Source organism: Sorghum bicolor, chromosome 6 (assembly GCF_000003195.3).
Source record: "Sorghum bicolor cultivar BTx623 chromosome 6, Sorghum_bicolor_NCBIv3, whole genome shotgun sequence".
NCBI lineage: Eukaryota > Viridiplantae > Streptophyta > Magnoliopsida > Poales > Poaceae > Sorghum > Sorghum bicolor.
In genome coordinates, this window is record NC_012875.2 from 45,676,597 (window position 1) to 45,740,501 (window position 63,905).

The 63,905-nt window shown below is 43.1% G+C and overlaps 6 protein-coding genes across 8 annotated transcripts; 1 reads left to right on the plus strand and 5 right to left on the minus strand.

Moving 5' to 3' along the window:
- Positions 1,076-6,691, plus strand: LOC8075838. Its single transcript, XM_002446473.2, has 6 exons — positions 1,076-1,505; positions 2,703-3,269; positions 3,363-3,469; positions 3,579-5,154; positions 5,286-5,779; positions 5,878-6,691. Exons 1-6 carry the CDS (start codon positions 1,323-1,325, stop codon positions 6,347-6,349), a joined length of 3,399 nt encoding a protein of 1,132 aa, XP_002446518.2. The 5' UTR covers positions 1,076-1,322; the 3' UTR covers positions 6,350-6,691.
- Positions 7,789-10,940, minus strand: LOC8075839 (DDT domain-containing protein DDB_G0282237). The gene is made up of 9 exons (XM_021463590.1): positions 10,802-10,940; positions 10,482-10,654; positions 9,507-9,865; positions 9,363-9,435; positions 8,913-9,253; positions 8,430-8,831; positions 8,126-8,287; positions 7,961-8,049; positions 7,789-7,792 (listed from the first exon to the last, which is right to left on the minus strand). Exons 1-9 carry the CDS (start codon positions 10,912-10,914, stop codon positions 7,789-7,791), a joined length of 1,716 nt encoding a protein of 571 aa, XP_021319265.1. The 5' UTR covers positions 10,915-10,940.
- On the minus strand, positions 29,261-32,337 carry LOC8080325 (serine/threonine-protein kinase-like protein CCR4). The gene has a single exon (XM_002447832.2). The coding sequence runs from the start codon at positions 31,916-31,918 to the stop codon at positions 29,480-29,482; it is 2,439 nt and encodes an 812-aa protein (XP_002447877.1). The 5' UTR covers positions 31,919-32,337; the 3' UTR covers positions 29,261-29,479.
- Positions 37,823-44,615, minus strand: LOC8080326 (protein TIC 40, chloroplastic). Of its 2 annotated transcripts, none has more exons than XM_021463376.1 (14): positions 44,213-44,615; positions 43,627-43,741; positions 43,476-43,533; positions 43,369-43,386; positions 42,066-42,324; positions 41,743-41,862; positions 41,591-41,653; positions 41,396-41,474; positions 39,816-39,856; positions 39,673-39,718; positions 39,065-39,162; positions 38,537-38,640; positions 38,412-38,459; positions 37,823-38,315 (listed from the first exon to the last, which is right to left on the minus strand). In XM_021463376.1, the coding sequence occupies exons 1-14, from the start codon at positions 44,415-44,417 to the stop codon at positions 38,262-38,264; spliced, it is 1,308 nt and encodes a 435-aa protein (XP_021319051.1). In that variant the 5' UTR covers positions 44,418-44,615; the 3' UTR covers positions 37,823-38,261. The 2 variants fall into 2 exon arrangements, with proteins under 2 accessions (XP_021319051.1, XP_002447878.1); XM_002447833.2 differs by having other exon boundaries at positions 41,591-41,657; positions 41,744-41,862; positions 44,213-44,614.
- Positions 46,621-50,852, minus strand: LOC8080327 (nuclear speckle splicing regulatory protein 1). Its single transcript, XM_002447834.2, has 4 exons — positions 50,406-50,852; positions 50,151-50,273; positions 47,927-48,145; positions 46,621-47,275 (listed from the first exon to the last, which is right to left on the minus strand). Exons 1-4 carry the CDS (start codon positions 50,568-50,570, stop codon positions 46,844-46,846), a joined length of 939 nt encoding a protein of 312 aa, XP_002447879.1. The 5' UTR covers positions 50,571-50,852; the 3' UTR covers positions 46,621-46,843.
- LOC8080328 (regulator of nonsense transcripts UPF3) lies at positions 51,723-60,449 on the minus strand. Of its 2 annotated transcripts, none has more exons than XM_021463189.1 (13): positions 59,990-60,449; positions 58,933-59,039; positions 58,050-58,145; positions 57,833-57,931; positions 57,227-57,306; positions 57,056-57,148; positions 55,774-55,876; positions 54,642-54,739; positions 54,105-54,579; positions 53,965-54,030; positions 53,780-53,898; positions 53,478-53,531; positions 51,723-52,544 (listed from the first exon to the last, which is right to left on the minus strand). In XM_021463189.1, the coding sequence occupies exons 1-12, from the start codon at positions 60,127-60,129 to the stop codon at positions 53,493-53,495; spliced, it is 1,515 nt and encodes a 504-aa protein (XP_021318864.1). In that variant the 5' UTR covers positions 60,130-60,449; the 3' UTR covers positions 51,723-52,544; positions 53,478-53,492. The 2 variants fall into 2 exon arrangements, with proteins under 2 accessions (XP_021318864.1, XP_021318865.1); XM_021463190.1 differs by having other exon boundaries at positions 55,774-55,873; positions 59,990-60,448.

Genomic DNA, 63,905 nt, shown 5'->3' on the forward strand with positions numbered 1-63,905 from the left:
ATAATAATTTTATTTGACATAAATATTATATTTCTATTTATTATAGTCAAGGACTTAAACTCAGGTGGTCAGGTTCTACCGCAAGGACCAACTAAGTGAGTGGTGTTCAATTCTATAAATATAATCAAACTTAACAATTAACTTCGTATAAATTAAAACTGCACTTTGTATGAGAAAGAAAATACTTGTCTACTGGTGCCTCAACTTTTTGTTTGCTTGGCAATGTGTTTTTTTAATGTTGATATACTATGTTAAAGTAGCATTGACCATATTTTTCTAGTCACTCGTCCGGTTCTTCGGCACTATATTTTTCAGCGAATAAGGCCTTGTTTAGTTCCGAAAAATTTTGGGAAATGAATACTGTAGCACTTTCGTTTGTATTTGACAAATATTGTCCAATCATGGATTAATTAGACTCAAAAGATTCGTCTCGTCAATTTCGACCAAACTGTGCAATTAGTTTTTATTTTTGTCTATATTTAATACTCCATGCATGCGTCTAAAGATTCGATGTGATGGGGAATGTGAAAAATTTTGCAAAATTTTCTGAAAAGTAAACAAGGCCTAAATAATATTTTTTTCTCACAACAAATCACATAAGCTAAATTTCAGCGCAACGAAAAGTATTTCCTCTTCTTCTAACTTTTGTTCACTCAAAGTCAGAGGCGCTAAAGTATACATACGGTCAATTAGAAAAGGAAACATACTCCTGGTCCTAAATGAATTCCTTGTGCAGCACTATGTTAACCTCTGTCCGGAAAGGGAATCAACCGCACGTTCCTCACAAGCAAGAAGGCAGAAAAAAAAAACCCGAAACAAACAACCCGGGACACACTGACTCGGACTTGGAAAGGCACGGGAGGGGCAGTTTGGTAAAACCCTCAGGCCGCGACGAAAGAAGTCCCCAGCCCTCTGGGCCCAACTGCCGAACCGTCTGGAAGGCACTAACGCCGTGACCCCGCTCAAATTACCAAAACACCCTCCGTCCATCTCCGACTCGGCTCGGCCGTCCGATCCCCTCTCAAGATTCCCGAACCGCTTCCCACACGAGCTCGCCCCCCTATATCAATGGAGCGGTGCCGGGGCGCGATCATCCATCCATTAACGGAACAAACTACTCGCGAGGCAACGCGAAGGAGAGAGGGAGAAGAGGAGGAAGAGTAAAGTAGCGCGCCGCAGCGGTCTGCGGTCCCAGCGGAGGAAAGACAAGGGCGGCGAGGGAAGGGAAGGGAAGCCGTGGTTGCTTGCTTGCGGCCGGAACCCGCTTGGTCTCTCTCTCCGCCGGCGAGTTGGGTTGATCGGCGGCGGGGTTTGATTGATTGATGATGGGGGCGCGGGAACCGGTGGCCATGGAGATACCAGCGGAGGAAGGACTGGCGGCGGCGGCGAGGGCGCCGCCGCGGCGGATTAGGAGGAGGCTGGTGGAGGGGGCGCGCGGCGCCGGGGCCCCGGCGAGCGTGGAGGAGATCGAGGCCAGGCTCAGGGAGGCCGAGCTCCGGAGGCAGGTACGTGTCCCTTTCGTGCTTCTTTGTTTCCCCCGCGTGCTAGTTTGGTTCGCGTTGCTTCTGGCTAAAAAAAAAAAAACAGTTGGGGTTGGGTTGCGTGGCTGTGGCGTGAACTGTGAAGGCGAAGCAATTCATCGCAGTCACGATAGTACTTGATCGATTTTTTACTGGTGCGGTGAGGCGAGGACAGGGTAGTTGTTGCCCGCCTCTTTCTGAAGCTGTCCTTTTTTTCTCGATTTTTTCCCCCTGCGATTTCAGAGGCCATCGATTCCAAATTGGAGTTTCTTATGGCAAGACAGAACCTGTTTTGCTCTTTTCTTGGTGCGATTTTGTTAGCAAGTAAGGATGTAGGAACGAGGGATTGAGAGGTGGAGAGAGTGTGCAAGGTTTTTGTGTGACCTTTGGAGCTTCTTTTCGGTGGTTGGGATTCGTCGGGGAAGTTGAAGTAACATTCTTTGGCGCGGTAGGTAGTCGTGAGCTCAAGTCAGATTCACGTGTGCCTCAATTTTTCCTTTGTGCTCGGCCTTGCGCCCCTGCCTCGGTTCTTCCTCACCTCGGGATTTAGCGTGCCCCAGCTTAATGCGTCTCTTTTGTCCCCATGTAAAGGTCTTGGTTCTGTCGATTTCTTTTTTGACTCCTTTTTTACAGTGTTATATATTGGCTTTTGGCTGTATCCGCAGTTCTTAGGAAACGTAATCAACGACTGTCAAGATTATATCTTTTAGTTGCTCATCGAGTTACGCCAGGTAGCATGTTTATAAAAAGGTTTTCTTTTTTAACAAATCAGAAGTAAATCCAGGTAGTAAATGTTATTTGGTGGTTATAAAAACATGGTAATTTGGTACGTTACAGTTTGGTTGCCACCGACCACTTGGATTGGCTTAGAAGTAACTTGCTAAACATGTACCTCTGCAAAATTTGGTGACCAGAAACATGGTAGGAACATTTGTTGTTTGATTGATGTGAATTGTGATTTGGTAGGTTCTACTCAGTTAAATTTACTCTAAACTGTTTAGCAACTGGGTGGTTAGGGGAATTCTGGCTTGCCACAATTCTGATAGGCTTGTCTGTAGTCCGATGGTCCCCGAGAGTTCTCAGTGTTTGAAGTGTCATAGGAAACAACTATATGGAGTTGAATCGGACTGATTGCTGTATAGCATAACTTATATTGGCTTACGTTCCAATGTTATTTTTCAGCAATTCCATGAATGGTTGGCCTGCAAAGCAAGGAAGAAGCCACGGAGTCCATCGTGGTCCTCTCAAGAGGAAGACCACGGGCAGCGCCTTGAAGCAAAACTTCTGGCTGCTGAGCAGAAAAGGTTAAGCCTCTTGGCGAAGGCACAGAACCGTCTGGCCAAGCTGGATGAACTCCGACAAGCTGCTAAGAATGATGTGGAAATGCGGTTTGAGAAGGAAAGGGAAGAACTTGAGACCAGAGTTGAGTCTCGTGTCCGACAGGCAGAGGAGAACCGCATGCGCCTTCTGCATGCCGATATGCAGAAGCGGGCTGCACTGAAGGAGAGGACAGCGAGGTCCCTGGTGCAGAAGGCAACATCAGAGAGCAAATACATGGAGCAGGTGCGGTCTGCAATTTCACAAAAGAGAGCTGCTGCTGAGAAGAAGCGACTGAGGTTGCTGGAAGCTGAAAAGACAAAGGCTCAGGCTAGGCTTTTGCGCATCCAAAAGGCTGCCATGACTGTATGCAGCCAGAGAGAATCGGAGAGGAGAAAACTGAAAGAACAGCTGGATAACAAACTTCAAAGGGTATGTACTCTCATAGATGTGTTGAGTTCATGTTAAACTTTTTTTATCCTTGTGTTCTGTTTCTAACATTCACAGATTATCTTACTGAAACAGGCGAAGAGGCAGAGGGCTGAGTATTTGAAGCAGAGAGGAAGTCCTCGTGGTTCAACCCACGCTGATTACATAAAGCATGCAGATGCCCTCTCAAGAAAACTAGCAAGGTACTAATATGGCTCTCAACAAGTGCATATTTTGTTTTTTTTTCTTGTTCTTGTCTGATGAGTGGAGTTAATCATATATATTTTTTTTATAATTTTGTTGGTACTTCAGAAACTGGAGAATATTTGTGAAGTCCAGGAAGACAACATTTGCTTTGGTTCAAGCTTATGATGCCTTGGGGATTAATGAGAAGTCTGTGAAAAGTATGCCTTTTGAAAAATTAGCCATGTCAATGGAATCTCCTATGGTTCTTCAGAGCACAAAGGCATTACTTGACCGATTGGAGAAACGCCTTGTCATTTCTCAGTCAGTAGCATCTTCATCAGTAGAAAATGTTGATCATCTACTGAAACGCCTTGGTTCTCCCCCAAGGAGGAAGGCTCCTCTTAGCAGAGAAGGAAAAACTCGGGCAGTGGTAAAAAGATCAGCTAAAAGTTCTGAAGCAAACAGCAGATTGCCCAGGTACTCACTGAGGGTCGTGCTCTGCGCTTACATGATACTGGCTCATCCCAGTGCTGTTTTAAGTGGGCAAGGCGAGCGGGAGAGACAACTTATCGAGTCAGCAGCAAACTTTATCAAGGAGTTCGAACTGTTGATTAAGACAATACTTGATGGACCAGGGCAGTCATCTGATGTTACTGGCCAGAGGAAGTTCAGAATTCAGTTGGCTAATTTTGACAAGGCGTGGTGCACGTATCTTTACCGCTTTGTGGTGTGGAAGGTAAAAGATGCAAGATTATTGGAGGAAGATCTTGTCAGGGCTGCATGCAAGCTTGAGCTGTCAATGATGCAAACATGCAAGCTAACTGCAGATGGGCACTCGCCAAACAATCTTACTCATGACATGAAGGCAATTCAGAAACAGGTTACTGATGATCAGAAGCTTTTACGTGAGAAGGTTCAGCACCTGAGTGGTGATGCTGGCCTTGAGAGGATGGACTCTGCTCTTTTGGATACGAGATCAAAGTTCTTTGAAGCAAAAGAGAATGGGAGTCCATTGGCAGCACCTGTTGCAAATGTATCTACCCCTTTGAGCATTAATTCATCTGTGAAGGTCCCACTTTCTGAGGTTAATGAAAGTTCCAGGACAAATGCTGTTGGAACAAGCTCTGTTGTACGTTCTCTATTTGGTGCTTCATCATCAGTCGGTTCATCACCAGCAAAGCAGCCGACAGAGAATGAACAAATGGTCAATGAGATGCTTCATGAGGATGCCAGTGCTTTTGCTGGCAGGTCTGATAGTGCTAGTACTGTGGAGGAGGAGTTCCAGAAGAAAGTGAGAGAAACCATGGAGAAAGCTTTCTGGGATATGGTCACCAACTCCATGAGAGGAGAAAGACCTGATTATAGTCAATTGATCAACCTAGTAAAGGAAGTGAGAGATTCGTTGCATGACCTGGCTCCAAAAGAATGGAAGGAGAAAATTCTTGAGAACATTGACCTTGAAATTCTGTCTCAGGTACTTGGGTCAGGTTCCCAGGATGCACAATACCTGGGGCAGATTTTGCAGTATTCTCTGGATATGGTTCGCCAGCTCTCTGCTGCTGCAAAGGAGGATGAGATGAAGAAAAATCATGATAAATTATTGAGTGAGTTGTCTACAAATTCTGAAGTTAATGACAATGGCATCAACTCATTTGCCATTGCTGTTATCAAGGGCCTGCGTTTCATCCTGGAAGAAATAAAGGTATGTTTCTTGTTATAAATATTAATATATTAATTATTCCTAGACTTCCTTATCGGAATGAATATTCCTAGAGTTGATTTCACTTTGTATATATACATATGAGTATTCTAACACAATCCTTTGCAAAACAGGAACTGCAAGCAGAAGTGAGTAAAGCACGTGTCCAGATGATGCAACAGATCATAAAAGAATCGGCTGGGGTGGAGTACCTGCAGAAGGCTTTCGCTGATCGCTATGGACCCCCTGAGAATGCATCAGCTTCTCTTCCCCTAACTCTGCAATGGATTATGACATCAAATAACATTGTGGAAGTAGAATGGAGTGAACATTCAGACTGTCTTTCAATAATGCAATCAGCAGGACAGGCTCCTGCTCTTGTTCCGGTACTTCGAGCTGGTCATGGAACTCTAGTAGGGCAACCATCTTCTTCTGCAGCAGACACCTCTGTTCAACCAGAGTGCAAGGGTGAGAAGCTTGACAAGCTGATAAGGATTGGCCTGCTGCAACTTATTAGTAGTATGGAGGGCTTGCAATTGCAGTCAATTCCTGAAAGTTTTCAGATTAATCTCCTGAGGCTGAGGGCTGTGCAGAGCCAATTCCAACAGGTGATCGTGATTGCCACAAGGTAAATTGTCTGATCCTTTGGCCTCGTCTGTTAGAAAGATTTTACTGTTTGATGCATAATATTCGTATTGATCCATCGAAATTGTATTATTTGTGCAGCATGCTCGTCCTGCGCCAAGTTCTGATGAGTGAGAACTCGAAGGCCACTCCTCTGGAACTGGAAAACGCTATCTCAGAACTCTTCAAGGCTCTCGTGAACATACTGGACAACTCACCTGATGCCGGCACGGAAGAGATTGTGCAGGCGATGGTCAATGCATCAGCCTCAGTTGGCTCACCATCAGAGGAGAAGGTTCAGGCCAGGATGCAGATGATCACCAGGGTGTTCCTCAAGAGTCTCCAGCCTGGTGACGTGGTCTTCAAGAAGGTCTCCCGCGCTGTCTACTGTGCCTTCCGTGGCATCATCTTAGGTGGCAGTGGTCCCAAGGGCCAGAAGCTGGCGGACGCGGCTTTGCGCCGCATTGGCGCGGCCAAGGTTATGGACAGGGTGTTGAAGGCTGCTGAGGTGCTGATCAAGATGGCAACGGTATCAGAGAAGGTCCACGGCCCGTGGTACAAAGCTCTGGTGTGAATGTGAATGGTTTGGCTTTTGTGAATATGAATATAACTACAGAAGGTCAAAGTGTAAATTCCTTGTTCCACTGGGTGGGGTGGGAGATATATGGCATTGTACAGCAATTTATAGTTGTTGAATTGATCCGTAGGCAGTTCAGGATGTGAAGAATTCTGGTGAGCTGGGCGAATATGGATGCTCTTTCACCAGAATTTAGTCAGGCAAGAAGGATGGATGCTAAAACGCATCTGGAAATGTAAATTGTGGCACCTTGTTTGATTTTAGAACTGAAATAATGTAAATAATTGCTTGTAAGTCATTTGTGCTCTGCACATATCGCTACATTTGGTTGAAGTAGAACTTTACCGTTCTCTTACAAGTATAACTATCGCCAGATATAAGAAACTCTTACAAGTATAACTATCGCCAGATAAGAAAGAAAAATGCACCGTAGAGCATAGACACTCGAACTTGGTACCTGCACAGGTAAGGGCAGAGCCCTGAGCTTGTGTGGCTGTCATACACAAGTGCACATGCTTAAGACTCCAGGGGTCTCAACTGTGCTGTGCATAATACCAGCGGTAATATGCCTGCATAATATCACGCAGAGTGCACACGAACAAAGAGACATAAAGCAGGATGTGAATGAAAGGGAACTTGCCCAACTATCAATTCATCAATTGTACTGTATCTATTAGCTAATTGGAGAATGGAGACAACACACATAGGACCGATTGTATGTTTAGCTCTCACTCTCAGCTAACATCTCAAAGGAGAGAGGAAAAAAAGATGTAACTTGCAGCTTGAATTTGAGCTGCAGACATGTTTCCAAAAACTAGATAACCTTCGGCTCATCTTCGTTGTATCAAGTTGTACCAAAAGAGTAGGCGACGAAGGAAAGACCGATGCTAGCGATGTCTGGCTCATTTTTGCTTCCATTTGTTGACATACTGGAGGAACGACATATCCTCTTTTTGTTGGGCATGTAGACGACTGGAACGCCGCACTTCCACGCCTTGAAGCAACATTTTCTGTTGGACGTCCTTCAATCTACTTTCCAGAGCATTACTGCATCAGCAAAAGGGGGGAAACGACAAGTTAATTTGCAGGATTAAGAGCAAAACTTTCACCAGACCGGCACCGTTGTGTATAACAGCTGAAAACCTAAGTGTACCCAAGTAGCAAAATGTTGGCCAGCAGTTTCAGGGAAACGTGGAGTTCAAACAAAGGTTTGCATCATACTCAATTTGTAACTAATAAAGAAGATAAACACGTTCAGAAAACTAATGGTAAATAGAAAACATGCACAGCACACTTCTTCAACTGAAGAGAGAACCAATGCTTATTAAGAACTATATCAAATATTTTTCAGGATCCAGAATGCATCAGAAAATCCATATCTTCCTTGTAGCTAAACTACTTTTAAAACAATGCTAGCAAACCACAGTGCCATGAATTCATCTGTGTCCAGCAAAAAAAAAGGTCTTGGAAAGGCCAATACTATACTAATAAATAATAAAATATTATGCAAAAAGACTTATGCTAGTCAATATCAGCCCTGACCATCCATTGACCCATGGTGTTCTTGAAACAATTAATACAGAATACACACAAAAAGAACTTACGTACCTTATCTTATCATAGAGCTTGTCAAGCTGACGCTTGAGTGCTCTCTCCCTTATGCCTTTGATGTTGAATGATCCAAGGAGTGCATCAAGCTGTTAGTAAAAATTGACAAAATTGTTACAACCAGAAAGCCAAACATAGGGATCTCCATGGTAGTAAAGCAATCACCTCTTGCTTAGTGCTGTAGTAACCCCACTCTCTGGAATTTTCACTTTCAACAAAAAGTCTTCCTTCGCACATAAAGAACCAATACTTGTTATAGAATCTGTCTTTTCCAAGAGGACTGGGTAGTACAGATTGCTGCTCCATTTCTGTTTCAGGGTGTCTTCTCTATAAAAATATAAAGCAAAAACACACAGACAAACAAGACCTTTGTCATGAAAAGATTTAGCAGATAAATGCATGTACAGATGTGAGAATCAACAAGAGAACATGAAAGCTTATAAAAAGGCTATGCATTCTCAGTTCTCACCAGAAACATTTTGCTGGAAGATAAAATGTTCAAGTCCTCTCGTTCTTCCCCACTACGCTGACCCTTAGGAGGCTTGTCACCGTCTAGTGTATTATCAGTGTGATTTCTTCCGTTTTCTGCTACCCCTTCCACGTTAAGTTTCTCTCCCCTATTCTTTCTAGCATCTTCTTTTCTTGCAGCTACAAGTGCTCCCTGCTGGTCAATCTGTTCAGCTATCTTCTCTCGCACAGAAGAAGTTGTAATGGCTTCCTCTACCAATTCCCTTAGAATTTTAAGCTTCAGACGAGTCTCAAGAAGACCATAACTACCCCTTCGTATAGTTGACACCTTACCAGAGAACTCTTCTTTGCTTATCATCTCCAGGAAATTGCATAGATACTCAGACCATTTAACAAATGTTACCTAAGGAAACATTCAAGCAATTTAGAGAGAAAAAGAAAGACAAGAGCGCTTGACACCACCTACATTGTGAGAAGAAATTACCTTTAGTATCTTTTTCTTGTTCTGGAGAATTGTAAAATATTCACTCTCATCTTTAATAAGCAAATGGAGAAGTGCAGAATGTATTTCTACCACAAGAACAAGGTTGCTTTCTTTGGTGCAAATTGCATTCTCCAGATCTGACAGGGAAAATGGTGACAAGCATAGAAGCCTCCCGAATGACAAACAGAAGTTCCATACCATAAGGAGATCTCCCACAGAATCTACAGGCACTCTGAAATCTTTAGATGGTGGAGGTCTATTTGACAAAATGGGGTCATCTGCTGCAGGCTTTACTAAAAGATCATCAATTGGATATTTAACCCGTGGTTCTACTAACTGACCTGTAATCAAATGAAAAGTGCAAAGTAAGAAACCTGCCAGAAAACAGTAGTACGAAAGCCATTTAAAATTGTAAACTGAAATAAATGGCATGGATACATGCTAAATCACCTTTCTTCAAGTTTTTGCTGGCATCTTCTTCATTTACAAATCTTTTCCTCCCTTTGTTCAAGCCTTCACCATTCTGCGAGCCATGCTTGATTTAGAGACATGATAATATGAAAACGAACAAAGGAATTTTAAAAATATGATTACCATAATATCTACTGGGACCTCAGTGGGTATCCCATATTTCTTTGCAAGATCTGCATGCAGTGTCCATGGAGAAGTTTCTGATGTCGATTCCCTAATAAAAAATTTCAGTGCCTTACGACTAGTAGGTGCCTTCTTGCGAATCAGATCATCAGCTTTGACCACTGAAGTGTCGATTACTTCATTGCCTTTACCAATCCAACCCACTTCATATGACTTGGTCCCATCAGAGCTTATAACCTTCAAGATCTTGCAAGCAGCCTCAGACCCATCTTTTTTAGCATGCAATTCTAGTCCTTCAAAAAGATCCAATACCAGACTACTGTATACTTTGTCGACAAGATCAGTCAAGCTAAGAGTGCCTGAAATTGTAGCAGAAAAATCCAGTCCATTAAAAGAACATTTAAGAAATGCAATATAACACAAGTAACAAAAGTTTTTTCCTCTTCACATAGTAGATCAATGATTTGTGACAGTACAATGGAAAACACCTTCAGTTCAGAGTTACTAAGTGGGCAATATATGTGACTAAGTTTGTTGCCCTATACGTAGGGATTTGCTTGACACATTACAATTCATTTAGAAATTTATTACAATGATCTGAGATTAGACCCCTCAAGGAAACATCTTGGAAAGCAATATGTCACGAAATTTAGCAAGCAAAGTTAACAGCGAACAATCAAAAGAAAAATAACGCCCCAGTAAGACCTGTCAGTGCAATGAATGAAAATGTGCAATATAAAGAATTCCACGGAATCTAAACTTGTCCAATATTCAAACCATGGATAATATATATTTCAAATAATATCAGCTCCATGTAGCTTTAGTTAGAAGAAAACACATAAATGCTCGGTCAACTTGGATAAAGACCAACAGTGTGCAGCATTAAGAAATAAAAATAATATGACAAGCATTGCAGTCTAGAATCACAATAACATCACTAAATGAGAAAAAGGTCAGAAAGAAGATTGGCCCAACTGTGCTGAATCATCCGGAGAACAGGAGCCATCAGCTCTTTTGGCAACTGTTGAGCCTTTGCTGCAGCTTGTTGCTCACAGATCAAAGCTTCCTTGTAGGTAAGCTTAGACTTTCCGGACACTTTACAAGTCCATACATTCTGATGGTAGAGATCCAACCTATTCAGGTATTCCCTATTCAATAGTCAAGGACACAAACATATTTCTGAAATATAATCAAAGGCAAGTGCGAGAGCTATTAGAAATCCAATTTGATTAAAAGCTTTTATTCATATCAGGTATAAATAAGTTAGATATCAATAATGGCATGCAAAAGGATACTGATAATCTCGGAATATCTCCTTCGTGAAATCAATTTGGAACACCTTCTCATTAGGATCCAAGTCCTTTGGTGGTTCCAGTAAGGAGAAAGGGGTTCTCTTTAGGAGGGGCATTGGATAATAGAACCTCTACAAAAGGCACAATTTATTTGACACCTGCAAAAGCCAACAGTTTACAGTTGTTATACAATGTTCTTCATTGAAATCTCTATGCCCCTGGCCGTCACAACTACACAGATAAAATCATGAATACCATAAAAGGGGCATGGTTAGCTTGTAAATCCAGATAAATGTCGAAGTATTTGTGCAGCAATGCACACGAAGTATTTTGGCATATTTTATGGTGTCATAAAGTAATCAAATGTATTAACTAACACACAAGGTTGCACATTGTTTCTGTGTCAAAGTCTGTTATTTAAGAGAAAGAAATCGAAAAGAACAATTATCAGCAAACTTATATCTGATAGACTGATACAGAAGCAGAAAACCATCAAGTAAAGAAGTTGCTTTGATTACATCAATAATAATACCTTTCATCCAGAAACATAAATGACAACAGCCATGTTTCACACGAGATGCAAAGCAGTATTTCAAGCCAAAGATCAAGAAACACATAAACGCACAACAATGTACTATGACAATCCAATGCAAATTCCAAAAAAAACAGCAAAAGCCCCCATTGACTCTTGTGATCACTGACCCCCAGACTCAAATCATCAATTGCCGCGCGGATAAGCGCCTCAAACCCCCACAAAAACTCGATTCAGAAAAAAAGAAAAACCTGCGGGCCATTACCCAGATCGTATCAGAAACCCCCAGAAGCCGCCTTAGGACCCTAGCCCACCTTAACCCACGCCTGCCATCGATTAAACCCTGAACCATTCCCACTCACTGTCTCAAACAGACCCACAGGGGCATCAGCCATCAGGAGACTCAAAACTGACGGAAAAGGTCATTTTGCACGCTCTAACACGCAAGAAAGGACGTCGCACAGAAACAAGGGCAAGGTTCACGGGTCTCACCGACAAGTTTCGCTGGTACGGCACGGCCGGCGGTGGTGCGGGGGGCCGCAGCGTCGAGGAGGAGCTGCAGCGACGACGGGGGAGGTACGGCGTGGCGCGAGCGCGGACACGCGCGTGCTCCGGTGCGGGGGTGGAGGCGTAGCTCGTGAAAGCCCCGAGCGCCGCCGGCCGAGCGCTTGGCGCTCGAACTTTCGACTTGGGCGACGGAGGGAGATCGGAGAACAGGGGCGAGGCAGAGAAACGGGAGAAGGAACGACGGACGACATTTATAGCGGTTGAACGGACCGTTGCTCGCTTAATCTCTGGTGAGCGTTTTTGCAGGAAGGTACCTCGGCTTTGCGGTTATTTAGTCACATAATCATGTTGGGGCTGGATGGAGTTTGAGAAATGTGTTACCCCTTCTTTAGAAAGTCTAGAACATACTATGTAGTGTAGCAAATGGAAGACTTGTTCTACATGTTTGCTAATTCTTTGCTAAGATGATCATATAAGTATTAATGTTCTTTTAGTAGAGAATGTTGGTCTAATAATATAATATGGAAGTCAGAAAATCAAATAGCTCATATTCTCTTAGGCGATTAGGCCTATGCCAAAACGGAGAATGCGCCCCCTATTATCATTTGAACCTACTCCATAGATGTTTTTGCAAATGTTGCCTTAGATTTGATAAATTAGTATATTTTTGTTCCACTCTATCTTTTGTGAGCATATTTTTTGCGTGAAATTATTGCTCTCTTTATTATTGTCGATTATAGTTGAATGATTATTATTTGTGTCAAAAGAAAAGACTCGGTAAACGGTGCTGACTAAAGCATGCCTTTTTTATTGAGCGACCGGTCAAAAGAAGAGTCAGTTTCATCAGGATGTATCGCCAATATTAAATGAGCTGGTGGTGGCTACAAAGACGTATATTATTTCACAAGTCGACATTAGTTTTCAATTGAAATGTACAGCTTGTAGGGAATCCAAAGTGGACTTTCTTCGGGATGTATTGCTAGTATTAAATGAGTTGGTGCTGGCTAAAAAGATGTATATTATTTCACAAGTCGACAGTAAAATGTACAGCTTGCAAAGAATCCAAAGTGGAGTATGAGATACTTGTCCACCAATGTGTGAATCCGGTGTGGAGCATGTGATCATTTATACATTGGACCATGAAACAATTGTAGAGTATACAATCATTATAGCATGGAGGATGACTCTGAGGTGGAGTATAAAAATGTGTACCTATTACCCCGGATACCCTTATTAGTGAGGTTTGATCCTTACAAGATGCTAAGCCCCTAGCCACTTAAGTTAGTCGGTCAAAGGCCATAGAGGCTACACCCACCGGGTGAGCTCATGTGCTCCTGGTGGATTCAACCACCATAGCATCAATGGACCCTTATCTAACCTCCTGGAGGGCCCTTCAATCCATGCAGAGTATGTGTCGAACCTTGACAACTCAGCTACCCGTTGCCCTATTGAAAGCCCTAGTTTGGTTTTGGATAATTGATGAAACCCTAGTACTAACCTCTATGCTAAGTATGTGTAGACTTAATGAGGTTGGTACATGCCAAGTGATGGAGCAAGTGATGATCATGGTGATGACCACAAGGTGATCAAGTGCTCAACTTGGAAAAGAAGAAAGAGAAAAACAAGACCCTATGGAGTTCAAGGCAAAGGTATTGCTTAGGGTTTTGGTTTTGGTGATCAAGACACCATAGAGGGTGTGATCACATTTAGGATAGATAGCCGTACTATAAAGAGGGGAATTCTTTGGCTAAGCGGTTATCAAGTGCCACTAGGTGTCATTGTTCATGTGCATGCATTTAGAACCTAGTGAGCTAACTTAACTCCTTCAAAGAAAATGATTGTGAAAATGCTAACACACGTGCACTTGTTGGTTTACACGTTGTGGTGTTGGCACACTTTGAGAAGGAGGTGGAGTTTGAAGGGTAGAGAGAGGATGGGTTCCTCTCTCCCTCCCGCCGAGCTTGCGAGGCGGGATTCGGCGCTTTTCGAGAAAATGAAGTGCATATTTTCTATTGCGCCGGTGGGAAAATTTAGAGAAGTCGCGGGAGTGTTTCTCGCTGAGGAACACTCACCGGACGCTGGCTCAGAGGCACCGGACGCTGCGTCTGAGCGTCCGGTGTGCAGGCTGCCTGGCTCAGCTAGGGTTAGGCACCGGACGCCAGGCACCGGACGCAAGCTGGAGCGTCCGGTGGTCTGAGTCCGGTGTCCGCGCGTTCTGCAACCCTCTCTGGGTGTGAGTCCGGTGAGCACCGGACGCTCAGGGTGCGTCCGGTGACCCTGCGAGTTTGCGGAGCTCTCTGCGCATGAGTCCGGTGTGCACCGGACGCGTCCGGTGCCAACCTGCTCAGCGTCCGGTGCTCTGCAGGTTACCGTTAGACTCTGACACGCAGCTGATGTTGGAGCACCGGACGCTGGTGTTGAGCGTCCGGTGCCCCTTTAAGAGCGTCCGGTGACCCCGTATTTCGCCCAGTGAAAGAGCCAACGGCTCTATTTGCTTGAGGGGCTATATATATACGTGTTTGGCCGGCTTGGGGCTTGCACTCTTGGCATTCTAGCATACTTGACATTCTTGTGAGCCTAAGCAAACACCTCCCACTCATCTCCTTCATAGATTATACATCTTTGTGAGATTGGGAGTGATTCCAAGTGCATTTGCTTCAGTGATTGCATCTAGTGGCACTTGGGGATCGTTCTAGCTGCGGTTTTCTTGTTACTCTTGGTGGTTGCCGCCACCTAGACGGTTTGGAGAAGCGGAGGAGGATTGGCACGAGTTGGTGTTTGTTCATGGCCATCTCCCAGTGATTGTGAGGGGTCTTGTACCTTCCCCGGCGGAGAGCCGAAAGGTAACTCTAGTGGATTGCTTGTGTCATTGAGTTACCTCACTTGTGGGTAGGTTCTTGTGGTGTCCTAGTGAGGACGAGGTTCGTGTTACACCTCTTAGCCACCGAACCACCAAGTGTTGGTTGACACAACGGGGACGTAGCATGCCGACAAGCACGTGAACCTCGGGAGAAAAATTGTGTGTCTCCATTGTGATTGTTCATTGGATTTCTCCCGGTGATTGGACTTCATATTATTGATTGGTTCTTCCCCTCTACGCGGCGGTATAAAGTTCAAACCATCTCTTTTACATTCCCGCAAACTAGAGTAGCTTACTCACTTGTATAGAAACTTTAGGTAGCTTTCTAGTGTAAGTAGTGACATAGCTCTTGTGTGCCTAGTGATTATATCAACTAGAATTGTTGGATAGGTGGCTTGCAAACACCCCTTTAGAGCTAGAGCAAAAAGCTTCGCTTTGTTATTTACTAACCTCTTGCTCTAGTGAGTGTGTAGATTTTTAAATAGGCTATTCACCCCCCCTCTAGCCATATTAGGACCTTTCACCTATGTATGGGTCTGACTTGTTAGTCGAGAGGGGAGTACCGACATAGTTTCCAGAGATAGGGCCCATAGGTTAACCATCATATAGGCTAGAACACACAAAGGACACGACATGACCTACACTATGGTTGCCTTTATGTAGAATGAGTGACAAATAATGGCTACTGTGCACTACTATAGTGCCACTACTCCACCTACCTAGCAGTGGGCTAGTTGTGGTAGCACGTCATTAAAAGGATCTAGATGGATAGGGGAGAGTCAATAGCCTATAAAAATTTGTTCTGCAAAGGCACAACACTAGAGCAAATGTGATTAGTACAACAAATGATCCTCATAGTCTCTACTTGCTCTAGCTCTAGAACACTCAAGCAAGCCCCTACATAATTCTAGTAGCAAGTGATTTCTAATCTAAATCACAACACCAGACAAACTACTAACTAAAGTAAGCAACTCTAGCTAGCTAAACTAGTGAGCAAGAAAAACAAGCTACTCTACTACTAAAATGACCACTAACTAGAGGTTGCTCTACCAAGAAACTATAAAACTACCACACAAGAAAGAGATATGAAATTAATGCAAGTGAGAGTAGTAGCAAACCAATGAGGACAAGTGATCAACACAATGACTTATCCCTGAGGTTCAGTTGCTTGCCGACAACCTACATCCATGTTGTGATGACTAGTGAGTTCCCAAGTGGTGACTCATGGGCTAACTAGCGTGACAAGATAGGCTTACAACATGGGTGCCACAAGAATCAATCAAATTATGCACTCCAACTAGCCATGAGCATTCCACTAGTGTACCCCTTTGCAACTCTGCAAGGTGGGATCAATACCTCTCATAAATCACTAGTTGGAGGTGGAGGACAATCACCAACACTCCCCTCAACAACCACAACTGCTCTAAGCCATCTAGGTAGTGGCAACCACCAAGAGTAACAATAAAAACTATAGCCAAATCAAAGAACTAGTGCCACTAGATGCAAATCAATAATGTAAAAGCACTGGATCTCTCCAAATCTCACTTTGGATCAAGCGCAAGTGAAGAGATGAGAGGTAGGTGTTGTTAGAGGTTTGCAAGTGAGTTGGATTTCTTAGAATGCCAAGAGCATTCTTAAAGAGCTAGCCAACACTTATTTATAACACCCCTCTAAAACTAGCTATTGAGGTATGTTGGTGGGCTATGTGTGCGGGCACCTGACTAGACGGGTGACCACTGGATAGACCCACCAGAATAAGTGTCATGTGCATCTACATACTAAGTGCTTTGTTTGGTGCTTGGTATTTCGCGCCACCAAACTATTCTAGCAACTTCACACACCATGACTTACAAAAACTAGCCATTGAATGCTCCAATGACTCTTTTGTAGCATATTGTCCATGTACAACCCTTTGATGAACCATCAGACAAATTAAGTGTCCACTAGAGAGATACCAGAGAGTATTTTTCTAAATGGACAAGTCTGATGCTTCACATCACCTCCTGTGAAAACTAGTGTTATGAACAATATGTAGTATTGTTGTTTGTCTAGTGTAGTGAGTAGGCTAACGCTAGATAGATCTGGTGGCAAACCCTAGCCTTAACTAATTGGTGGTATTTATTTACACATACAGATAAATACACAAACACATGGATATCATTGTAGCTTTCACCCAAAGGTATTCCAAGTATCATATCCATAGGGAAACATATAAGACTAACTATGATATAACTTAACTAGGAGTAGCATCTAGGTTAAGGTTAAATAGGAGTGTAGAGATGTTAACTAAGGTTCTCTAATTCTAACTTCAGTAAGTTGTGTCTTCTACTTATTCAAATAGGGACATTACATAGGAAAATACACCAACAGAGGATGCTTTCCTTTGTAACTAGGTCCTACTTGGTCTACAAACAGGAGGTGGACTACAAAGGATTCAATGAGGCTATAAGATTCACCCTCACGAGCTACCACCGATTCAGAATGCAGGGTGCATCCATGATAACCTAAATCTAAGCACCACACTTACACTCACGGTTAATAATTTACTCCCTCTAGAACAAGAATAAAGCACTCAAAAGAGTCATAAACCTGATGAACAATATGAAGTTATAAACACAATGCTTACTCACCAAATTAGAAGTTAATTACCAGAGAAACCTCAAAGTCGTGCTCAAGTAGAACTTGGATCTGCCAAGGTACAAGCCATAGAGAGAGCACTGACAGGCCATCACCTTCTCCAAACTCTTGCCTCCACTCTCCATCTCATTGTTTCCATTTATAAGTTTAGATCCTATGGAGGACTAATCTTCTTCTGATTGTTGGCTCTAATCCTGAAGATATGAATTAGGGTTTCTAGGATCTATCAAGAGGGGGTAGGGACTGGTCTATATAGGCCAAAGCATCAATCCTGGGCCCTCAGATCAAATCGACTTGAATAAACAACGTAGATGCGATCTAGGAAGTGGTTAGGAACCAACTTTCAAAGCAGAGACTAACTAGTGGGACCCATAGGCCAGCCAGTGGTAGCCCCTCGGGGATCTGCTTTGGTGGAGAGCCTCTTGGAGTCTTTTAGAACCTTCCCATATTAGTTATGCTATAGAATTACGTGATTTTCTTTGATGAATAGGTCTCCCTTGATAGTTTTTGGATAAACCCCCGCTAAAACACAAATTCACCAAAACTCATGAAATTTATTAATTCAAACCCCTATACCTATGTTTGGTGATGGAATTAAATATATATGCAGGTTATGTTGATGGTTTCTAATTGATGTTAACAACTATCAATAAGCTCTCCCAAGCTTAAACTTTGTCAGTCCCTGAGCAAAGTAAAACTTAGCAATGGATCAAGAGTTACTTTAATGTTTTTATACCTCAAAAGTACACATGCATTCAATAAAAAATCTCCTTCGGATAAATGGATCTGACTTTTAAACTTACCCATATCACCTTCAACATGAGGCTTTCTTAGCCTCACTTGGGTCTTGAGCAATTAAAAGACAGAATGATCAGGTCAAGCGCTATGGGGTGTTTAGGACTCCTCTGCTCTATGTTTTTTAGCTCTACTCCATGTTTTTAGTCAAATAGTTTTAGCTTTGTGCACTGCATTCAAGGGAAATGGATGGAGTTATGAGAACACCTAAAGAGGTGCTTCACAAAATCTAGTTTTTTGTGGAGCTACTCCATGGTGGAGTTTGTGGAGTAGTCCCAAACACCCCCTATGTCTTAGTTCTTTGTTTCACCATTGTTTCAAGTTTTTATAAGTTTAAACTCAGAGATTCCATTGTATGACATTCTTAACTCTCTCATTTGTAGATCCTCACCAAGGCAATAAAGATGTTATGCCTTTTTCTCTTCCTACTACTAAGGCTTATGTGGAGTTCATAGGTTGGGACAAAGCTAGAGCATACTTGCAAAAGCATATATTATAAAGTCAAGCAATGGACCCAAAGAGAGTTGAGTCATACAATCAAATCAAGATGTGCATGTGTGTGTATGTATGGTGGGTATTTATGGTGGTTAATCCTAATTCTACTTTGCTCCTTGAAAACTTATCCCTCTTTTGAAACTTGAAAACATTTGTTAGAGAACAGGTCCTATCTTATTCATTTCTTCTTCTTTTCACGTGGGCACCTAAGCACCCATTGTTTTAAGTATCTCAGACAACTCTTTTTTTTCTTTTTCTCAATGCCCACTTAATTTTTTCTCAACAACTCTTTTTTTCTTTTCTCCTTTTTATTAATAACTTTCATATAGCCCCATGCCTCTTTTCTGTAATAAAACTTTGAGAGATAGTTCAAAGAACTTGGAGCATTTATTTTGAGTGGAAACCTAACAAGCATGTTTTTGGTGTTCACTCCTAGTGTAGGAGTAGAATATTTTTGGATTGATCTAAATGGTAAGCACGTTTTTGCACCTACCCCTAGTGTAGGAGTAGTGGTATATGGGTGGTGTGTACGTGATCTTGATTTTAAGAGCATGACGAATCTCTCATAAGGGTCAATAAAGCTTGACAAAACCTATTACAAAAGCAAGCAACATATATGTGGAAGTTTTTCCTAGCCTAAATAACATGCATGGCTCTAGTAGGAATTCAAGATTTGTCATACAAGAACTTATTATGTAGCATTTTTGTGTTTTTCAAAAGATAAATCTCCAGAACTTTAGTGTCACTAGAAACAAGATAAACAACAGCTCAGACCTTCTTATATCATATCCACCAATAACTTAGACTTAGATCAAGTTTTTGCTATCCACAAGTTTCAAGTTCAGAGTAAATGTTTATATCAAAACAATCATATCCAAAATGAGAGAATTCAAAGCTGAAAACTAGGTACTTAAAAGGAATTATGACAGAGCAACTATTCATCATTTCTATTTAAGAGATTATTCTAAGTTCACTTTATTTTATTCAGCTCTTAAAAACAAATTAAAGCAAACTAGACACACCTTTATTGTGTTTCCATTTTAGATCACACATTATTACTATAAATAACTATATATTTATTAAAGATAATTTTTATTTTATTTTCATTCATCATTTTCTTAACTATTAAAAGAAACTAAAACTAGAATAAAGGGATAGAATACTTATCTAGATACACGGGGGTGCTTCTCCCCTAAGCTAGCTCTTTCCATGAAGAACCGAACTTCTTGTGAAATTTCATTGATCGAGTACCTCGATTTCCTTAGAAGATGAAGATTCTTGTAATGATGCCTCAATAGTGATGTCACCTTCTACCAAAATCGTCTTGGTGTTGAATTTGATTTTAGTTTGATAGGTTCAGAACCTTCACTTTTAGAAATTAGGGAATCAACCTTTTTCCCACACTTTGCTTGAAGTGTGTCCTGCTCATAAAGGTAGAGATCAAGTGTATGGGCTCTGTTGGTGGAAAAACACCAACATAACCAAAACTTTATGTTAACTCCCAAAAGTGCTTTTTTAGGACAGAGGCTCGTCCTTGGGAAACCTTTGAATTGTGTTTCAAGTTGGTGAAGTGGTTTCTCCTCCAACACTTACCTTTGTGTACCTATCTCAAGATTCATGAGGGGCTTTGTTAACATCTTTGGCACCTATACTAGTATCGCCTTTGTCAACATATTTGGCATGAGAGCCTTCACCAACATATTTGGTGTCCACAACAACTCGCCTCCACCAACACTTTAGCATGAGGGCTTCTCTATGATGACTATGATGAATCGCCTCCACCAACACTTTAGCAGGAGGGCTTCTCTACCATCTTTGGATACAATGATTCGAGAGCTAGGGGAGCATATTAGAGGACCTGACACTCTAGAGAGTGAAGTCTTTTGTCAAATTCCAATATAAATTTTTGTTCCAAAATAAGGGTAAAATTACAAATATTCCTAACAAACTAGGTGCAAAATCACATAGGTATAGTTTTCCTTTCATGCAAAGTTAACACCATTAAGAAGGGATGGTAGAATAGGGGCAAAGTGTTGCTTCATTTTGAAATCGTAGGGTAAAATTACAAAGTTAAAAAACAAGAGACAAAACCACAATTGCAATACAAAAGAAGGGTATGATTGCCAAAGCCCAAAAGTCAATTCTAGTGCATTCTCACATCAACTCCATTCTTCACGCTTTTCTTCATGCTTTCAGCTAGAGATGCATCTAATTTATCTTTGGGACGGATGACATTCAGGCCACTTTCTCACACAATTTTTTATAATAACAACATTAGGCTTGCAAGTTAATGACTCTTTGGGCTAGTTCATTGGTAGAGAAGAGAGAAAATATGGCCTAAACATAATTTAGCATCATAAAAAGTCAAGAATACATATGATCATTCAGAACAATTAATGTTGTATTGGGGTAACAATTTCCAAGTGAACAACACCAATGCAAAAGCACAATAAATCATTGCAATTGGGAACTCCATCAAATTGGTAGGTGTAGATCTTTAGAAGTTCTATTGCCTAATAATTGCTTGCACTAATGACATGAACGAGACCATAAGCACAAATTACAGTCACATTGTGTGACTAAGAGCAGCTCCAAGAATCTCTTTATAACCTTTTATATTAATAGAAATATAAATTTTGGTGAAAAAAAAACTCTCCAACGACTTCTTCGATTAGATCACCAAATATTGCCATCATATATTTTGGATTTGTCGCTAGCTAAAATAGAGAGCGAAAATGACTCTCCAGAGTGGATACAAGATATATAGAGAAATTAATGGAGTGAAAAAATATATAGAATAACTTTTACTGAAAATAATTCTTCAAAGAGGATTTAGAGAGTTAGTTTAAGAAAAAAAAAGTCTGAGAGGTAGTCTATTTTAACAAACGCAAACTAGGCCCATGAAGCCACTTAGATCTGGCCTTTTCCACGCCACGTTAGCAGCGCCACGTTGCCTGAGGGAAACGTGAGTGAAGCCGGTAGTTGGGCCAAATTAGAGAGAGGCTGAAGGCCTTACGTGCTATTGGCCCATTGGATCAAGGGTACTCATCACGTCATAGCATTTGGGGATACAAGGCCCATTTTCGCTTGCCTTTCCTTCTTCTCATATTTCTCCTATTTCCTGTTTGGTTTCCAGCACTCGAAATGCATGCAGATTGCTTGCCTACAAATATAGGTACAACGACAAAGCACGCACAGAACAGAACCATTAAACATTTAGACATTTTTTTTGCTGCATCCCTTTTAATCTTTTCACTGTTGCTATTTGTAGTTATCCTAAAAAACTGCTGCTGTCTCTGTAGAGAGAAGAATTCTTGGAGCCGGTACACTTTTCTGCCGGCTGATTCATACTTGGCACATGGAATCTAGAATTGTTCACTATTATTTTTTAAAACAACTTTTTTATACTCGCATCTGGCTGAAGCTAGAGACACAGCAAGTAGTCAATCTTTTTTTGTCAAAAGTCGCATCATTTCTATAAAGATAATAATATTGCACTTGCTCCCACACCCGGATATTTAAATATCCCTTATCTAAAAATAAATAAAAGAATACATATGCTGGCCTATGTGTTGAAATGCAAACGTCATAGCTAGAGACTGGAATAAAAATTTCTTTTTTCTAAAAAAAAAAACAGGTAGTTAACCAGTTCCCATGGACCATAGCCGCCTTTCTTCTCAGCAAATTTCCGCACAAGGCCACACCTGAAGCATATATAATCTTCAAAAAAAAAAACAGGAAAAAACATCAGTACAACAAACGGCACTATATGAAATAAATAAAAAGCTTGGAGTGCCGTTCCGACCATGTCAATCATCAAACAAGTTTTGACAAGCAATCCTGAGGAGGGGATGATTAGGAGGAATAAAAATGTTATATGTTAGGTAGGTGGATTCCAGGCCAGGCCAGGCCACTTTGTGGACAGGAGTTGAAAGAGATTGGGTCAACAAAGTTAAAGCGTGGACTGTGAGCATGACAGGCCCTGAAGGCAACGCCGATGCATGATTAGCTGTGTAGGATATGAGACAACGATGCATACATCACGCAGGCGTGATCATCGATCAGACCTTTTATTTTTGTCTGCACTAGTCTTTTGGAGATAAGCATGTTTGCAAGGTAGTGCCTATGGTTCGGAAGAAACCTGGATAAAAAATGGATGGAGGAATAATATCGTGTGTTAGAATAGGCCTTGAGGCTTGGACTGGATTCTCAGATCTGACTGAACTGTAATTCAACTGATTATTGTTATCGTCATCAAATTAACTGATTAGATTAATCCAAATATTTTTATGTAATAACTACTACCTCCAAGTCATTCTAACTTTCTTATAGATTGTCAAAGCATCTCAAGTATCTACAATGCCCATTCTTATAGATAATCTTATGGTCAAGGTTATTCTACATATTTCTTACAAGGAATCAGAAAGAGTTTATATCAAAGATTAGTTTAATGATCACCTAGAATGCACAAACTATTCTGTCCGTATCCAATATGGTAAGAAAACTTTTGTGGATCAAGATTGTAAATAAAGATAAGGAAACAAACTAACACTTTTCTAGATGGTAACCCCAACGAGCTGCGACCTGAAGCAGGTCGCTGGACAAAGACGAGGAACAGATACCGGTGACATTGGCTCAGGTGTAAATTGCATAGGAAAAACGAAGGTAACTTTTGAGCCCTGAAGTTTTTGGAATAAAAATGATGTTGACCTCAGGTGAAGAAGTTGTGTACAACCACAGCATATGAGTGAAACCCTGCGCAGTCTGTCATGGGCAACAAGAGACAGGGCTTTTTGCAGACGAAGTTTGGAAGCAGGTGCTTGTGTTGGTGCATCTCTCTCTTCCCTTGCATATCGAGGCGTTAAATCTGAACTCCATCGTAGATTGATGGAAAACGGCAATGAAAGTAGTGCCAAAGACAGAAGAAGCGTGACTTCTTCAATAACGTAGTTATTTATTTTTTTAGAAAGGACGGCAAAAACTTTGCCGCGGATTTTATTAGACGATAAAAAGAAAAACAAAAACCTGTACAGAGAAAAAACAGCCTGAAGAATTATCAGGCGAAAAAAACTCCCCCCCACAACTACAAAGTAACCAGCAGTACACACTCGCTGCTAGGACTCCTAATCCTATTTAAACCTCCGGTGAATCTGATTGAGTCCTCTGGTCATGTGCGCTAAGGAAGACATAGAGCCATGGAGGCGTTCTTTTGGAACTTGTAATAATGGGGGTGTGGTTTAGTCCTTTGGCTTGGTAGCCTGTGATAGTTCTGGTATGCGTGGTGTTTCTCTTTGCCCTACGGGGATTAGGTCTTTGTTCGTTCTCTCTACTATATAATACAACCTGCCATTTTCTTCCAAAAAAAAGAGCGAAACGTGTAGAACTATTTCAATTAAACAAGACTATTTGAAAAATATATTTAGAGTAAGAAACCACCAATGTTATACCTACCTAAGCTAGTTGCACGGGCGCCCTTGGCAGCTAGTAAGATAATGATGATCTGAACGGGGAGTTCCAGATGATGGCTTCAACTGCCGGCCGGGGAATTCCAGATGATGGCTTCACCTGCTCCTAGCTAGTAGAGTACTGAATCATCGAGAGTCCTGCCGCTCGGTACCCTTTCCTTTTCGTAGCATCCAAAGTGAAGTCAAAAACGGTTGCCTAATCACTGTGATTTGCAGGAACAGGTACCGTGCATGATGAGAAGACGACCCTAGCTAGCACATATGGTCACTCACATCACATGCATCCCCCTACGTGAACGTACGTGATCAAGCAATGCAAATGAAGCATGCATGGCCATTTGTTTATGGGGTTCAGTACACCAAACCACTATTTTACAGTATGTTAAGTTTCGAAGGTTCTTCCGTTAGATATAGATACTACACTAAGGCCATGCGAAAAGTTTTTGGATTTTGCTACTGTAGCACTTTCGTTTGTTTGTGGCAAATATTGTCCAATCATGAACTAACTAGAATTAAAAGATTCGTCTCGTGATTTACAGATAAACTGTGTAATTAGTTTTTATTTTATCTATATTTAATGCTTCGTCATGCATGTGTCGCAAGCAAGATTCGATGTGACGGGAAATTTTGAAAATTTTTTGGTTTTGGGGTGAACTAAACAAGGCCAAGTAAGTATATCAGCCGGGACGAACTGACACGGCATGGCTACCTACCTACGTACCTGCCTACCACTACTATACTTTTTTGGCGATCAACACCACAAAATGCATGCTCAGGAACAGTCGCAAAATTGGACACAACGGACAGCGATGCCAACCGCGTGTGGACTCCGGTTTAATTTCCCATTTTCCCTCCAAGATCGTGGCCGCCGGGCGCCGTATCAGTTTCAGAGACGGCAGGGACGTCCGTGGTTGGGTTGGGTCATCAGGTCAGCACATGTTAGGCAGCCATGAACCGAGCCGCTCTCGCTGACGGTGCCGCCGCCTGTCACCTCACGAGCAGCACTGGCCCCGTGACCGTGCGCGTGCGCTCTAGCTCAGCTAATTGCAGCAGCATGCTGCTATTGCATTCGGGCCGGGGCTGCCGCACTGGGTGCAGCCAGGTAGGTGGATGATCTGACAGGTCTCTACGTATCGGTATCGGGAGCTGATTTTGGTTTGGCCAGGTTCGTCTACCGTCTGTCTGTCCGAAATTCTCAGCAGGTATATGCTGTCAACCCGACAGTATATATGCGGTAAGTTGCGGGATACGGATACGCCGGCCGATACTTCTATTTTTCAAAAAATCAAGGTACGTGCGTCAAGTACATATACTATCTATAAATATTACGTACTAATATGTACTGTATATGTATAATGCATGTATATTTAAAAGTAATATAGTAGAAAATAACAAAAAGAATTATATTAGCGCAGCTGCTGGTCATACAAACTAATTAATACTCAAGTAGCTTCTAACAAATTCTATACTCATGTGCTGCTGGAGTTCTGGCTACCTCCGTCGCCATCTGCTCTACTCATCTTCCTAGCTAGCTTGCATTGCTATCGTCTTCGATTTTCCTCGATAGATTGGATGGTATGTGTAGGGCTCCGGAGTATCGATCGCTCTATCGCGCGGGATGTATCGATGGAGTATCGATCAGATTAATTTTATTTATTTATTATTTTTTCATCTCAATTTTTCGATACTTCTCCGACACGAGTATCGGTGGCAGCATATTGGGGGCATCGGAGTATCTATCAGATACGTATCCGATACTGGTGTACAGCACTTGGGTGAAGTATCGGTGCACCCAGGAGGTTGGCAACTGGCATGGCACATCTGAGCTGATCGAACACAGTGTCAGATTAATTTTATTTGTTATTTCATCTCAATTTTCCGATACTTCTTCTCCAATACAAATATCGATGGCAGGTAGCGGAGTGTATCGGATACGTATCCGATACCGGTATGGCACTTGGGTGAAGTATCGTTGCAAGGAGGTTGGCAATTGGCGTGTGGCACATATGAGCTGGCTGGTTGATCACAGTGTCAGTCATCAGATCGAGAATCAAGAGCGCAGGCCGGATATATCGTAATAAATAAATAAACAACATCGATGATGAGCCGCTGGCGCAGATGAGATGGCATGAGCATGAGGGAAGGGCAGTGGCGAAGCCAGAAGATTTTACGAGCCTGGGCAATTTTTATTAAACAAAAATATTTAACTATAAAATTATAGAATTCTATATAAATGTAAAGAAGATTTCTTTTGCATTTTGACGAGGAGCCCGGCCGGCCGCCCAGGGTGGCCGGGCGGTGGCTCCGCCAGTGGGGAAGGAAATAGGGCTAGCTCTGCTCTCTTGCTTTGACCTGATGCTTAGTAGTAAACAAAGCGGACGATTAGAGTTTGGAATTCCTGTTGATGTCAGAGATCAATGCATGAATCTGCTCGTCGCAAACATCCCATTTGTTCAGGTGAAGCAAGCAAGCAGCAAGCATCATCACTGCTCAACAAACAAAACCAAAGGTGACCATGAATAAAGAAAGAAGAAGATAATGTTAGAGAGTGAGTTCATGTAGCCTCTGTTCATGCATCTGCTCCTAGTGTAACTTACGTGCAATGTTTAAAGGTCCAAACTAAACAGCAAAGAAACATGAACAGAAATATATTTGAATTAAAAACAGATTATTAATATAATAATAAACGAAAGGGGGAGCACGTAGGCAAGTCGAATCCGCTCAACTACTAGAAACCAAACCAGAATACTTCTGTGTGTGCAAAACCCACAGAAAAATGTGAATACCGTTAGAAAAATATTTTTCTGACATTGTACCGTTAGAAAAATATACATAGAAATAAAATGACAAAAAATCGAATTTTTCTGTGGGTTCACCGTCAGAAATAATTTTTCTATCGGTGTTACACGCACAAAAAAAATATGTTTACGCAGATTATAAACAATTTTTCTGTGTGGATATCCACACCGAAATAAAGAAATAAACACAAAAAAATATGTATTTTTTCTGTCGGTTTAGCTAAACTCACAGAAAAAAAAGAAATAAATGCATAAAAAATAATTAGTTTTCAAACAGTAGCAACAGTATATTAATATAATTGTCCATACAGCAATTTTAAGACACATCACAACATATTGTGGTCGCATTAGAGCATATCGGATCTTATAACATTATAAGTAGCAAATACCAATGTTTGTCTAATTTAAAATATTCACATGATGACATGTCTTGTGGAACAACAACAAATATTCATCGGTCATTTCATTTCCCCATTTTGAATGGAAAAGTAGGAAAATCGCTCACTAGTAGCTGCTGACTCGAGTGTGTAACCAACCAACGAGCCTATGGCCATGTTTAGTTTCTGAAGCAATAAATTTTGCGACACTATAATACTTTCATAATATGGCCGTGTTTACTTTCACTCAAAAACCCAAAACTTTTCAAGATTCCCTATCATATCGAATCTTTAGACGCATGCATGAAGTATTAAATATAGACGAAAATAAAAACTAATTGCACAGTTTGGTCGGAATTGACGAGACGAATCTTTTGAGCCTAATGAGTCTATGGTTGGACAATAATTATCACAAACAAACGAAAGTACTACAGTGTCGCGAAATTTTTTCCTTCAGGAACTAAACAAGGCTTAGCCTCTGGCTAAGTCCAAAAATTTAAGGCAGTCATCCACTTGAGAATTGAGATGTTCGCGTCCAACACGCAAACTACCCGTCCAAACCCTTCCATTTCAAAGAAATCTTTATCAGCTAGTCATCTGCATTATAGTACTAAGCAAATAGCAATGCAAATTGGCAAGAACTAACTACTATATTGCATTGCTCATGTGCGTGACGGCACCACGCGCGTACGCGACGAGGCGAGTGAGATCGTCGATCGATCCGCGCTGGTTGGCATGCTGCTTCGCGGCCTAAAACGATTGGAATTTGATGGCCGGTTGGTACAACTCCACTCTCCGCGCTTGCCTTGCTTTTGCCTCTTGTCCAGGGAATGAATTGCGTGGAAGATGAAGGTCCGAGAGGCGCGCGGCAACCACTTCGCACCAACTGGTACTACATTACTACATGCTAGCTAGAAATCGCAGCAGCAGCAGCAGCAGCAGCAGCAGATTGGGATGGAGCAACGATCGATAGGCGTAGTACGTAATGGCACGGAGGTGCGCCAGGAATGCCGCGCGCTATGAATAAACTAACTAGTAATTATGAGCGACTGTTTGCTGCTGGTTAGGTTATGCTCCATCTGCTAGCTTAATTATAGTCGTCAGATGTACCATGCATGATATGCGACAGGCATGGCGGCCGGAACTGGTTGTTATCTGCGAGCTTAGTTGGTGGTGGTTCGGATAAAATATTTCCTACAATCGGTATAAAAATGCTAGGCTGGATGAATGTCTTCTTCCACAAAGAATTGAGTGCTGCTTGTAGTGCATAATATACAATGCCCTGTAATGCAAAAAGATACAAAGCCCTTTGATGTGTCAAAATGTTGGTACATTTTTCATTGAAATTGCCTTTGCTGGTTGTGCTATTACAATGTTTTATCCTTTTCTCAGACTCGGATTGTTTATTATAAGTGTGATCAAATGGCTTAGTAGACAATAGAGATTAAGGGATGTTTGGTTCTCGGCCATAATTTGCCACAACTAACCATAGCCAGGTGTGACAACAAACATAAAAAGTGTGCCAAGAAAATTTGAAACCACACTTTGCGGTGCCCAAGTAGGAAATAATCTTGCAAGACTTCTCTATTCTATGACATGTGGAGTTCAAAAATAATCTTACCTAAGTTTAGTTGCCAAATAAAGACCTGCTAAATTGGTGAAACTTGGCTAAGGTGAAGTATGGCAAAACTTGGCTAGCAACAAAACAGTCATGTTGTATATGGAGTACGCTTCATAAGGTTTCATGTATGAGTGGTGTAGTACATTTTTGTCATCTTATTATGTTTCTTCATGATACGTGCAAGTTACATGTAATTAACTGCTATGCCACTACAATTGTAAAAGGGATTATTAGTACATTACTTAAAGTAAACACACATGGAAATGGCATAGTTTCCAAACCACCAAAGAGGTCCATGCTAAAAGTGAGGGACTGTGTCTCAAAGGAATCCAACGCTAAAAGATTTCCGGTTAAACAAAGAATAATAAGAAGAAGAAGAAGAAAAATCCATTTTCACTATATTCAATTCTTTTAATTTAAAATAAAATGTTAATGAATGTGCCTATACTAGCTAGCAATTGCAAAAGAAAATAACTACAAAATTAGTGGGGAAAAATAAGGAAAAAAAAGTTCTCTCTTAAGGAAACTCCCCCGTCTTGTCCTTGCCACTAGAGACTCCTGCCGAGCAGAGCAATGCCTTGCACACATGCCACGTCACATGGTGGACCCATCGGTGCACGACCGCGACAGCACTGCCTCGCCGGCATCGTCCTGCTCCTCGCACGCCGCCACAGCGCGCTCAAGCACCCCAACCACCTCGCTCATGGTGGGCCGGTCGCGCCCGGATGGCCGCACGCAGTCCGAGGCCAGGTACCCGACGTAGGCGACGGCCTCCATCTCCCCCGGCGTCGGCAGCGGGAGCCGCACGTCGAGCACCCGATGCACACGGTCTGCCTCAATGTGCGGCACCGTGACGTCGACGACGTTCTTGGGCGTGCCGCTCCCCTCGAACCGCTGTATCACCTTGCACCCGGAGAGCAGCTCCAGCAGCACCACCCCGAAGCTGTACACGTCGCTCTTGTGCGTCAGGTGCTGCAGCCGGTAGTACTCCGGGTCCATGTACCCCACCGTGCCGGCCGTCATGCACAGCTCGTCGTCCTCATTGTCGCCGGCGACATTGCATCCGTCGCCGTCGCTGCCGCTGCTCAGGTCGTCAATGAGCAGCGAGAGGCCGAAGTCAGAGACCTTGGCGGTCCAGGCGTCGTCGAGGAGGATGTTGGGTGACTTGATGTCGCGGTGGATGATGGGCGGCACGGCGTAGGTGTGCATGTACTCGATGCCGCGCGCGGCGCCCAGCGCGAGGCGGAGGCGCGCCGGCCACGACGCGAGCGGCGGGGACAGCGGCGCAGGCCGCTTGTGGAGGTGGTCGTGGAGGGTGCCGTTGGGCATGTACTCGTACACCAGGATGCGCTCGCCGCCGTCGGCGCAGAAGCCGAGGAGGCGGACGAGGTTCTTGTGGTTGACGCGGGAGAGGAGCGACAGCTCCGAGACGAATGCCACCTCGTGGTTGTTGGCGCGGCGCGCCGCCACGGAGGAGGACGCCGCGCCGGGGTCGCGTCGCTCCGCGCGCTTGATGGCAACCTCGCGCCCGTCGGGGAGGGACGCACGGTACACGACGCCGAAGCTTCCGGAGCCGATGCGCTGGGACGGAGAGAAGCCGTCCGTGACGGCCCGGAGCGCCGCCAGCGGGAACTGCTCCACCGTCGTGTTCGGGCCCTTGGAGAGCAGCGCGCTGAGCCGCCGCTCCACACGCTGCACCGGCCCGGTTGGCTCAGCGTGGATGCGTCCGGGGTCGTGAGAGACGCCGCTCCGTCGCCGGCGAAGGCAGTAGACCGCCACCACCGCGGCGATGGCGGCAAGCACTCCCGAGCCGATTCCGGCGCTGATTAACGCGATCGCGAGGTCGCTCGGCCGCCGCTTCAACCTTGTGTGAGAGCTCGCCGACGAGTTCGAAGTAGGAGGCGTCGTCAACATCAGCTGCGGACTGTAGCCGCAGGGGTAGCAGACGGCGGCGTATCCTGCGCCACCGCCACAGAGAGGCGCGGAGCCTGACCAGACGCCGCACGTGCACGACGTCCACGGCGCGCAGGGCCCCGGCAGCACGCGGTCGAACACCCTGCTCACCCCGCCCGAGGCTTCGGCCGACACGCCGGGTCCCCAGCACACGAGCGAGTAGTCGGACATGAGCACCCCGCAGACGACCTTCCCCCTGGCCTCCAGTGCGACGAACTGCTGCTGCGCCACAGCCCGCGGCGGCGCCGCCTCCTCCGGTGGCCAGCAGGCGACGGTCCAGTTCCCCCACAGCACGCAGGTGATCGCGTCGCCCACCGCCAGCGACGACACCGAGCGCCCAACTACCGTCGGCGACGGCGACGCGGCCGCCACGGCCGCGGCCTCACCCCAGCACACCACCTCGCCGCTATCCGCCTTCACCGCGCACGCGTGCCGCTCTCCCGCGGCGAGCATGGCGTGGCTCCCCTTCGGCACTTGCCGCACGCCTTCCAGGCCACCGAGACACTTCACCACGCCGGAGCCCTTCGCCAGCCCGCACACGAACCCGCCGCCCACCGCCACGGCTGAGAACCGCAAGCTCTTCGGGAACGTACCGGACGACCACCTCCAGCACTGTATCCTCTCGTCCATGAGCCCGCACACGTACTCCCCGCCGCCGGACACCGCGGACAGCGCCTTGCCCCAGTACACCCGCTTGGACGGCTCCTCGCTGTCTTTCAAGTCCCACCACCGCAAGGCCATCGGCGGGGAAATGGTCGGTCCGGCAGAGCAGAGGTATCCATCTCCAGCGACGACGGCGGAGAACGACGTGCTGCCACCGCCGGCGCCGCCATAAGAGTAGTTGTGGGGCTCGGCAGAGCGGTTGGAGACGCTGGCGCAGGAGATATGGTAGTCTGTCTCGTTCCTGCCTGGAACAAGCGCGCATGCGAGGTTGTGCGGGGAGGCAGTGGCGTTGGCGTTAACGGCGGCGATGGCGATGGTGGGGAGCGGGAAGGAGGAGGAGGCTAGGAGGAAGGGTGGGAAGAAGGCGACGAGAGCGAGGAGGCTCAGGAGGTGGCCGCAGGGTGGAGGTGGAGACATTGGGTTGGGAGAGAGGCTAGGCGAGGAGAAGAGGGAGAGGGGGTTGTGTAGACCATGGTGGCACCAGGAAGGAGAATGGAATGGAGAACGGAGGAAGGAGGGAAGCAACGAGGTTTAAAGGTTGGTGACCGGGCGGGTGGGTGGTGCAAGTATATACTACATGCTGCTGGTCAGATCGATCCAAGCGTCGTTCTTGGTTTTACTGGTCGCTGGTGGTCACTCACACTCACCACCGGAGACGTACGCTTTCATGTCGAACCTAACCTGCAAATCGCCAATTGTCATGACAGAGGGGTTAGCATGTCAAATTGTCAATCGTATGCCATCTTCGTCTTCCCACTTGTACTAGTTTACAACAACCTTCTTCTTCTTTCTTTCTCACCCTCATTTGCCGTTGAGTTATCTACATCCTTCTTTCACCTGTTCCGCCTAACCGTATAGTGTCGTTAATGTTGACATGAAGAAGAGTCAGTGAAGGTAGGGAGAGAGAGACTCAAACATACATAATAATTAAGAAGAAAAAACTAAACCAATCTAGGAGGAACTAGCTAGACTGCTTTTACATCCGTATTAAGAATAAATGGATACCCAAATTAACTTCGACGATGAGAGGAGTTCAACTTGGATGGTCCAGACTTACGGCCATACCGACTGATGAGATTCAGACATTGTACTGCCACTTGTTTGTTCAGCATTTCAGTTATTTGCTGGTGTGAGTACGCATGCACAGTCACCGGTGTGTAATAATCCGAACACCAGGACCAGGTACTGCATTCATGGCCAACTTTTCCATGGTGTTTAATTTCCAGTTTACGCCATGGCTGTTTGTTTATATTTTTCAATCTATATATGTGAACGGGAGTCGCAAATGGAGCTGCACTTTTCGCCCGCGCGCAAACGCGGCAGTTTTACCTGGTCATTGTTTTTACGAGAAGATTCCTAAAGAACGGTAGCGAAAGTGGCACTTTCAGGAAAGTTTCTCCGGCTAAAAATGTGTTGATGTGGATCATGTTCAAACTTGACAGGTCTGAGTCACATTTGCACTATATTGTTCGAATATTTACAGAAAGTCTATGCCCTTTATCACCTTAATGATCGAACTTTACAAAGTTCCAGATTCTTTCTCTGATTTTTACATTTTTCGCCCTCCATCAGGGTCTCAAAATTCAGAATGAATCTTCCACTGGAAGTTGAATTACTGTTAAAACATCCATTATCTCACTGCTAGCGGAGTGTCCCCCAATGGACTTTCATATGTGCCATTCTCGTCGAAGGCCTTGTTTAGTTCCAAATTTTTTTGCAAAATCGATACTGTAGCGTTTTCGTTTGTATTTGACAAAAATTGTCCAATCATGGACTAACTAGGCTCAAAAGATTTGTCTCGTCAATTTCGACCAAACTGTGCAATTAGTTTTTATTTTCATCTGTATTTAATACTCCATACATGTGTTTAAAGATTCGATGTGACGGGGAATCTGAAAAATTTTACAAATTTTTTTGAACTAAACAAGGCCCAAGAACACACATCATTCGCCGTTCCAAACAAAGAATGACAGGGGACAATTTTGGTGTGTTGTCTGTGTTCACTACTCCAGCCGGAGACCGGAGAAGCCACACGCGTTTCCAAGACCCTGCTGCTGAGAGTCCCTGACTGACCCTGACCAAAGAACCGGGACATGATCACTGGTCAGTCCGGGGCTGTTTTCAGCTTCCATGAGGTCCGTCCAAATGGGGAAGATCTGAGATTGAAAACGTTGTGCCTGTGTCCTCTAGCTTCCACACGCCGCCGCAGACGCGCAGAACGGAGAATGCAGCCACTCATTCTGATTCTGGCCTTGGCCTTGTTTAGTTCCGAAAAATGAAAAGTTTTCGGTACTGTAGTACTTTCGTTTGTTTGTGACAAATATTATCTAATTATAGACTAACTAGCATCAAAAGATTCGTCTCGTGATTTACAGCTAAACTGTGTAATTACTTTTTGTTTTCGTCTATATTTAATGTTTCATGCATGTGCCACAAAATTCGATGTGACGGGGAATCTTGAAAACTTTTTGGTTTTCAGGGTGAACTAAACAAGACCTCTGATCAGATCAAAATCCGTCGAAAATTCTGAGTTGTCGGTGACCGGGTGGGTGGTGGAAGTATATACAACATGCTGCTGGTCAGATCGATCCAAGCGTTCTTGGTTTTACTGGACGCTGGTCGTCACCCACACTCACCACCGGAGACGTACGCTTTCATGTGGATGTGGTGCGTGGCATCGATATATCCAAGAAGCTGCTTGACCTAACCTGCAAATCGCTAATTGTCATGACACAGGGGTTAGCATGTCAAATTATCAATCGTATTCCATCTTCGTCTTCCCACTTGTACTAGTTTACAACAACCTTCTTTTTTCTTTTCTCACCCTCATTTGCCGTTCAGTTATCTACATCCTGCTTTCACCTGTTCAGAAGGAGGTTTCTGTGGGCTGGCGACATGGAACTCACGGGGGGAAGTGCAAGGTGGCATGGACGTTAGTAGCCAAACCAATTGAGTTTGGGGGGCTGGGTCTAATTGAACTAGAAAAGTTTAGCAGAGCTTTGCGGCTCAGATGATTGTGGTTTCAATGGGCTAACCCAGAACGACCTTGGAGTGGCTCAACATCAACATTGTCGGTCGATTCAGTGGATATGGCCCTCTTTGCAGCTGCCACTACGGTTACGGTCTGGAATGGGCTTAGAGCTTCCTTCTGGCACTCTAGTTGGCTGGATGGTCGGCCACCTGCAAAACTCTACCCGTTGCTGTACAGACATAGCAGGAGGAAGAACCGTTCGGTCAGAGATGCACTCACAAGGCAAAATTGGGTCCGAGATGTAGCCTACAATCTAAATCATGATCTCCTAAGTGAGTATTTTAAGCTATGGACAGCTATTGATGAGGTTGGTTTTGATCACGATGAGACCGGGGATGACTTTGGACACTTGACAGCTCGGGAGTATACTCTGCAAAGTCAGCTTATGTAGCACAGTTTGTAGGTCAAATTTCCTCAAACTATCCATCACTGATCTGGAAGGTCTGGGCTCCGCCGAAGTGCAAATTTTTTATCTGGTTGCTTCTCCAAAACAGACTTTGGACGGCGGCGCGGCTACAGTTGCGCGGGTGGGAGAATAATTATTTTTGTGCACTTTGTCAACGCAGTTTGGAGACAGCGCTGCACCTGTTCTTCGAATGCCCGTGCTCGCAGATGATCTGGCAATCAGTAGCCACATGGAGTGCTTGCAGCACACTCAACCCAAACAGCTGGGTAGGAGGCCAGGAACTAGAACTTGAGGACTGGTACAGTCAAGCCTTCAGAAGCAATGAAAAAAAATACCAAACCTTGGTAATCTTGACCCTCTGGAGTATCTGGAACTGGAGAAATGACAAAATTTTCAGAGGAGGCACGAAGACACCCCAGATGATTGTGTCTGAGATAAAGGAAACAACGCTGCAGTGGTCTCTAGCAGGCTGTAAGGCCTTGAGGCCTCCTATGGTCGAGGCAATCCTTAGCGAGTAGTAAGTTATGTAAAAAAGCCCTGCAAAGCCTAGGTAATGTGGGGTAGCGCAGCTCGCGCGTGTAAAACTTTGTTGTTCCCTTCTCTTTATTAATCAATGCTGGCATTGCCGGGTCTTTCAAAAAAAATAGGAAAGTTTCTCCGGCTAAAAATGTGTTGATGTGGATCATGTTCAAACTTGACAGGTCTGAGTCACATTTGCACTGTTCGAATATTTACAGAAAGTCTATGCCCTTTATTCACCTTAATGATCGAACTTTACAAAGTTCCAGATTCTTTCTCTGATTTTTACATTTTTCGCCCTCCATCAGGGTCTCAAAGTTTAGAATGAATCTTCAACTGGAAGTTGGATTACTGTTAAAGCATCCATCTCACTGCTGGACTACGGACCTTGTGTGGCTTAAGCTAACGCACATTTGTCAAATAAAATTGGCCGACAGGGTTCACCACAAGTAGCCGCTATTGAATTTGGAAGTTTTCGTACAAAAGCTTACACAATAACGTTGAAGTTGATATGCAGCACTAGCCACACCCAAATTTTATACGCCTTCGTGTTCAAATTTACTTTATTTATTTACAGGTTTTGGAGAGGTCACAAAGACAAAATGCGTCCGATTGGTAAGTCTTTGGTAGCGACTTGTCAATACGACAAAGCAGTCAGCAATCAATCTTCCAGTGCACCTTTTATTTATACGTCTTGCTGATAATCATTACTAGAATCCCGTCTCAAAGTAACTAAGAAATTGCTACTAGTAGTATAGTACTATCATAGTACGGCGGCAAGAGTTGGTAGTTCTTTTTTTTAAGGAAGAGGTGGTAGTTCTTGACGTACGGGTAACAAAAGCAAACGTGTATGCATTGTGTTTCTGTATACAATCTAATTTTGTGGAAAAAAAATAGTTTGAAGCTAAAAGTAAAAGGTTCTTGGAGAAATGACTCAGCGAGAGAAGACCTTGATTTGACATCTTCTATATTTAGCTGTTCTTAAATGGCACGTGTATCCGTGTGAGAAAAACCGATGCTTGTGACAAAACACAAAACAAGTAAGTTTTTGTTATTTTCATGTTTCTTAGAGCTCTTAGAGATGCTCTTATACGATTCCTTTGGATTTTGCGTTGGCTTCTATTACTACATCTGTTTTTTTTTTTCAAAACAAGAGTATGATCCCGTGTTAAAATGGATGGCCTTTTTACAGGTTAATTACCACTGCCCAGTCGTCTCCGTGTGTTTCCTCCCTAGCCTGTAAAACCTTGAATGGCCGAATTAATTACACCAAGTCTTCCATCACCTGCCGCACTGTTGAACAGGATGGATGGTAGGAGTAGTTGCAAGAAGAAGACAGCAGCTAGCGTTGCCAACGATTCTACCTTTTGACCACTGTCGTCAGAACTGTATTACAGCTGTATTTGCAGTTTTTCCAGATGGGTCGTCGTTCTTGCAGTAGAAACTTTTTTTCGTACCACCAATCCAAGCGTAACCGCATCTGTTTTTCCTGAGAGCAAACACGGTTACTTACGTACTAAAGACTGGACGGATCAGTGGCAGCAGAACCGATCGATCAGCAATGCCTGTCGTACGTATTGTTGAACGTTGATGCCTGATGACTCGGAGGGCACCAACACTAGACCGGACAAAGCCAGAAATCGGACAGGCCTATATATCTATCTATCTTGATGATGGACAGCCTCGCTTTAAGGTTAACCCCGCGAATCCTGTTCGTTTGAATTTATCTGTCAAATCTATCAATTATTTAACATTATTTTTATCTCACAAACCAGCTAATATTACTTTAGTCATGACTTCTCAACCAAACGAACACGCCGGTCGTCCTCATCCGCCCGTCCCGCCGTCCGTCGCTCTGCGCGTAGCCATCCTTGAACCGCCTCGATCCGCCATTACAGGCTCCGCGCGACTGGTGGTGCGCGTGTTAAGACTTGACCTCCTCCGATCCCATGGAACTGCTGGGGGTCGTTGTTGCTCGCGCGCCAGCAGCCGGTGGTGGTGCTGCGTGTGCGTGCCAACTGCCAAAGACGACGCGAGATTCCAACCTCTGGGCTAGGCCAGGTCAAAAAACCGCGGGCGGCCAGGTCAACCCAGCGCAGCGCTCATGTTGACGAATCACATTGCATTGCAACCGGGTCAAATATGGTCAGGAAGGGCGAGCTGGCCCCTGGCCTGAACTGAACGGATGACTAGGGCCTGGAGCGAGCCACGCCCAGGAGAAAAAAACATGGCCTGGCTTCAGGCTGCTTCACTGTTCATTCATGCAGCACAGGCTCCTAGACGGTTCAGGCAAACAAACACGATCCACCTGCACCATCCGGCCCTATCCCTAGCCCTTATCCAAGCAAACAAACAAAGCCGAAAATGTCGAAACAGATTACTTGAATCGCCATTGTGTCTCTAATATGTTACACATTGATAGCAATTATATATAGCAAAATTGATCTGATACGAACCACCTCTGCTGCGGCTTCCACATCCTACGAGATAAAACCATGCAACGTCAAAGCAGCGCACTGACTGCCTGCCGATACAAATGTAAATAAAAGCCTTTGACCCTGCTATGCTCGCTAGACTGACTTTATGAAAGTAGGGTCATACTCATAGCTAAACCAAGGCCGCTACATCATACGACGTACATAGGCAACTCAAAGGACCTTGACACAGTGAGGGATCTATCTGGAGCGTCATGACCCAACAGGTGTTCCCTTTCTTGACACGTGGAAACCGCAGCAGTCCTCCAGACAGGAGATGGATGATGGGCCGACAAAAAATCAGAACTGCAATCCCGCGATGAAGTTCGGCTAGCCGTTAATTTGTGGGAAGATTTGTGATATCTTCATGAAAACGTCCATGACCTAAAAGCAGAGAGAATCGTATTAGAAAGCTAAACAGGGTGGCACTCCTGTCTATGCTCATAAACTGACTGCGGCAGCGAGAGGGTCTAGAAATACCTCCTTGTCGTTTTGGTATTTTACAATGTTTAGAGGGTTCTGCGAACACTGCAACAAGACGGCACCATGTCAGAAGACTCGAATGACTAAAGCAGTATAATAGATGAGTTTCTACAGGGTCTTACGTCCATGATGGCTGTCTGTATTTTTGGATTCTGGAATGCAACAGCTACATCTGGGTTTGCCATTATTTTCGATACCACTTCCTCGGGAGTCATGCCAACTTGCGCTGTACAAGCAATCAAATAATTTTGGAGTTCATATCTCAGATAACCAATGGAACAAATTTGCACTAAAGAGTTCTTTGATAAACAATAAAAAAAATGATACCACAGAAGCACAGATTATTAACTAAATGAATTAACTGTTACCCTTGCCTTGCAAACACTAGAAGCATGTGCCGACTATGCTAGGTTTTAACATAAGCATGAGGCCGAGCCGCCGACTACTCTAAGAACACCAGATTCTCAAATCTCAATATGTCAGCTTGTGGCAGGCTGGCAGCCTCACATCAGAGGAACATGTTCGAAGCAAAGAATGACAACAATTACTGTACCAATGAATCGCAGGCAGGAACATAGTACGGGGAATTTTGCGGAATTCATGTGTTCCAAACAAAACCCAAGTTATGTAGAAGCATTTAATTCACTCACCAAACTGCTGCCGCACTTCTGGACTGCTGAGGTCAAAGTTCTTCAGGTGATCAACCATGCGGTTATCCCATTGATCAGGAGATGCACCCATGTTATTTCTGTCAATAGGTAGCAGCATCAGTTAAAAAAACAAAAAAACAAAAAAAAAACAAAAAACAGGGAACATTTTTGCCCTATAATGAAGACAAAGATTTCTGGTAAGAAGCTAGTGTTAAACATTCAGGTATCGATACTTGTTAGCTCAACTGCATACAGTGTCCAGTTGCCATGATAAGTTGATAATCAATTGGTCCATAAGACCATGAGTCTGGGTGTAAGTTCTGTGCTAAGACCACATCAGTTGGCATTGCCCAGAGCATACCTGGCATCATCCTAAATGGTTCTACCGTCCATGGCATTATTATTCAAGATTTATATGGTATGTATTAATGATAGGGTTGGTCAATAATCAAACTACTAATGCCATGGTTCATCTTAATTCTAAAATGATAAGTTAAATAAAACATTCAAATATCCAAGTTAAATCGTAAAGTTAAAATAAAAATGGTGAGAAATCGAAACAGAAAGCTGATCTACGAAAGCAGGGTGCAAATAGATGTATTACTTACAGCATATCCTGTAGTTGTTGACGGTACATTGGATTCTGCAGCATCCCTGGAAAATAATATTACATAAATCGCTATTTAAAATCAAAAATAAACTCTGGATATGCGGTATTAATTATCTAAGTGATCAGGATTCACGGCCATACACTTGAACGAATCTGGGTTCCTCATCTCTTCAGGCAAGTAGCTGCAACATGTGAAGAAATCAGCAACACTTTTTCAGTTTACTTGGAACAAAAGGAGATTTCCTGTTTCTTAATATTCCTTCACAAGAATTAGGAACTTCAGAATTACTAAAATTGACTTTGCAGGCCGTCCATTACATGGGAGGCCTTAGTTCAAGAGGCAACATCCAAAACACATAACAGGCGAAAATTAGAGAACTTATAAGATACAAATCCCTCAATTAAAAGTGACATTTTGGAAATCGAGATGGTCTCCAAAACACAACTTTAACTAGTACTTTTTTATTACAGGATATTTGTAATGTATTGAAACTAGATTTTGAGACAAATCTACTATATCACTTTCAAATACTAATTCAACACATAAAGAATTTATTACCGAAGTGGAAAATAGTTAGTGTTATCCTAAATGGTAAACGGTAAACAGTCAGGCTAAACTGCCACTTAAACGGGCAAAATGGCTGTTTAAATGGGCTAAACAACCGATTAAATGGAAACAGCGTTTAAAGTTTAAACGGTGCATAAACAGGCTAAACGGCTGTTTAGGTAAACAGTAAAAAAAAAGTTGACTTCAACAGTCCCACTATTTAGTTGTGACTTGAGGGAATATTACATAACCCCATTTTACTATTCATTACTTGGGAGACCTTGCTCTATGGTTCTTCCATCCCTAACACCTGACAGGCAAAGAATAGGTACACTGAAAAATTTCTAGGCCATTCCATATTTATGTTAAACCATGGAGTTCATCCAAAGCAGGACTAACTTCACACAAAATATAGCAAGAAACTAACTGTTAGTCTGCAGACATCATGTTTCTCAAACTAGCAAAATTCAGGATTAAGTTATTGGTCTAGTAAACCAAAGGTATTATTTTTCTACTATTGATCACTTAATTATCCTCATCATTCAGCAAAAGAATACAGGAACATAACCTACACACAGCACAAATGAGTATCACCAACGTGCAAAAGTGCTGACATCCTGACACTAAAAAACACAGGAATAGGAATACTCCCTCTGTCCCTTTTTAGTGTTGCTATGGTGTCCATGTTGGTTAAGATTTCTAAGTTTGACTAGGTTTGTAGAAAATATTAGCAACATTTGTATCAACAAATAAGTTTATTATGAAAATGGATTGAACGATCTATCTAATGATACTAATTATGTACCATAATCATTAATATTTTCTTGTATATATATTTCATCAAAGTTCAAAGTTGAGTATGTTTGACTTCTCGGGAAGTGAGAGCAATAGTTAAAAAGGGGCAGAGGGAGTATGGTTGAGCCAAGCTGGCGTCTTAGGTGCTTTGTGAGACAGCATTTCTCTTATTGCACAAACAATAAGCATACTGTGGAAAGAACATTTTGTGCGTATATCAAAAGTGGCAGGGCATGGATATTTGGCATTCAGAGCACTATCAACAATATTCACCAAGCTATTACAATTAACAATAAAATAAACCTAATTCTTGGGAAGCAGAGGCACTTCTGTTTTCAATGAAATAACTGCAAAGACAGCGAAGTTAGGTGGCACTTACGGATACACCATCTTCTGCACAGTTGGATCTTCCATCATTTTCTCAATTGTCTCAACTGATAGCATAGGTCCCGAGTTACCTATAACAGAATCAGTTAGGGAATCTATTCAGATCAACCAGGAAAACTAAATCATTTTATAAGAAAGATGATGAGATACAAATAGAGATCCACAATATGTATGTTCAATCACTTACTAGGTTCAGTTGGCCCACGAGCAGCATCTTCATTCGGCTTAAAAGTCGCTCCATTTGTGGGAAGAACCTTTGAGAATTACAGAAATTAAAGTATTAAATAGATACAGGGGATTTTGCAGGAAGCTTATTACCCAGCTTTGTAACATAACTTACTTTTTCCTCAATATCCTCCTTACTTTCACTGTCTGTACTATCATGTTTTACATCTACTGTCTCCAGTGAAGATTGGAGGTTCTTTTGCTGCAACTCTTCGGGAGAAACATCAACAAATGCTGCATACATTTAATTATGATCATCAGAATGAGCAGCAGATATATGAAGCAAATGAAGATCAACATTAAGAAGCCACATCACCAATGAGTATAAATGCAACAATGGCAACTTACAAATTGAGCATGCCACTGCACACTGAAAGTCCCAACCTTCCATTCAAGGATAGTTAAAGAAAGAAAATCTACAGGCCTAAATGCCATACCAAATTTCTTTGAAGGCTCTGGAGTTTCAGTCACATCCACCTCTTTCGATGTTCCAGCAGCTTCCACTTCGGTAGCTGAGACATCAACAGTTGACACCTGTGGGGAGGTATCTTTCTTTGGTTCCAAGTACGGAAAACTGCTTGGTGCAGTAGGAGATGCCTGTGGTGGCATGCCAAATGGGAAAGGCGAGTTGGAGCCAAATGAGTTTGGTGGTGCCTGGGTCATCATTGACTTAAATGCTTGTTCCATGGCATATCTCTAAAACAGATTTAGCAACAAGCAAAAAAAAGGGGGGGTAAGCAAATAGATCACACACAACCAAATTCAAATATGCAATACAAACTGAAAAGGCAACAACAAATGGGTACAAGGGCCAAACCTAGTGAGATATGAAGTGGGGCGTACAGCATACAATTTTGAAAGGAATTGCGGCAATAGTAATAGTATGGAAGTTAAAGACATACAGGATGCAGAAACTAAGCTTCTGATCAAACTACAACACCCACCCACCCAAAACACACACACACCGCCACCACCACCACCACCTTCATAGGACTACATGCTATGTTTCAAACTACTAAAACAATAGTCCCTCTGGTCATAAGTAACACTTTGAGCAAAATTGAGTGTAACTAAGGTAGAGTTTAGTGGTAGAGCTGCATGAAAATGTGACTGTCCTATATCTCTTTCAAGAGTGTAGACAAATGCCTTTTCCCTCTCTGAACCTGTCTGTAAGGTGGTAACCCACCACAATTCTGTTGCTTTCAATAAAGCAGGGCAAAAGTGTCATCAGCCCAAAATCCAGTCAAATTTTTAAAATTTTGACGTTCAATAGTTTTTAAAATATTTAGTTAAGAAAAATAAAAATCATGTGTAAATATGTCTTGAAATGTACTTTCATAATATCATACTTAACAGATATTATAACTATATTCTAATGACCGTCAACAGTTTTCAAAATGTTTAATTGAGAAACATAGAAGTCATGTATGTGTAAATTTGTCTTGAAACATACTTTCGTATCATACTTATTAGATATCATAACTATAGTCTATTATGAACAAACGCTGGTCAAAATTCAAATAGATCAGAGGCAAAAACCTCAGAAATGGACTGATAAAGTACAGATATAATGGAAGAGTAAGCAAGCATAGCACAGAGAGGCTAACACAAAGACCTCCTGCTGATTCATGTCCAACCATCAACAGACAGCCGTAGGGTAATTATTAGGAGTAACCATGTGCTTGACAGGGATACATACCGTTTGGCAACATAAAAAGCAGAGAATAGCTGTGAGCTTACCTTTACCATGGAAGAGACCTGATACATCAAACCACCAAGTATTTAAGTTACAAGTGAACGATATACATAAAAGCATGGTATAGCATTAAAGACAATGGGATTCGCACCGTGGTAAACGCCACAGACAATGCTACACCAACTCCAATCCAGAAAACAGGTGAACCACTGCAGAGATTATATGCTAAGTGAAGTAACTAAGCTATCATGCAAAGGTAAAGCTGATAACAGCATACACAGAGAAACGATGGGGGGACTCACAAGTATGATGATGGGGGAGGCACGGGAGGCAGGGTACCGGTTCCAGTAGACATATTCTCATTGCCAGTCGAAGATGACACGCTTGCAAAGCCTTTTGCTCTCAATCCCTCGAAAACTGATGTAATGAACGTTTTTATTTAATTATATCAGAAGCAAATAGGTACTACTACACACGAACAGAAATGGGAACAACCCACGCTGACAAGTGGCAAAACATTCTCAACTCTACTCATCAGCTGCTTTATTATTATAATACTAAAAAGCGAACGGATAATCTGACCATCCCTGCTCGGTTCTCAACTACAACTTTGTGATTTGTCAGCTACAAATTCAGATGTGAATTATGAAAAAATCAGACAGGGGATGCCGAGAGCAACCTCGAGCTACACACTCAGTTCCACAGACAGAGGCGGCAAGGATTGGGCCGAGATAGATTAAATGAACAAAACGAAACAATCATAGCAATTCAGAGGCAAGCTTGGCCAGCTCAACGCCTAGTCAATAGCGCACCTCGCTCGCAGGAAACTGAGCAGCGGGCAATCAGGAAGGGAAAAAAGCATCAGAAGAGGGAGGCCGGTCCCCTCACCGTTCCCGGATCCGCGAGGAGCCGCGGCGGCGACGACGAAGAGCCTGGGCCTCCTGGGCCCTTTCCGCGCGGCACCGCCGGTGGACGCCGCCGCCACCGTCGGCGGCGGCACGGAGCCGGGCAGCCTCCGGAAGCGGGCGGCGGAGGAGATTAGCGGGAGCCGTGGGGACGCGGAGCAGGAGGAGGCGAGGACGAGGCTCTCCATGCCGTCGGGCCGGGCCGGGTCCGCGCTGCGCGAGGAACTGAGGTCTCTGTCTCCCTATCGCTTGCTTGCTCGCGCTAGGGTTTTTGCTCGCGTGGCGCCGTGGCGGCGAGGTTTCTTCTTCGCGCGGTGAGATATCGACTCCGGGTCGGGAGGGAAGAGGAGAGTGTTTTTTTTGGGATGGGATGACGATTGACGACGGAACCAAAGCCATCTCGGGCTCTCGGCTCTCGCAGTGGTCAGTGGACTGTTGAGGTGGGGCCCACCTGATGTTAGTGTGGTGCTGAGCTCAGTAGCAACTATCACACCTCCAGATTCTAAAAAAGAAAAAACCTATCACACCTCCACTAAAATCGTTTAGCCCGTTTACACATTATTTAACTGCTATATAGTGAGACACCGTTTTCATTTAATCAACTCTTTATATTCTATTTAAATGGTCATTTTGTCTGTTTAAACACCTATTTGCTCAAAATAATATCTAAAAGATAAGTTAATGGCTGGTTACCGTTTAACATTTAGAATAACATCGCTATCCTTCGACAAACTCAACTTACGATGACAAGTAAATTCATTTGTCCCGCGTTTAGTGACAACCAGGGTGCCAGGCTAACCACTGCTCCCTTCATCCCAAATTAAAGTAACTTATATAGTTACTGTAAATCAAATTGTTTTAAGTTTTATTAATGACACAAACTTAATATTACCATATACGCACATCACGAGATATGAGATATATTTATAATGTACATACTTAGTGCTATAGATATTATAATTAAAATAACTCAATGGTTCTGAGGAAGTAGGAATTGATTTATTTTTGGGTAGATAAAGTACTACCCCTTTTGTGGCCGTGGCAAATGAGTAACACTCCATTTGTTCTTAGTTGGTTTTGGTTTTATTATATGTCATTATATCTAGACATTGATTATATTTAAGGTATAGCAAAATTATGTATCTAAAAGAACTATTTATAATTTGAGACGACATTTTTTTACCTTAGCATTGTCATAATATTAAATCATAATGTAGAAGTCGATAAAAGTCAAAACATGTTTACCTCTAAAACAAGAGTCCTCTATGACCACAAGGATTAGTTACCTAATGGCTTTTAACGTAGGATCCTCAAATTGCATCCTATTCCTACTAAGGTTGTCATCCTTGCGGCACGTAACCTAAAGGAAAGGAAAAAAAGATATCCATGTTTTTTCTGTGACAATTTATCTTAACAAGAACAAGAAGTATCGCTTCTCTTAATCATGGTGTTTGGGTTCAATCTACAAAGTTGTTTCTAGGGAAATTTCGTAAAGTTATCGATATGATAAACACTTTCTAGTATCAGTAGCTCCAAGCGAGAATTTGAACTACAAAAACAAGAGCATGTTTCATGAGCAACAAGACGCATTGTTGAGGCACACATAGTTGCATCATGGTCTTAAGCAGTTGATGTGCCGAGCCGAAGATAGGATGAGAGATTTAGCTTGACAACTTCAAAATCCACAAAAGGCTTGTTTGGCTACCCATCAATCTACTCCAATACCTCTCAGCCCATGTGGATCGGTGTGTCGTGTGTATCTAAACAAATCCTAAAGGGAAACAATTAGCAATCACTCTATGACCCGTGTTTTGCTAAGCATGGGATGGTATAATTGAATAAGGGCCGCTCTCAATGGGTTGGGCCACATAGAATTATCAAATCTGATGACAAGAAAGATGAAATGAGTTTCTATAACGTTATTTCCAAGTTTGTTTTAGAATTACATGCAATGAGTACTATTTTCATATTTATGTGTCAAAATTAAATACAGTGAATAGTACTCTCAAACATTTATATCTTTGACCATCAATTTTTTTTTAAAAAAAATATAGTTTCATGACATAAGACTCATGTTTTAAGATCCAATATGAAAAATAATTTCATAATACATAATTCTTATGTAGTAAAATATAAGTTTTTATTTTAAATAGATGTTAAAAACAGTAATATTTGACTTAGGACAAACCTAATGTAACGTGTAAAAAGAACAGAGGAAGTACACGTGAAACACAAAAAAAAAACAGAATATTAACTGTACAAGGTGTTTTCAGTTTCACCCATGCATCAAATACTATTTATTGATATGACATATTTGGAAACAATGAAACTATCTGTTAAGATTAGCTTGATTAAATAACAGATCATAAACTCTACCAGCCCGTCTCATGATTTTTCAAATCAAACTAGTTGACGTGTCAAAACACCAATTTTACTCGCAGAAGATAGCACGTGAAGGTGTCATTTTACAACAGAAATATCCACATATGCATCATCCACAAATAAAATGCTTTTCAAGGTGCAAGGAAGCTACCAGGTAACATCTTTACACAATCCTATTAAATAAAATATGAAATTATGCCTCAAGGATCGGTAAACTTTTCTGCCTTGTACTTCACAATTGCTGCTCCTTTGCTTTCTTTCGGGCCAGTGCTCGCGCTCTAGCAGCTGCAAGTGCATCATCACCTCTCTTGTAGTGATCATCAGTAACCTTTACTGGCTGAGTGTTTTGTGGGGTCTCTTTAGCATTTGATGGAACATCGGCAGCATTTTTCTCAGTAGATGCAACAGCTGTTGAATCCCTCGTTCGACTTGCCGAGGGTTCTTCCATACTCTTAGTCCCCTCCGATCCTACACTGGATTCTCTTCTACGCTTTGGAGAAGGTTCAGAAGCTTCAGCATCAAGACTACTAGGATTTGTATCCTCCGGTTGATTGTCCGACTTTTGAGGGTCAGCACATTTTGTGTTACCATGTGTCCGTGCACCAAAAGCAACATTTCTCTCAAGTCCGAAGTAAAAATCACTCAAGTCTTTCTTTTTAGTTACCTAGAAAAGACAGACGGAGAAAAACATTAGCCAACAGACTATGGCTGCAAAACGGTTATGCAGTTCCTTTTGGTAGGCAATCTGATTTGCAGATGAACGTGAGGAAAACCAACATTTCTGTCACTAATATTGTGAACAGAGAAGGCATGACAGACAAATGACAAATTGCTCAAGAGGCATTTACAGTTAGCAGATCATATTTTGCAGAAACAAATTAAATAATTTTCTGAAATAAATATAGTCCTGAAGTAAGGGATAAGCTAAAAGGCCAGTTTCATGTATGTATGCATCAGAATTCAAAGGCACCAAAATCCCTTCATTCATAGTCTGTTGCCACAAAGGTGGCACGTAGCCACATGTAAAAACAACCTAATTCAAACGAGACACTTGATGATATATCATAAAACACCAATCTCAACAAGATGCAGTAACCATCCAATTTACATGTAATTCAGCAAGGTGAACTAGACAGACTCATGGACAGGGTTCCATCGGAAATAAGTAGATTATATCCATAGCATATCATATTGAATAAAGTACAGAGGTAACCATGCAGCTTGAAAGAAACAGAAATAAGTAATTCAAATAGAAACTCATGAATACAAAAATGCAGGTACAGAGAATATCAGCAAACAAATGAATAGAACTTACATCTTCCTTTTCTTCTCGAAGCTGCCTCATTCTCTCTTCTTCAAGCCACTTTTGCTGCTCCTCAAGTTTCTTCCTGTAGGCAGATGTTACAAATTTATCCTTGTCCCCAAAGAGGTGGTCCTCCTTGCTTCTCTCTTTCTGAAGCTTCCTCTCGTATATTATATCCTGTTCTCGTTTGCGTAGCTCTGCTTTTTCCTTAAGTTGTGCAATATACTTTGACTGTTCAAAGGAGATGCATTGTATTAAAAAAAATGAAATATCAAACAAGAATAAAACTCAGAACTAGTGGCACAAGTCAGAAAGAACAAGGAAAATATCATGTTAGCATATGCAATGTTGAACCAAGCACCACTTTCGAAAAGCTTCCACTCAAATACAGGTCAGTAATCAGTTGCAACCAATATAGCATGCAGAAGAAGATAAAGCAAAGTGTAAGAAAACACTAGATGCAGCATCAAATAAGAGGAAAGAAAAGGCTATTCGTGAGCTCAATCTTTGAGAAGAAATAGGATAACTACAGCCCATCTAAACTCTCTTGTCTTCATACAATTCAATTCCAAACTCATGAGCAAGAGACAACAGATCAAGTCAAAGAAGATTAGTGATGTTCTCTTATCCAACGATGTCATGCAAGCTCAATGTTTCATGTTTGATGGTGGAGATGAGTGTGCAGCAGTTGTCTATCAGGATGATGAAGAAGAAGAAATGCCTGGTAATAGGATACCCTGGACTGTTATTGGAGAAGCAATGGGAGCAAGTGAAGAACTTGAGCTACTCAAAGTTCAAGAATAAGAGAGCTCTATGCAGAAGAGGAATTTGATTCTGAAGAAGAGGAATTTGATAATGAGGATGACATGGATGAAGATGAATGAGTCAGCTGGAATGATGGCATCTTTTGTTATGTTTATCTATGCAACAGGAAATCTGCATTGCCATCATTGATGTTTTATCAATTTATCATTTGTGTTGTACTGTCATGAGCTGATGAATGGGCTGTAATGATTATCTTTTAATTCGGAACTAAGTAGGACCTTAAACTATGGTTGATGAACTTCATATCAATGTTATGTTCTTATGAACTAAGTAGTAGTGTAGTACTGTTACTCCATTGTTCATTTGTTCTTGCCACTGCTATTCACCTTATCTGTTTATTAATCATGAGGTATGTTTTATGATCCTAATCAATGTTTGATGTTTCCCATATCTGTTAGGAACAACATTACCACATGAAACCAACAATTGCTCACCTGTATCTGTACAAGTCCAACAATTGCTCAGCTGTACAAGTCTAGGAATAAGATCAATGAGGTATGTTTCATTTATACTTCTAAAGTTGACAGCCTATTACATGAATCTGATTTGCTACAGAACAAAAATGCTCAAGCGACGCTAAGGTACGCTTAAGCACACATAAGCTCTAGGGGTGGGTCACCGCTTGCTTAGCGCCGCTGTTTATAACCTTGATAGCATGCACAATTGAGTAGCTATATGAGGTAATGTCTTTCTCAATACTAAAGCTTGTGCAAAATTCAAAAATCAGGTATCTACAGGACATGCTAACTTTCAAAAACCCGTATCAATAAACATTCAACTAAAGCAAACAGCCTTTTGCCAAAAAAAATTGGAATTAGATCATCACAATTCACAAATAAGAGATTTTCAGCTAGCTCTACAATCCCTATTTAGCCCTCAATCAAAAATTCATCTCACAAACAAGGAAACTCTCAAGCTAAGCACCAAGGCAAACCTCCTCCACATAACAGCAACGTCTATGCTCCTTTTCCTTCCCAAACACTAACGATGTGCTTGGTTTGCCGGACGACCTGCTGCAGAATGATCTGAAGCTACATCCGAGCCTGCCGCTGGCATTTGGTTCAAGTCACAGAATGGATCCGTCCGTCATCAACCTATTCATCTCCCTGTATAAATGTGTCGCTACCCTATCCCTCCCGAAACCATCGGACGACATGATCCATGACCAAACCAAACAACACAACTGTCATCAACCGATCCTACTAGAGTGAACCCATGACGGATGCACTCATTCTGGACGATGTGACTCACCGAACCAAACAGACTGTAAGAATCAGGATGCAAGACTAAGCTAGCAACTAGTCTTCTTCATTAAAAAGCACTCGTAACTAATAACTATACTCTGTCACATATCACTGTGAGCATAAACCAAGCAAATAAACAACTCTCAAAGGCAGGATGGAGGAATTACCTCACGGACGACCTTATCCTGCATCTTAGGGCGGGCTTCCTTCTCTTTCATTTCATCGTACAGCTCGTCGTAGGCGTACACCGAGGGATCCTCCTCCAAGGCCTTCTTCTGCTGCTCCTCTACCTGTGCGCGCGCAACACCCGCAACACCATCCGGACAAAGGGGGGAAGACAGGGGGGAAAAAATTATCTAATGTATTGGCATGAAATCGGTGGAGAGGCGTACGCGCGAGCCGGTGGGTGGAGCAGGTTATACCTTCTGGAGGGCGCGCTTCTTGGCCGCCTGGCGGAGGATTTCTTTCTCCACGTCGTCGTCGTCATCGTCGGCGAAGGCCGCCAGGGGCCGCGCCGGAGGCGGCGGCTTGCGTGACGACGAGGACGATGGCGGCTTCGTGCGGATCTGCAGCCCGTACCTCTGCATCGCGGCGGCGGCGACCTGCCGACCTGATCGGTTCCGAGACGGGACAAACCCTAGCCAAACCGGGGCGGGTTAGGCCCCGTTTGGTAGCGATTCTGGAACCCGCTTCACGCGCAGCTTCGCGCGTCTCCGCCTACCAAACGGGGGTCGGAGGTCTCCGCTCCTCGCAGCTCCGCCCCAAAATCGCGCTCTCTGCAGCCACGACCACGAGAGTCCGCGGGAGACGTCGGGGCTCGGGGGCGGGCGCTGGAGGTCGTGAGCAGCCGGTGGCGGCGTCGGGGCTCGGGGGCGGGCTGTCAGGCCTTGTTTAGTTCCCGAAATGAAAGTTTTCAATCAGTGTAGCACTTTCATTTATTTGTATTAAATATTGTTCAAATATAAACTAACTATACTCAAAATTTCATTTTGCAATTTATAGACAAACTGTGTAATTAATTTTTATTTTTTATTATATTTAATACTTTATGCATATGACATAAGATTCGAAGTGACAGTGAATTTTGAAAAGCTTTTGTTTTTTGGGTGAACTAAACAATGCAGTTCCAAAAATTTTTGCAAAATTTTTTAGATTTTCCACCACATCGAACATGGCACATATATAAAACATTAAATATAAATAAAAGAAATAATTAATTACACAGTTTACCTATAATTTACGAGATAAATCTTTTAAGCCTAGTTAGACAATATTTGTCAAATACAAACGAAAATGTTATCGTGCTCATTTTGCAAAATTATTTGGAACTAAACAAGGCCTTAGTTTAAAAAATTTTACAAAAACTTCCAGATTCTCCGTCACATTGAATCTTGCGGCAGATGTATAGAATATTAAATATACATAAAAATAATAACTAATTGTATAACTTATCTGTAATTTGTAAGACGAATCTTTTAAACCTAATTAGTCTATTATTAAATAATAGTTATCAAATACAAAAGAAAGTGCTACAATATATATTTTGCAAAAAAATTTGAAACTAAACAAGCCTTCGTCTGCTCTGCTGCGAAGGATAGTGCGTCCGATGAGCCAGACGGGCCAATAGCCGCATTACAGGCCGACATGAAAACAAAAACTAATTGCATAGTTTCATCTGTAAATCGCGAGATCCATATTTTAACTATCAATGACGGAGTGCACAAAGAACAGACACCATCAACCATTATAGCTAGACAACATCATCACTTTTTAAGATTTGAAACAGTAAGCACCTTTGATGCTGTACAGCATATGTTCCCTAACACGACATAAACCCTGGGTCATCTGGTGGAACATGACAGCAAAGCACACAGCAGGCGTCAAAACAACCTCACACGTCACATCCCATTTAGTCGGAACCATAACCCCAAAATGAGATGTCACTTTTACACTCTAGGTAACCTTTCTGCTGCCGCAAACCACGATTGCAGCAGTCAAAACACAGGGTCTCATAATCTAGTAACTAAAATTCACCTTTATTTAGCAAACCAGGTAGTCTGACAAGTGATAACTCTTATATCTCTTTGTAAATACGCTGCACCTCTAACCTGTAAACAGCAATCAGAACCAGACCTCTTCTTTCTCTAGAGATATTTACATCCATCTCTGACAAATTGCTGAGGGTGCATGTAGCCTCCAGGGGTCTTGGAAATATGTGACCACTGTCACGAGGTAGTGAGGTACTGATGCCAACCTAATCTCCATCCATTGCTCCAGAAATATCAACCTTGGGCCCAAATCAAATCTTGCCCAAAGTTATCGAGAGCTACCTACATGCCGGGTTATGTTACTTCACTATTTCTGTGAATCAAATCAGCAAGCTCTCTTTTCAGCTATAGCTGAGACTTCGATTGACAAATCTGAGATTGCACTTCATGGCAGCATTTAACCATTGGACATTTTGTTAACATACTTCACAGGATCAACAGCTAACAAAGAAGAATGCGCTGCAGAATCCAAGACTTCTCCACGACTTGCAATACCTGTTTTGATGGGAGTATCTGCAAAAGAGTTAGCGAGTTAGTGGGAAACTGGTGTACAGATTCCAGATATTTCAAGACCACTTGAGGGAAAAAAAGCGCATTCATTAACAATGTTGAAAGAAAGGGGAAATTCTTCCCTGAAGTTTCACCACAGGTTCACTTTCTTCCCTAAGGTTCTAAATGGTTTGGCCAAGTCCCACAAAGTTGTCTTTGGCTCAATCAGGTCACCTAGCTAATGTGGAGCACCAAGTGTGCACCTAGTCAGCAGTGAGTGGCCTAAGGTATCAATATGTGTCAAATCTCTAATTTGCCCCTAATTTATAAAGGCTACAAACATTGTGCCATCATGAACAGGTAAGTACGCATGTCACATAGTCTCCCCATATCAGGGAATAATGCAATGTCTAAAAGAAAAAGATTTAAACTAGTATTCTGGTATGCTGCTGGGAGCAAGAGCAATTTAGCGAGTTGTACCATCTAAGTGTCTAACAAGAACAAAATATGTGCAAATAAGTAGGTATATCACCTAGTTACCACATATCAGAGGATAAAGTGGAAAGTAAAGATTAGATTCAAACTGGTAGAATGTATGGAACAAGAGCAACTTAGTAAGTCGTATCATCTAACAGGAATCATTTTACTATGTGTTAGAATAAGACTCATTAGCATGTATGCAGAGACCATCCTAACATCGTGCTAATTGGTGCACACATGTGCCATTCCATGTCAGCCTGGGGACTATATTGAGCCAACAATGAAACTTGTAGCAAATGAACCTTCAAGAAGAGACTCCAGGGATGGATTTGGCTATTCCACCAGCAATGTTCCAAAAAAGGAAAAAAAAAGAAAGAAGCAGCAGAATGTATAACCGATGGCAAGGATCATTGTAGTGTTATAGCTATTTGCAGAAGGCCTTAAAGACAATGAATAAACTAGAGTAGCACAGCATACCATCAATGAACAAACTCACGAGCCTGAACTTGACTTCTGAACCCATACTTGTCTCTGCACATGGCATTCATGACATTAAATTTGGATGAAAAAATTTGAACATAAATCAATGATCCGTGCAATCAGCAATGGGACAAGAAATAAAATTATACTCAACCAACCCAGGATGAACTAAGTGGCTTTTTAATTAAGAAGAAATACAAACCCAAATTCTCCTCAATGAGGACTTGAACTTGGGTGGTCTGAGTGTGCACCCACGCCCTTAACCAACTGGGAAAATAAGAAATTTCACATAATCGCACCTCATGAGCACCATAACTAGCAGAGCCCCTCTTTGAATTCTTTCCATCAGGCACGCTAGCAGATATTTCAGTTTCCTTTGGACCACGTGGAGGACCACGACGGTTGGCATGCCTATGTCCTGGATTAAAAACTGTGTCATGAAACTGATCTAGAAAAAGTACGCATCTTATTTTTGCATACAAACCATTTTCAACAGGAACACCACGGCTACCACCATGACCCCTTGTGTCTGTCTTTCTGTCTCCATGACCTGCGTCAAGTTCAAGTTTAAAGACTCCAGGCATCACCAATGGTGAAACCATTTCAGTAAATTACATTACATACCATCTGCTATTTGCGAAACATTATCTCCAGAATGTGACTGTATTTGAGGGAAATCTGACGATGAGGCATGTGAACCACCCCCAGATGTAGATTTGTCATAGCGGCGAGGCGCCCATACACCACGATCAGGTCTATCTCTGTTTCTGGCATGCCTTTCAACCTTCTCACCAATTGGAGCAGAGCCATGAAGATGATTAGTCTTCTCATCAAAATGGCTTCTCTCAGAATTTTCAACTAACTGATCTTTCACAATGGTACGAGGGTTGACAGCCCGTGGTGGCCGCTTATCCTTCTCAGTATTAAACACATGACCTTCCTGCTCATGTTGAGATGGATTTGAACTGCGGATTTCCTTGTTTGAAAGTATAGTTTTAATAATTCTTCCACTGGCTTCAGGTCGCTGGTCTAGTCTAGAAGTCGCCGGCGGTACACTCTTCACAGGGGTTGATGACTGCTGAGTTGCTCCATCAGGTGTCTGTGGTAAAAATTGATCAAACATTGGTCCATAATAATAAAACTGCAAAAATATCAACTTACATTAGAATCAACCCTTCCTCTTCCTTTCAAAATGACAATTTTGTCCCTTTTAGCCTCACCAGCCTGACCAGATCCAGATGTTCCCCCACTTGTGGCATCTACAAAACAAAACAAGATTATTAACATAGAAAAACGCACCACTCAGCACGTGTAATAAGCTGGTAAATTGAACGAGCAGCCATAAACATGACAGAGACAAGCAAATTAGCTTCCCTTTCTCGAAAAGAAAGACCGTGTTCAGGAAAAAAAATATATGAAAGGACACATCCTCATCTAGTCTAGAATTACAAAAGTAGCATAACATTAGGAAACGTATATGACGTCACCTAATACAAAAGGCAGTTATCATTCCCATAATTGGACTGAATTGGCAGTACCAAAAGTGTAACCTCTTTGCCTAGTATACTGCAACACGCCAGCAACCCAATCAAAAAGCAAAAAGCCTCCATGTAGCATGTTAAAGGATGATTTTAGCGTTGCACTGGCTCTTAATAAACATTGCCTATTTCTGCTAATTTGGGAAATACGTTAACTTCTGAAGCATTTTTCTCTAAATGGTAAAGGCTCACATATATACACAATTTCACCATGCAGCAACACAAAGCAACATCAATAATGCCCTTGATCGGCGCTGCTAAATTCGGAATTTGAGGTACTATTCCCATATGGCGTGCCCTGGGTGAAACTACAATATGGGATCACAGACAGTTAGGCTGGACACTCATTGAGCTGGCCCGGTTGCTCATGTAAAAAATGCTCCGATTGAACTCATTTTCCTTTTAAAATAAAAATGAGTTGATTTTGAGTAACTTTTGACTTTGGCTCGGGTCATTAAGCTCGGTTTGAAGTTGGGTCTCCAACAATTCAGGAGAACATGGTAAATAAGATTATGACAATTTCAAAAGAACCTAAAAAACTGCGGTTGGCTCATTATGCACCCTCAACAGACAGCATACAATAGTCCATACATCACTAGATACAACATTTAGCAGCACTATAGGCAAAAGGGTAGGTACTAGCCAAAAAAAAAATCCTCAGCAATACATGGTAACATTAGACATACTGGGAGAGAGTTACTAAAAAATAAAAGTATTACTATTGGCAATTTCTTGATTTGGTACAAGCATACCACCTGAATTTCCAGCAATGGCTTTTTCCCTGTGTGTATGCTCCTCTCTCTTTGGCACCATGATATAGGTTGGCTTTTCCTTAGTACTGTCTCGTACAACATACTGCTTTGAGAAAATAGAAAAAAAGAACAGCAAAATTATGAACTCAGGCCACAATTTATTTCACGGGAAAAAAAGAAGGGTAGCATTTGTTGTTTTGTCTCAACAGGTAGTAATTATCAGAACAACAAACTATGGAACTTTAAGCTTCCAGTAGATCAGTAGGTCTTGTTACAAAATAAAAACACAAATAGTTCAAATTTCAAATTAACTACTGCTTGAGAAAATAGAAAAAAAAACAGCAAAAGTATGAACTCAAGCCACAATTTATTTCATAGAACAAAAGAAGGGTAGCATTTGTTGTTTTGTCTCAACAGGTGGTAATTATCAGAACAACAAACTATGTGTTATGGTCGTGGATATTTTTGGAGATAGATAACTAGGCCTTATGCTTTGCCAAGAGCTTTGGGATAACTAGGCCTTATGCTTTGCCAAGAGCTTGAGAGATTGAGGGAGACTAGAATTGTTTCTTCATAATTCATTGCTTGATTTCCATTGTGCCCCATGGGCTGAATATAAAAGGTACATAGGACTAACACCTCTTGTGCCTAGACAATATGGTACTATTCCTATAGACAAATAACTAAGAGAGACACTAATTAACACTAATGGGCTTAAGGCCCAACTAGGACACTTGCGCCCTACGGCGCCCCTCTTTATGCCCATGACACTATGGAACTTTAAGCTTCCAGTAGATCAGTAGGTCTTGTTACAAAATAACACCACAAATAGTTCAAATTTCAAATTAACTAAAGGTTCGGTGGTGCCTCAATTGAATATCATGGAAACATGCATGCATAGCACTATAGGAGTTGGAAGGAAAAATAACTATGCAACTATCACCTATAAGGAAACAATTTTAGTCAGTTCATTTAAAGTGTATAATAATAACTATACAATAAGGAGCACACTATCCACAGACACCAGAGATACAGAAATAAGAGCAATTGTGCTATTTTTCATAAAGTACAGTAAACCGTAAGCATAGTACATCAGGGACCATATGAGGAGGAAAAACATAATGATGAGTTACTACAATACACAACGAATCTTACTGAACAAAAGAATATTGCCAACATAGGCACCCATGTGAAGGTACACCCGTTATGTCAAAGAAATTATAAACTGAGAATAGAAAGTCTTATAAGAAAAAAATAAAAAAAAGTTCCAAATAAAGCATGCTACCGTGGAGGATCTGCGCTTCTCAGAAGACCTTTTAGGACTGGAACTGCTAGTTACGACACCTGCAACTTTTCTGCTAAGTCTACTTCCAGGTCTCTGCAATTTAAGAAAACAGTAGCAAGTTAACAGTTGGCCAAGAAGAGCCCTATGTTATTGGTTAAGGAATAAATGTACCTGAGCCATACTCTTAGCTGCCCTTTGCTGGCGGACATACATCATAAGAGGTGTCACAACAGGTGCCTCCTTTCCAGCAGCTGACAAAAATAATCAAATGTGACAACCCCATTTTATGCTTTTGGCATATTTGGAAAGATACATCGATATAGCAAATACTTCCTCCGTTCCAAATTATAAGACGCTTTGGCTTTTCTAGATACTCCCTCCATACTCAAAAATAAAGTCGTTTTGGACATTGACACGGTCTTCAAAGTACAACTTTGACTTCTTATTTTTATAAAAGTGATTATCAAAAAGTGACATATGTATATTTTTATGACAGTACTTTTCAAGGAAAATCTATTCATATGTTTTTTCACATTTCAAAAATCAACAACTTAAAAGTTATTCGTGATTTATATTCCCAATGTCTGACCTAAACCTTGTCCAAAACAACTTCATTTTTTTAGTATAGAGGGAGTACATTGTTTTTAGTATGTATCTAGACATAGTGTATATCTAAGTGCATAGCAAAAGCTATATATCTAGCAAAGCCAAAATGTCTTATAATTTGTACTGGAGGGAGTACTATATTGGATTGAAAGTAATGATGGCATACTCTACCTGCCCTTTCAGCTTCTTTCCTTTCGAGCTGAATTTCAGCACTAGGCAGATGCTCAGTAGGCTTTGAAATAAGCTCAAGAAACTCCAAGTACTCCGGATCTAGTAATTCCAAAACAAAAAATTCAAGTTTAGGAAAATGGTGACCAAGGCTCCTTAATGGTGATATGATAGAACGATACAATTGGGCAAAGAATTAGCTAAAGTGATTGCCTAAGACCTTTCATAATAGTTCCTTCACGGCCATCCTTCTTGATATTTGATTTGGGAACCTGTTGTGATGGTGAATATTCCACAAAAGCTTTAAATTGAGCACCTGACAGAACCATACGAACGTCCATGAGACCCAATTTACACAAAGCAGATCATAAATGACACTCCCCTCAAAAAATCTACAAACATGTGGTCTACAGTTGCAAAAAAAATGCACCAAACATTTTATACACTATAAATAGTTTATTTCTGTTTGAGCATAACAATATAAACACACTGTACAAGGAATATTATCAAGCCAACATATGTTGTTCTTGCTTCCAGCCACCACCTCTAGCACTGGCCTAAGTTGGATCAGCAAGCACAACAACGTCCAGGATAAGATTAATGTCACTATGTCATTGTTAACGTGCTAGCAATGCTACGACCTTATGTAAGTACATTGAATTCAATTTCAAAATTTCCTTCATATCAAATTTTTACTAGTGTGTTTCTCGTGGATCTCTTCTTCCACACTCACCAAGAGAAAACAGAATCCTATACACCATCAGGTGAAGTAGACAGCATTCTAGAAAGCTAACTATAACTAGACCCAATCATATACAACTTTCAATTTAATGGCTATGTAACTGATCAAGCATCAAGATTTAACATCTATTTGTGTTTGTGATGCCACATAGTGGATGATAATTGATAAGGCGTGCACCCATGATAAACTTAGATCACAGGAGTTGTGAACAATGAAATGGGTATGTCACTAAGAACAAATAGTTTTTTCTATTAAAAAAACTAAAATGGTCAGTGCTTGTAACAGTAACAAATGGTGTTGGCACAATACGATCAAATACCCTTTTCATCATGGACGAAATTCAACAAGATGAAGAAAATACCCTTTTCATTCACAAATACGTGCCCATTGAAGACCTCAGCAAACTCAACAACATCCTCTGGGCGCTTGAAATTGAGGTAAAGTCGAGAATACCTATGATTCTTTTGGCTGGATAAAAAAATGAGAAAGAAGAATGTCACTATCATTTAGCTTCAAAATTAAGCATATACTAACATGCTCAAGCAGAAAAGCAAATTGCTATATATGAAGTAGACAGTCCCCAAACAAGATCAAGAAGCAAAGATATAATAAATTAAGCATGTGGGACATGTCACTGACAGAAAACTTGATTGCAAATTATTGCTAATGAATTAAAAAAGAAAGAAAAACAGAGATAGACTGCATAACACACTATGAAAACAGAGATAGAAGTGCCAAAACAGATCAGCATACGCAATTCCCACCAAATTTTTCTAATGTAGATACAAGTCCCTGTAAAATTAAACTAATATATAAAACGGCCAGAGAAAATCACTAACCAGTAATACTGCAAAGCAAATAAAGTTGAATGTGTAAAGGTAGTTCAGCAATCAGCTATCAGCTGGATTTTAATTCTTCTCAGCAACATTCTCTACAACTAAAGAACTAAAGACGATGAAAACATAACGAGCCCAGAAACAACAAATGTAAAGTGAAAAAAATGAATCTGCCCTAACCAATGATTTTATCCCTTTTAAACTATATCAAAAGCACAGGTAGGTCAGACTGTCAATACAGATTGTGCGATGCAGTCAACAGAGATAAACAGATAATGAGACAACGCACTAGTTCTAAATTCTAACTAACACTTCAGTAACATAACAAACTAGCAATCAATGCTAAAGCACATAAAGTTACCAGACAGGCTATTGGAAGCCAAACAAAATAATTAGGTCACCACAATCAAAGGAGCAAGCTAATTGAGCAAGCTAATTGCTTGCGAGAATAGTACCAAACCGAACTTAATTAGCATCCTACCACGGTTCATAGGCTAAACAGGATAGTAACACAAGTCCTAATTACGGACTAGTCCCACCCACAGCAACGCCACAAGCACTGGAGACGCAGAGAGCGCGGACCTGGCATTGCCGGGGCGGAAGCACGCCCAGTCGTACCGCCCAGCGAAGCGCGCGTCGACCTGGTCCACGACGGCCTGCTGCGCGATCGCCGGCGGCAGCCGCCGGAGCACCACCTTCGTGCGGTGCGCCGGGTCCTTCATGTGCGCTCGCGCCGCCGACGCCACCTCGAATCCTACTCGCGTCGTGAGTCGCCGCGAACACCCCCACCGTGAAACCGTCTCAAACCCTAGGGTCCGGTCACATCGAGGCGAGGCGGGGCAGACGCCAGCGAGATCTGGGGGAGGACGGGGGGAGGTGGCTAGGGTTTGGAGCCGGGTGGGGATTTGTCTCGCTCCTGCTTCCCTTCCCTTCACCGTCGCGTCGTCGCGTGCAACTCTTTTTTTCTTCTTCCGCTTTGGTAGTTTGGTCGCTCGAATAGGTCGGGGTTTGGGTTTGGGGATGAGAAATTGGGAGCTGTCGCAGATTGGGGGAAGAGGAGGAGACGAGAAAGCCAAAAGGCAGGACAGGTAGTACTTTTTTAAAAAAATTATTAATCAGGTTTATAGAAAATACTAATACCATTTATATCTTTAAATTCAAATAAATTTATTATATATATATATAGATTTAATGATCTATCTAATAACAGGTGTACTATAAATATTAATAGATTGATAGGTTCTTGTATACATTTGGTCAAAATTAAATATGTTTGACTCCTCAAGAAGTGAGAAACTTATTTGGAACAAAGAGTATTGGAAAAGCAAAGGACCGGAAAAGCGGATTGACGGTAGAAAATATATTGAAAATAGTGGATTGACGGTAGAAAATATGGTTAGGCAATATGGCTTCCGTCTCTCCCGCTCCCCTTGACGTCTCGTCTCCCCACCCCAGCCCCCCGCCGGTACCCACTCCGGATCCGGCGGCCACCTCCCCATCCTCCCCTGTGAAGACGTCAGGTTCCACCCCTTCCTTGTCCTCCTCGGCGGCCTGTTCTGTGTCGCGTGGTCGCTCCAAGTGCGAGCGCTGGAACACAGATAGTCCGCCTTCCTCCTGCTCTGGTGGCTCGCTACCTTCATACCGCGACGTGGTTATCTCGACCTCAAGCTCTGCTCCAGCGGCACCTTCGGCGGCGTTCGTTGGCTGGCCGGAGGAGGAGGCGGCAGCGGTTGAGCTCCCGTCACCGGCGAACCCTTCTTCCCCGCCTCTGGCTCCAAAGATTACGCTCCGCCATCGGTCCCGTTCTGGGCAGGGGCGTGCGGGCGTGTCTGCTCCAGGCCCGGAAGGGTGGCAGAAGGCCGAGTCACGAGGTGCTCGGCGGCGGCGTCTACGTGCGGCTCGTCCTCCACGCCGCCCAGTGCCCAGTGACCTTGCTGGCCTGTGTTTCAATTGCCTCTCGCCTTCGCACACAGCCGCCTACTGTCGTTCAAAGACCTGCTGTTTCCGCTGTCGTTCCCTGGGCCATCGTTCCTACGAGTGTCCTAGGGGGAGAGGTGGCAACACCTCCTCCTGCGTTGTGGTTCGCGGTTCGGTGTGGCAGCGGATTGATCGTGATCGTGGCTGTGAAGCTGATCGTGCTGTCCTCCCGCAACGGCCTTCTCCGGCGGGGGCGGCTGATCGCGTTGCCCCTCCGCAACGGCCTTCTCCGGCAGAGGTGGCTCGTGGATCTTGCTCAGCACGTGTCCCCGTGTGGCAGAGGATCGGTCCGACTCGTGGAGTGGTTGACTCGAGGCCCCCGCAACGGCCATCTCCGGCGGCTGCGGCTTCGGGAAACAGAAAAGTGTGGCGACGAGTTGGCAACACTGTGCCCCTGCAACGGTCTTCTCCGGCGGGTGTGGCCGGTGGTGTTGATTCGGAGCAGCGCTCTTTAGAGTTGCAGATGAGTGACGAAGGGGCACAGTCCGGAAAGTCACGCCGGCGTCGACGACGACCTCATTTCCGTCACCGTCCTAAGGCCGGACCCCAGGGCCCTGCTCAGGAGCCCATCCCACCGCCTTGCGCAGCACCTTTCCCAACAACTTGTGATGTGGAAAAGCCACCTCCTTGCATCATCGACTGGAGCGACCAGATTGCTGAAGCTGTTGATGACTTTTCTACTGCAATTGTGGTGTCTGTTATTGAGGAGGAGCCCCTGGCTGCGGCGGAAGAAGTGGCAATGATGATTGCACCTAGAATTTCAGTCGATGCTAGCTCCTTAGTGCTGCGTCGTGCCTCGCCATCAAGCTATCTGCTGATCCTCCCCGACATGGCTCTAGCTGATCGTATAATGGGACTGTAGCAACCAATCCGGTCGTCAAGTTTCAGTTTCAGCTTGCTGTGTAAGCGTTGGAATCGTCTTATTGGTGCTCATACACGTGTTCTGCCATTCCTCCTTGACGTTGAGCTCCGAGGCATCCCTGCCCATGTCTGGGAGACTACAACGGTGGACCGTTTTCTGAGTCCATATGCCTGGGTTCAACAAGTTCACCCTGACACCTTAGCCCTTACTGATCTTTCAGTGTTTCGGTGCTTGGTCTGAAGTGTAAACCCTTCTTGTCTCCCCCTTGAAAAGGAGCTTTGGGTTGCTGAGCCACTAATGGTTAGCGCTGAAGAACCAAGTGTTAAAAGATTGCTGGCTTATCCTATCAAACTAAGGTTCAGTGAGGTCCGCCGCCCTGCTGGACCAGCTCCGGGCTCTCCTCCCTCCTCTGATGATGGTGATAATGAAGAGGATGAAGACGATGACCCAAGAAAATGCAAACGGCGCGCCCGTTTCACTTCGCCTCCGCCTGGCGCACGGTGTTTGAGCGCTGTTGGTCAGGCTTGCCTGCAGAGGGGTCAGTCATCTGATCAAGGTGGGCCTTCTGTCCGTGAAGCGTCCACCCGCTCTCTGATGGCGAACACGGGGACCAAGGAGGAGGATTCGCGGCGGGACGGCCCAAGCGGTGCTAACGTCGCGCATGCAATCGAGGAAGCGGCGGAGGGGGCCTCCCCAGGTACGGCTACGGCTAATGACGCGCTTGGAACCGAGGAAGCAGCAGAGGGGCTCTCCCCAGGCGTGGCCCCTTCTGCCCATATCAATGTGGTGGTTGCGGCATCTGCAGATATCGATGAGTCGGAGCCCCCTAATGAGTCATCTGTCGGAGTTGAACAGCCCCAATCTGCTGTGATCCCATCTGTGACCTCCCCAACTCTAATGCGCTTCCAGATTGATGAAGTTTCTGGGCCACTTCCACTCTCAGAGCCCATTTCAGCAACCCATGTTGGCCCTGGGCCTTCGGCTGCTGCAGTCTGTGATGAACAACTGAACATGCCTCCTGGACTTGTTTGTGGTGCTGTCCACGATCTTGGGCAGATGCCTGTGGTGGGCTTGGGCGACGCTACGGCTTGGACCTCCCCCGGCCGGTCGACAGTGAGGGTTTCCTCCCAGAACTCTCCTGTCGGCGCGGCAACGGTTGGAAGTCCTACTCCGGCCTCCCCAAACACCCCAGGGCCTCCAATGCGGAAGAGCGCAGCTGCAAGGCCCCTTCAGGTTTACTCACGGCGGCGGCTTCGCAGGCAGCGGCACGACTGCTCAAGTCCGGTTGGCGCTGTCTCTCCCTCGGTGGCTGACGTGTTAGTCCAGTCTGGGACTCCGTTGGCCGGTGCTGGACCATGCTTTTCTCCTCTGGCCTCGGAAGTGGTAGGCTCGCCATGGACGGGTGCAGCCATTCCGTCTTGCGCGACGGATTTCATCAACAAATTAGCCCGCCACGCAACTGGGCTGCTCCCTGTTCCTCGAACTAACAAGAAAAAGAGAAGCTCGCGCCCACCTGGTAAAGCGTCAAGACAAAGCCGACGAATCGCTGGGAAGAAGGCTGAATTTGGACCTGAAGATTTGGAGAGAAGAATGAAGAAGAAGGCGATGCAAGCACTGGACATCATTGATGAGCATGAAGGCATTGATCAGCAAGCACTT

What these genes read in the sequence shown, in the direction of transcription:
- LOC8075838 (XM_002446473.2), top strand. Translation starts at nt 1,323, where the DNA reads ATGATGGGGGCGCGGGAACCGGTGGCCATGGAGATACCAGCGGAGGAA. An exon ending in TCATCCTGGAAGAAATAAAG is followed by an intron (nt 5,155 to 5,285) that starts GTATGTTTCTTG and finishes TTTGCAAAACAG; the next exon opens with GAACTGCAAGCAGAAGTGAG. An exon ending in GTGATCGTGATTGCCACAAG is followed by an intron (nt 5,780 to 5,877) that starts GTAAATTGTCTG and finishes TTATTTGTGCAG; the next exon opens with CATGCTCGTCCTGCGCCAAG.
- LOC8075839 (XM_021463590.1), bottom strand. Translation starts at nt 10,914, where the DNA reads ATGCCCCTCCTAAAGAGAACCCCTTTCTCCTTACTGGAACCACCAAAG. An exon ending in ACAAGAAAAAGATACTAAAG is followed by an intron (nt 8,832 to 8,912) that starts GTAATTTCTTCT and finishes ATGTTTCCTTAG; the next exon opens with GTAACATTTGTTAAATGGTC. An exon ending in ACTACAGCACTAAGCAAGAG is followed by an intron (nt 8,050 to 8,125) that starts GTGATTGCTTTA and finishes TTTTACTAACAG; the next exon opens with CTTGATGCACTCCTTGGATC.
- LOC8080325 (XM_002447832.2), bottom strand. Translation starts at nt 31,918, where the DNA reads ATGTCTCCACCTCCACCCTGCGGCCACCTCCTGAGCCTCCTCGCTCTC.
- LOC8080326 (XM_002447833.2), bottom strand. Translation starts at nt 44,417, where the DNA reads ATGGAGAGCCTCGTCCTCGCCTCCTCCTGCTCCGCGTCCCCACGGCTC. An exon ending in AGGAGGATATTGAGGAAAAA is followed by an intron (nt 41,658 to 41,743) that starts GTAAGTTATGTT and finishes TAATTCTCAAAG; the next exon opens with GTTCTTCCCACAAATGGAGC. An exon ending in AGAAGTGCGGCAGCAGTTTG is followed by an intron (nt 38,641 to 39,064) that starts GTGAGTGAATTA and finishes TTGCTTGTACAG; the next exon opens with CGCAAGTTGGCATGACTCCC.
- LOC8080327 (XM_002447834.2), bottom strand. Translation starts at nt 50,570, where the DNA reads ATGCAGAGGTACGGGCTGCAGATCCGCACGAAGCCGCCATCGTCCTCG. An exon ending in AGGATAAGGTCGTCCGTGAG is followed by an intron (nt 48,146 to 50,150) that starts GTAATTCCTCCA and finishes TCCTTTGAACAG; the next exon opens with TCAAAGTATATTGCACAACT. An exon ending in TTCGAGAAGAAAAGGAAGAT is followed by an intron (nt 47,276 to 47,926) that starts GTAAGTTCTATT and finishes TGTCTTTTCTAG; the next exon opens with GTAACTAAAAAGAAAGACTT.
- LOC8080328 (XM_021463189.1), bottom strand. Translation starts at nt 60,129, where the DNA reads ATGAAGGACCCGGCGCACCGCACGAAGGTGGTGCTCCGGCGGCTGCCG. An exon ending in AGAAGCGCAGATCCTCCACG is followed by an intron (nt 55,877 to 57,055) that starts GTAGCATGCTTT and finishes ATTTTCTCAAAG; the next exon opens with CAGTATGTTGTACGAGACAG. An exon ending in TGTTTCGCAAATAGCAGATG is followed by an intron (nt 54,031 to 54,104) that starts GTATGTAATGTA and finishes AACTTGACGCAG; the next exon opens with GTCATGGAGACAGAAAGACA.